Below are 72089 nucleotides of genomic sequence, written 5' to 3' on the forward strand. Positions count from 1 at the left end.
AATTAATTTTTCCATTTGGGGTAGGAAAAAGGAGACGAAGTGAGAAACAATCAGGGTACAACCTACTAGAGTCGCAAATGTTTCGTGAAATTATCTTGCATAGGTTAGAACCAAAGAAAATACGCATCTGTCCTTAACTTGTCCAGCAAGGAAATATATCCATGGAGAAGTCTTTAAAACTGGCTGAATTTTGTTGCCAGAGGATGATTTTAACAAAGCAGTATAACCATCATCATCATCATTTTCCCTTTAGCACCTCGACGATTGATGCCAAGGTGAGCTGATAAATGTGGAAAGCTTTCTTAAGCTTTATACAGCATACAAATGCAACATCTTATTATGCCAGAGTCATGCCCTTTTCTTCAATGTGCTTCTGTGTATATACCAAGGAACTCACCAAAGGTTTTCTTTTTCTTCCAAGAAACTACACTGGTGTTCCCACCATGGCAGCTTATGTTTTGAGTGTGGGCTTCCTGCACACAGAGCCTTATTCTTCTGACATGACTCCTGAGAGCGGTTCCCAGCCACTGCTACGCGGGTAGAAAATTACACAGCACTGTCTTCTGTATTTGGATTTCGTGAGTGGCTCACATGTTCCCTTAAATCAACAGTTTGCAACTGGGACAAATTTGCCCCCAGGAGATATTTGACAAGGTCTGGATACATGTTTTGGTGGTCCCAGCTTGAGGGGGCTGGTGCTCCTGGAATCTAGCATGTAAGCATCCTGCAGTGCACAGGACAGCCCTCCACAACAGAGCCAGAATGATCTGGCCCAACATGTCAATGGTGCCATGGTGAGCATTCCTACCTTAATGACAGGCACCTTGCTTCCCAAACAGTCCTGGTCTCCCAGAGCAGCAGAGCAGGGAAAATCAAGCCCCCAGAACAGCTGCTGTTGTGCTGTGACAAAGTCAGGGCACAGAACCATGTTGTGGGAGATCGATATGAGCCTTTAGCTGGACGGGCGTGACAAACCGGCTTGCAGGGAATGAGGAGACACAGAGCCTGCTTAAGAGAGGAGTCAGCTCTGGAGGAACAAGTCTGAACAGGAGGCTTCTTGCTGCCAAGAAGGCAGCCCGCCCTCTCTTCCCAAAGGGGCAGGATTCATGGACCTGGGAGCGTAATCGTTAGCATGTGGCACAAAAAGCTAGGTGGTAAGAGGTCAAAAAACTAAAATGGGGGCAGAGAGTTGGTATGCTCCTTTAATGGAGTAGTTGCTAAATTAGCAGGAAGGAGTAAAGATGATTTTGAAGGACAAGAAAAACACACGCAGGTTAGCAAATGTTGCATTTGAGGGCTATAAACATTCCTTCCAGGAGAAGACCCCAAGTTTGTCTCAAGGGGAAAGCGGTAGATTTGGGAGTAGCTATAGAGACTTCTCCACAGCTGTAGACCGGCAACTGAATCTTGAATAAAACTCAGACTTAGGTGGGAGGACACTGAATGCACTCGCCCATCACTGATCTGCAGAGTGAAGCCTGTCGATCTTTGGAACCTCAGTACCATTTATGACGTGGAGTTTATCGAACTAAATTTGATTCAGGAAGCTTGTTGCGAGCATTAATCTTATTTAAGGAGGTTATGAAAGACGCATGAGCAAGCAGGACCCCATCCCTGCACGTATGAGACTCAAGACTACGTGATCTAGAAGGTTCCGGTTCTTGCAAGTCCTCAGAGAAGTCAAACTCGCATCTATGATTCCATGGTGGAAATACTCTAGATGATTTAGCATTTGTCAGGTTAGATCTTTAATCCTTAAGAAACTGGAAATCAGGGACTTACAAAAGGGGGAAAGAAATGGCAATCCAAATCCGACAGTAGCAGAGTGTGAAATGACAAATGTCATTAAAACATTTTTTTTGGTCCAGATAAATCTCGTTTTTTAATATAAGAAACTCACTGAATCAAATGAATGCTAATTAAAGCAGAGATAGTGTAAGTAAAACTTATACTACTTTCTAGTGTGAGTAGAAACCTCTGATTGCACAGGAAATGCATGAAAGAATCAGTCTAGGAGGGGCACCTGGGTGACTCCATCCGCTAAGCCTCTGGCTCTTGAGCTCAGATCATGATCTCACAGTTTCATGAGTTCGAGCCCTGCCTCGGGCTCTGTGCTGGCAGTGTGGAGCCTGCTTGAGATTTTCCTTCTCTATCTGCCCCTCCTCTGCCCATACTCCCTCTGTCTCTCCCAAAATAAACAGATAAAGTTGAAAGAAAGAAAAGAAAAGAAAAGAAAAGAAAAGAAAAGAAAAGAAAAGAAAAGAAAAGAAAAGAATCATGCTAAGAGAAAAGAAAGCAAAGACACAAGTCAATCTTGCTACATGAGGGATGTGCAGGGGCTCTGCAGGCTGGTCCCATATCCAGGAGCCCATCAGTGAAATGCTCCCATAAGTTCCCAGAAGGTCTGTGCAATCACCACACGGGATCAGGTGATCCATCCACAACGGTACTCATCTGTCAAAGTAAAAGGACTCACTTGTAACTTTGAGTGTGCCCTCTGAGCTTGAAAGCCACTGTACCCTCCAGCTTCACCCAAAGCCCAGAAAGGCAAAGTCCGCGGAAGAGGACGATGAGCAAGGCTGGGAGTCCCCATTTCTGTGCGAACGAAAACGAATCACAGATGGTCCGGGAGACCCGCGGCCACCGCGTTTTAGAGGCCTCTTAATCCTCAGGTAGAGTTGATGGGTTTTCCTTTCCAATGCAAGACAAGTTGAAATTGTAAATTGTGACTACTGCGTAGTTCTTAAGTCTCACTAGGATTTGTGTGACCTTGCTCTGGAATAGAAGTTTCTCATTACGGCACCGTATGAAACACCTGATGCTTGCAGAGCCGCTGGGAGAAATCTTTGCCCCCACAGTTGTGCAAGTGGTTCTCCAGGAAAGACGGAGCAGGACCTGTCCTTTAACTGTCTCAGATGGGACAATAGAGTTGTCCTTTGTGCCATGCTGCCCCATAGTACCCATACGAATCCCTGTCTCCTAAAAAAAAAAAAAAAAAAAAAAAAAGTGAGGCCAATTCGAACCAAGACATGAAAAAAATTCACCTATCAGAGGGCTGAAACCTGGGTGCCTATCTCTAAAGGTTGATTACATTGCTTGTATTGAAAGGGGGGAAAAAAAAGAAAGCAGAATAATCTTTTGGCAAATCTCTAGGTCTCCTGGTATCATGGGTTCCTTCTCTTGGCTGGCTTCAAACGAAGAAAAGTAAGTTCAACCCAGAAAAAGAAGGTTCTTCTTCAGGGTCCTTTTTGAAGAAAGAAGTTTGTCGAGTGACCTGCTGCCTTAAGGTAAGAGTTCCTTTAGGCTGGGATTTCCAAAGGCCTGGGTCAGGGGACTCAGCATCTTTGAGTCTCCTCCCCTTTGCCCCATCGGTGTCTGCACATAGAAATGGCAGAATGCATTGAGGTTTATTTGTTTTTTTTTTTTTTAAGTAACAGGAAATGATAGAGAAAGGTATGGGAGCCTGTGGAGAAAGTGAGCATCTCCTCCAAATTAGGGACGTAGTAAAAGACCACGCGAGAAGGTATGTTGTTATATTTGGAGGGCTCCAAGGCTCCAGGAAGGACCTAAAGTAAAAAGACTGAGGACTGAATTGTCATGATTTTTGAGAACTGTTGGTCAAGAGAGGATTTATTTCAATTGTCATCGTTGATACATCCCCATACGACTCTTCTCCCAACTGGAGTAAAGCTTTAGTTCTTCAAGGCTTGACAATTAATACAAAGTTTACAGTGATACTGAATGAGATTGAATACTTGAAAAAATTCCATCTATACATAAATTATATGTATATTAAAACAAATACCGAGATAGCAGACTTAAACCCAACAGTATCAATAGTTACATTAAATGCAAATGGACTAAACACTCTAGTTAAAAAGCAGAAATTGTCAAATTGATTTCAACAACAAAAGATTCAATTATGCGTTGCTTACAAGAAACAGATTTCAAGTCCTTTTAAAGTTTGGGGAAATATTTTATGCAAACACTAAGCCTAAGAAAGCTGGTGTGCTTGTTAATATTAGATTAAACAGACTTTGAGAAAAAGAGTATTAGCAGATAAAAAGGGACATTTTTCCCCTGATAAGAGGATCACTTCATCATGATCAAATGGAACTTTCCAGTGAAGGAAGATGACGGAGTGAACTTTTCAATAAACTCCAAAGCAAAGAGCATTTTTAAACACAAGACACTAGGATAAATCCATATTCCGTTGCTTAATCTTGGGAGTGAATTTGACCAACCTAGAAGTACTTGAAGGAGCAGAAAGTGCCAGAAAGAAAGGATCCCCTCTCTCTGACCCAAATTCAGGAGGTGAGAATATAAAGGGAATTATGCCAAGGAATTGCCCCGTATCCAGTACTTTCCAGTCTACTTGGAAAGACTTTCTAGAGGACTGATAAATACTCTAATCCATAAAAGCAACAAATGAAGTTCTGTCAAACAAGAATTACCCAAGTTAGCTAAATTAGAAAGAATGCAGGCTGGGGTAGATTCTAGCTGACCCACACAGAGATGCAGGGAAGGTAAGAGCTGGCTGGTAGAGAACACAGAAGCAGAGGGAGAGACGGAACCCAAGAGCCAGGGGGACAGAAGAGAAACAAAGTACAGGCGTCAGAGTGGAAGAGGCTCTAGGAGAGAAGGCTAGTGGTCAAGTTGGGCGGGAGAGTATGTGACGAGCCTGGCACACACGAGACCCCAGAGCTTGCACCAGCTCAGGACTGATGAAGAGAATGGCGACCGATGTCACCCAGGGGAAAGAAAATTGATGGAGACATACAACTAAACCCTAGGTTTCACCCAGGGTACTGGTTTCCTGGGGCTACTGGTAACAAAAGACCACAAACTAGGTGGCTTAAAACAACAGAAGTTTTCCCTCTCATGGTTCTGGAGGAGAGAGGTCCAGAAGCAAGGTGTCTGTATACCTGGCTGCTTTCAGAGGGAGGTTCAGTTTCATGGCTCCCTGCTAACTTCTGGTGGCCATCAGCAATCCTTGGTCCTTGGTGTGCCGGTCACGACTCCAGTCTCCACCTGCCACGACAATCTCCCACATGGCTCTGCATCTTAGGGGTGCCTTACCTTCCTCTTATAAAGACATCCGTCGCTTCATCAGTTCCTGAGCTTGAGCCCCTCATCGGGCTCTGTGCTGACAGCTCAGAGCCTGGAGCCTGCTTCAGATTCTGTGTCTCCCTCTCTGTCCTTCTTCCACTCATGCTGTCTCTTTCTCTCTCTGTCTCTCTGTCTCTCTCTCAGAATAAACACTAAAATTTTTTTAAAAAAAGATTTTTAATTATATCTGCAAACACCCTTATTCCAAAGAAAGGAACATTCTGAGGTTCCAGGTGAACATGAATTTGGGGTCGGGGCGGGGGGCACAGTTCAACCCACTACACCAGGTACAAGGGACCGAATTACCTCATACTCTAGACAAGCACTTTTCAAACTTTATTGTGTCTGTAGTCACCTGGGGATATTGTTACCATGCCGTTTCTGATTGCGTAGTGCTGGGCTGTAGCTGAGAATCTGTGCTTGTGTCAGATCCCAAGTGATACCCATGCTGCTGGTCTGGACCATTTGGAAAGGCAAAGCTTTAGTGTCTATTTGGAAATGTGTGCAATTAGTTAGCCATGTTTAATCTAACTCCCAGTAAAGCTGGTATGTCCACAAATTGTTTAGAAAAATAAGCTATCAAGTGCTTTTTTTTTTTAAAGGTCTATTTATTTTTGAGAGAGACAGTGCATGAGCAGGGGAGGGGCAGAGAGACAGAGAGAGAGAGAGAGAGAGAGAGAGAGAGAGAGAGAATCTGAAGCAGGCTCCAGGCTCTGAGCTGTGAGCACAGAGCCTGATGTGGGGCTCAAACCCACGAACCACAAGATCATGACCTGAGCTGAAGTCAGATACTTAACCAACTAAGCCACCCAGGCGCCCCTCAAGTACTTTTCACTGAAAAGTAAACAAAAATAAACAGAGATCTGGGTGTGAAACAAACTGTTTTCTCAAAGTGAAAAGCACCAAGTGTGAGAAGATTGTGTGATTTGTGTTGTCCCCCCTCAGTGTTCATGAAAATCACTAGGCCAGCACAAATGCATCATGCAAGCAAGGCTTTTGTGGGAAACTTGAAAACACGGAGCTTTGAGCCCAGGTAGTTTGGGGAGGGACAAATGTCCATGAGGCAGAAGTCCCTGAGAATTTGCAAAAATTGGGAGAGGGGAGGTATCAGGGCTCATAAATGTTGTGAAATCAGGGATTTAAAACAAGTAAAAATATTTGAAAGTTAGACGCCAGCCAGTACCTGGGTGATGACTAACTACTTAGGTCCCATAGAATTGGCCTTCTGTGGGACAGGATTTAGGCAACTCTACCCCTAGCTTTGTCATGGTATAGTCTTTACTCAGAGGTCAGAAAAGGGCAGCCTGAAAAAAAAAAAAGGATTTGAAAATAGCCAATTGAAAGCAGCAGTGGACAGGGCGGCTTGGGACTCGATATTTTGAAATCAGTATTCTGTCCTGATAGTTGGGACGGACGTGGCAGCCCCCTGGCTCACTTCTAGACTTGGTTCAATAAGAGGAGTCTTGCAAAATATATCCTTCTTCTTAAACACTTTTCAGAGAGGGCTGTGGGGTGGGAAAATGAGGGTTGGTCATTAGATGACGCCAGTGAATGCCTCACCTGGCTCTGACAACATTGACTGTACCTGAATCCTGTGATCCCGGAAAACAGCAACGGTTAAGAAATCCCCCCAGTCCTTTGTGTTCTGGAACGGGCTTACTGCACGGAAACTTCCCTCTCCATAGGGCTTAGATCTGAGTCACGACTGACCCCCTTGTTAAGGGGTCTCCATAATGGCCCCTCCGGAGGAACAGGCTGACCTCTGATCTGCCCCGCTGCCCCACACCTCGCCCTTTCTAGACTTGCTTCTCCCTAGAAAGGGAAACCCTTTACTGGCTGATCCCCGTGATGCTTGGAGATCTCCTGGTCAGAGGTCTTGTGGCTGCAATAGCTCCCTTCTGCACTAGCCCCTCCGCTTTGCAATAATCTTTTCGAATCAAGTCTCTCCTTGCCTAAGTCTGGATTTCTTATTTGACAGTGAGAAAAATAAAGAGACACTTGGGCATAAGCCACTGTTTGCCTATGACTTTGACTTGTTAGGTCAGCACAGCCCTTCACCCCCAAGTTCATGAAATGGTCCTTTGGTGCCACTCCATGAGCCTTCTTGGGGTGGCGGTGGCACAGTCAAGAGGCAGTCAAGCTGGAAGACAGGACCCCTGGTCTCTATTCCCACATCAGCCAATTAAAACGGGAGCCATGTGGCTGTAGGTGCGTCCTGTGGCCTCCGGAACCTCAGCACAAGTGATACCTTAAAGAAGCTCTTGACTCTTTTATTTCATTTCTAACGGCTACAACTTTGTGATTGATTAGACTTCCAACCACTAACATCTTGAATTCTAATGTTTTTTTTTTGTCTGAAACTTTCAACTAGGTTCATATCAGTAACTGCTGCTTTTTATTTTACTTATTTTTATTTTTATTTTTTTGAGAGAGAAGGGGGGACGTGCCTGGGTGGCTCAGTCAGCTAGGCGTCTGACTCTTGTTCTCGGATCAGGTCATGATCTCATGGTTTCATGAGTTTGAGCCCCGTGTCGGGCTCTGTGCTGGCGGCCTGGAGCCTGCTTGGGATTCTCTCTCTCTCTCTCTCTCTCTCTCTCTCTCTCCTTTTCACTCTGCCCCTCCCCCACCCACACTGTCTCTGTCTTTCTCAAAAATAAATAAACTTTAAAAAAAATTTTTAAAAGAGAGAGTGCGGGTTGGGGGAGAGGGGCAGAGGAAGAGAGAGAGAGAGAGAGAGAGAGAGAGAGAGAGAGAGAATCTTAAACAGGCTCCACACTCAGTACAAGCCCAACATGGGGCTCAATCCCACGACCCTGGGATCATGACCTGAGCCAAAATCAGGAGTTGGTCGCTGAACCAACTGAACCACCCAGGCGCTCCAATAACTGCTACTTTTAACTGCTCTGCGTGCAATAGTGTGTGCCTGTGTGTATGTGTGTCCACACGTGCCGATGTCATGTCCTTAGGAGGTTGGCAGTGTCTTGATGCTCTGGGCGACTCATTTGACTTTCCTTCCGCCTGTCACTGGCTTTCACTAAATTCATTTGCTCTCCTTTGTCACCTTCCTTTATGGAGGTCAATAGTGTTTGCTTATGTGGGTGTGAAAGTCTAGGGTATTGACGCAGATCAGTAGTGAACCTAGTGGACCAGTCTATGCTTTTCCCAGCGCGTGGACGGACACCCTCTGCTCAGTGTCCGAGGCACTTCTGCCTTCCTACGTAGGTCTCTGGAGTGCTCACTTAGTGTTGACAGATTCCAGTAAAACATCACAGCAAAAGCCCCAGAGACAGAATGACTGTGCCAACTAGTTTGTTTTTTTAATGTAAGTTTTCAAATTCTATGTATCTTATTTATTTTCTTTAGCAAGGGGAGCTTCTGTCAGACAAAATCACATGTTGGGACCCATCTGAATCACAGAACACAGAACAAAGGAGCTTCTTCGCCGTGAAAGGGCTTCGGGGGCCAGAAATCCTGCCCTGGGCTTCCCTCTGATGCCCTCTGGGGTTCCTCAGGGGCCACACTTTCACCAGATCTAGGTCACCCCCTCATTTTCTCCCCCAACAAACAGTCCTTAAATTACTTTTACTTATTTTTTTAGCTTTTATTTTTAAAAGTTTTTTTTTTTTTTTTAATTCTGGTTAGGTAACAGACAGTGTTGTAGTTAGATGTACAAGAGAGTGTAGGCCAGTCACTTAGTTTATTGACAGAGAAGCTGTGCCTCAGAAAAAGTGTCTTGCTCACAGCCATGCAGCTGGTGAAAGCAGAGCTGAGGTTCTAGGCCTTAGGTCTTCCTCACGTGGACCACCTCCCTCCCCCCAGGGGGCCACCAATTCACCTTCTTCACATGGTCCTCAGACCCTCTCTGGAAAGCCACCATCGGATGCTCCTGGCTCACCTTCCTTTTGTGGGCCCCCAGCCCCGCTGGCTTTTGGCCTGAATTATTCTAGAAGAAACATGTAAAGACAGGGAAGGAAGGAAGAAGGCCAATCCTTTTTCAAAAGGTGCTGAAACACTAAACATTCAGCTACCTGTGGCTCTCCAATATTTTTACAAATGCAACTTACAGAAATACAGTAGTGCTGTTTGCTATGTGCTGATTGACGATACACATTCTTTATTTTAGGATCGGCCTTCAGTCAGTTTTAAAATTGGATTTTCATTTCAAAGAAGATCAATCCTGTTTCAAAATTATCAGGATCTCTCTGAAAAAAATAGCAGAACATAGATCTGTAAGAATTTGAATAAAAATGTAAGCTCCAAATGACATCATTAGTAATATACCCCTGCAGGCGAGCATTACTTGGTGGTAAGACATATATCACTGCCAGGACGTTACGAAGTGAGAAAGAGGCAAAAATTTTGCAGGCTGGTGGATTAAAGAAATCTATCAGGCTGATTTAGTACTGTGCCCAAGAGAGACGAGAAGGCCTAAATATTTAAGCTTCTTGTATTTGGCTTGAATGTGCCTGTTTTATAAGATGGTCACACATAAGATTCACTTCTGCTCCCAAGCCCTAGGATGCAGAAGCACCAAATTCTCCACAAGCTCCCAGGGAAAGTCTTGGGTAGTTACGTTGAGACCATGTGACTAGATCTGACCAATGGGCTCTAAGAGGAGCAGGTGTCTGTTCCAGTCGGAGGTATTGAAGAGCAGGGATAAATCTTGATGTCCCCTCTTCTCTTTTCTAGGCGCTCTGGAAGTTCTGCCGGCGGGGGGGGGGGGGGGGGGGGGGAGCATCACAACATGAAGACCACAGAGGCAAAGTGTCACTTTCATTGCATGATGTCAAAGGTGCAAACTATCAACGAGACTTACCACTGTTGACAATGACCTTGATCGCATGTCTCAGGAAATGTTTATCAGATTCCTCCACCGTGAGGTCACTTTCCACACTCTATGAAGAATTACGTTCCCTGAAGGTCGAGCAACTGCTTAAATTATCCAAAATTCTTCTACATGGCAGATGTGTCTATTGCCTCCCATTTATTTATTCAACCGTTTATATCAGTATGGACTCATGGATATTTATTTTATGCTTTGGGTTACAATCTGATGTTCCTTTATTGTGTTGTTCCATGCCCTGGCCACAGAAAGCTCTTTCGGCTGGCTCTTGTGTCCCTTTGACATCATTCTGGATTTCGGTTTTTTAGCCCTTCCTTACATTTTGGCATTATAAGATGTTCCGGGCTCATCTTCTATATTCACCTCAGCGCTCAGATTAGCATGTCCCCAGGAGCCCTGGTTCCTTATATTAGAGAATGCTATTGGAAACCAAGATCTGGGGGCTACATGTGCCTGTTGCTCTTGGGGTATGGTAGCCTCTAAGTCCTCTTAACTGACAGAGCAAGGAAATAATCACGTTTGTGTAACCCACGCGCGTCCACTTACCTATACATACTTCTTTCTATATGTCATGCTTTTGTAGTTTTAATTTTTGTTCTTAAAAAAATAACCTCTTGAGGTGTACATTTTATCCATTGATTTTTTTCCCCAATTCTCTTGGTTTTTGATCATATCTCTGGGAATATGAAATTCACTGAGCAGAGCATTTGCTTTATCTTACAAACTCTGTGTGCATTTTTAATTATTGTACAATTCAAAATGATTTGTAATTCCTACTGGGACTTCTTTCATCTATGGGTTCTTTAGAAGGGCATCTTTACATGTTCACACATGACAACCTCATAGCTACTTTGTAATTGATTTATAGATTTATATCTTTATTGCGTTATGATCAGAGGACACAGTATATGGTTGTAATTATTTGCTTCATGGTACAGCTTAACGCCCGTTTGGGGAAATGTTTTGTGTGTGCTTGAAAGAATATGCACCCTGTAGTTTCTCCATGCAATGTCCTACACCTGTCCATCCATCCTGGTTTCTGATGATGTTGTGAAGTCTTCCAAATCTTTACTGCATTTATTATCCACGTGTTCTACTGGTGACCAAAAGACTTATATTAATTTCTCCCCCACAACTGTGGATTAATCTTTTGCTGGGGCCCTGTCAAACTTTGCTTTATATTTTATGAGTTTATCCTACTAGGTACATGCAAATTACTCACAGTTATATCTTCCTGATGACTTGAAAAAGAATATTATGCAATGTCTCCCTTTATCATTTGTGATGCTTTTTGCTTTAAAGTGTGCCTTACCTAATACGAACACAGCTTTCTTTCTGTAGTGTTTGAACGGTACATCTTCTATTTTCATCCTTGTTAGGAACTCATAATTGATGCATGTCCCTCATCATTGGGCTCTTCCTGTTTGCTGGTCTGACAGTCTTTCTCTTTTAATTGGGCCATTCAGTCCCCTTCTAGTTCATGTCACTTACAAATATATTTGGGTTTAGGCCTACCATCTTACTCAGTGTGATCTGTCCCATCTGATTCATGTTCCCTTTTCTCTCTCTTCTTCCTTTTGGATTGATTGAGAATTTTTTTATTGTTCCATTTTCCCCTTTGTTAGCTTGCAGATTATATACTTTTAAAGACTTCTTTTAACAGATACCCTAGAGAAGCAGCCTTCAAACTATAGGGCATGGGGAAAATCCAGCCCATCGCCTGTTTTTGGATAGCTTGTGAGTTAGAATAATATTACATGACATGTGAAAATTAAATGAAATTCACATTTGATCATCTATAAATAAAGTTTTATTGGCACACAGCCACGTTCACTCATTTACATACTTCCTATGCCTGCTTTCCTGCCGCAATGGTGGAGTTGAGTAGTTGCAACACAGACCATGTGTAGTGTTCTCAAAGTTTCTTTCACAATGTCTAAAGTATTTCCCATCTGGCTAGTTAAAGAAAAACTTGGCCAAACCTTGCCCTGGGTATTTCACCATACACCTTTGACTTAAAAAAGTTTTACTACTGAGTCTTTTGTGTCATTGTTACCATGTATGTTAATTTCATTTCAAATCCCTCCAGATATTATCTTCCTTTATACATTTAATATTTATTTAAGTTTGCCTACATATTTACCTCTTCCTTTGTACTTCTTTCCTTTATGCTTCTTTGACCTTCCATTGGATGTCACTGTCCTTTTTGGTGTAGGTCTGCTGACAAGTTCTTTGAGGTTTTGCTAGTCTAAAAATGTCTTTATATTGCCTTTAGTCTTGAAATGTATTTTCCCTACCTCTAGAATTCTAAGATGTCGCTTTTTTTCAATGCATTAAATATACAATTCTTGGGTACTCTCGTGTCACACACAGAATTCTGAGGTGGCCCCCAAGATCCCACCAGCTGCTGTACACACACCTTCTTCCAGTTAGTCAAAGACTAGATAGTTTGGGAAGGGATTTTGCAGATGTAATTACGATCCCAAATCAGTTGACCTTAAATAGGGGGACTATCCTCAGTGTGCCTGAGATATGCAGGTGGGCCTGAAAAAGGCTGGGACTCTTCCTAAAAAAAAGGAAGTCCAAGTGCGAGAAGGATTTGATGTGAGGAAGATTCTTTCTTGCTGGATTTGGAGATGGAGGGGACCACACAGCAGTGAACATAGGTGGCCTGTATTTCAGAATGGCTCCCTGCTGACAGCAAAACACAGGGATCTCAGTTCTACAGCCATAAGGAATTGAATCCTGCTAAGGATCAGAATAAGGTTGGAAGTGGATTCTTCCCCAGAGCCTCTAGATTAGAAGGCTGGCCAACACCTTGATTTCAGGTTTGTGATGAGCAGAGGGTCCAGGTAACCCATGCCTGGTCTTCTGGCCTTTGGCAACTGTGAAATAATAAACAAGTATTGTTTTAGCCACTAAGTTGGTGGCAAATGATTATACGGCAATAGAAAACAAAGACATCTGGTTTCTATTATTTTGACATCTGTATTCCAGTTATACTCTTTTGGAGCGTACCTCCTGTCCCCTCCCCATCTGCTTGCTTGCATGATTTTTCTCTTTATCTCTCCTTTTTTTGGCAATTTTACTAGGATGTGTTTACGTGCTATTTTCTTTGTACGTATCCTACCTGGGATTCATGGAGCTTGTTAAATCTACATATTGATTTTTTTCTTCAGTTTTGGAAGATTCTCAGCCATTGCTTCTTCAAATATTACTTCTGTTCCACCTTCTCTCGCCTTTACATCAGGAACGTAAAATTACATGTATGACAATTTGGTACCGTGTGTTTCTTGGCTACAACCTTTATTTTCCATCCCTTTGTCCCTCTGCGCTTCCAGATTGATATTTTCTCCTGATCTGTACCCAGATTCCTATTATCTCTTCATCTGTGTTTAGTCTGTGGGAAATTCACCCACTGAGTCCTTAATTTTGTTTATTATTTTTTCAAGCTTAGAATTTCCATTTTTTATAGTTTACGATCCTGCACTAAAATTCAACCTTAGCCTTTATCTGTGTGAATATAACAGTTACAGCGATTTAAGTCTGTGCCTTAGTAAGCCTGTTTCTATTGCTGATTGTTACTTGTCATTCAGGATGTCTTATCTTGCCAGGTGTCTGATTATTTTTAGTATGACAGACATTACATTTGCAGAATTGTAGAAATAATTGGAGGACCAGGATGATGATATCTGCTTCAGAGAGTATTTATGTCTGTTTTTCATTATTGTTGTTGTTTTATATGTCTGAGGGTATCACCACTCCAAAATAATCTATTTCAATTTCATGGGTTGACGTGATTTAAAAGTGAGATGTCCTCTGAGTGCCTACTTCCAGTTTATTTTACTCCTAGAGTGTAGCCTTTCGGTTGCCAATTCAAACCCCATGAGACTATCAGAGTGCTGATAAGGTTCTCAGCATCTCGGTGATCCCCTCAAGGATTGGCATATGACCCCATGAGAAAAAGCTGACCCCCAAACTGAACTTATTTTCCTGAGCCTCTTTTGACCCCGGGATCTTGACCCCACCCATCTTGTCCTGCCCATCTTGTCAGCACTCAATGCCTTCAAGGAGATTTTAAAAATATTTTGTCCAGGGCACCTGGGTGGTTCAGTTGATTAAGCCTCCAACTTTGGCTCAGGGCATGCTCACTCAGTTTGTGAGTTAGGGCCCCATTTCAGTCTCACTGCTGTCAGCAGAGAGCCTGCTTTGGATCCTCTGCCCCCTCTCTCTCTGACCCTCCCCCACTGGTACTCTCTCTTTCCCCCTCAAAATAAATAAACTTAAAAAAACATTTTGTCCAACTTTTTTAAGAGAATTGGTCCTATTTACTTTGGGCTTTTATTACTGGAAGCAGAAGTGTGGTGCTTCTCTTTTGATTTCTGTGTATGAGATGTTGTACGGGCAGGTAAAATCCCCTAGTGGTTTTCCATCAAGCTTTTTAATCAGTTAAACTGAAGAAAATCCAAGAATTTCAAAACACGTATTTAAGCTTTTGTTATCTTTTGTAACTATTTCATCTGTACAAACCAAGGCTTTTTTTTTTTTTAAAACTGCAAACCAAAATGGTACAGAATAGTTGGGTGATGAAATTCCTATAATTTTTAAAAATTTATTCTTGAGAAAGAGAACACGAATGGGGGAGGGGCAGAAAGAGAGGGGGACAGAAGATCCAAAGCAGGCTCTGTGCCGACAGCAACGAGCCTGATGTGGGACTCGAACTCACAAACCATGAAATCATGACCTGAGCTGCAGTCGGACGCTCAACCAACTGAGCCACCCAGGTGCCCTGGATCACGCATATCCTAATTTCAAATATTTTTATTAATCAAAGGGTCTTTTTATTCTCATTGACAGGCTTAATAATAAATCATGTTGTAAGTTTGAACAAATGAAATAATGTGTACCAATAAGGTTCCACTTTGGTTTTTGAGTTTCATGAGATTAATTTTGAAAATGGAATTTCCAGGCTCAGAAATTTGAAAATCAATAAATGAATGTAACCAACTAACTTGAGCCAAATAAAAAAAAAATATTTTGGTTTTAAGTGTTAGCACACCAAATAGCTCACGAACATTATGTTGGGAGCCTTTCTGGGCCCTAATCCAAAGTAGAGACAGATGAGCATGTCAAGATAATTCTGGAAACTATCTTGAAAAAGATCATTTGGGGTAGACTTAGCTGTCCTTAAAGCAGCAGTTTTCAGCTGGTAACTTGTGAACTAGATACATTTTGCCTTTACATTTTATTTTTTAAGTTTTCTGCATTTGCTTCCGGCATTTTTAAATTAGAAGGTTTTATATAGAACAAAATCCATACTTCTGACTTCCCTTAGACAATTGGAAGAAATGCACTAGCATTTCTCACATGGTAATATTGGGTTGGAGTTTAATAGATGCTGTCACCTGTATTAGTTTCCTAGGGCGGCCATAACGAAGTTCTACAAACTGGATGGCCTAAACAACAGAAGTTTATTGTCTCCTTTCTTAGAGGCTGGAAGTCTGAGATCAAGATGTCAGCAGCCTTGTTTTTTCTGTTGGCGGCAGGGAGAATCTGTTTCAGCCTCTCTCCTACCTCCTAGTAGTCTGCTAGAAATCTTTGGCATTCCTTGGCTTGTAGACCCATCACCCTGACCTCTGCCTTCATCTTCCCATGGCATTCTACCTGGGTCATGTCTATGTCCAATATCCTCTTTTTATAAAGACACATCATATTGGACTAGGGGCCCACCCTACCCTAGTATGACCTCATCTTAACCAATGGCATCTGCAACAACTCTACCTCCAAATAGGTCACATCTTTGGGTACTGAGGGTTAGGACTTCAATATATGAATTTGGGGAGACACAATTCAACCCTGACACCCACCTTAGAAGGGCCATGCATTCCTCCGTTCCCCACAGTTGTCATCTGATCGAGTATTCATTTCTGTTCCTCACCTGGCCCATGAAGGCATTTAAATTTGCGAAACTTGTCCTAAGAATCCCATGGGTTCAGGAGGCTGTGCACTTGGCACGTGGTCCTAAATCTTATGGAATCATAGGATCATGGGATGTCAGAGCTGGAATGAACCTCAGAGATTAACTATTGTCATCCTCTAGCCCTCCAAGAAATGCTCCAGCTGGCCTATTTCAAAATACTTTCCACAAAGACCCCAGAAATTCCTACTATTTGCCTGAGATTTTATAAAAATTCCATCACATTGCATTTATTTGAGGAGGGAGACAAGTCTGAGGCTCCCCTCTCAGATCCATTACATAGGAAATAAATTCCTTTCCCCTAAACTTTTCCCAGGAACTGGTCCTGTGGGAATTGGTTCATTCTGCAGGGCCTAAGGAGCGTTGTTTGTTTGTTTGTTTGTTTATTAGAGTATTTGCAATGGAGTTATTTTTTTTTAGAAAATAAAGAGGCTTTCCAACTAAATAGGGCCACTGTGTACAAATTAGCTCAGGAAAGGATGCTTCTCAATGGTTCAGCTGTTTCATAGGCCACTTAACATACAGCATGGGTAAACACAAGTTCCCATCTACAAAGGGTTTTTCTAAATTTATAGCTTCTAAACAGCCATTAGTTTTGCTACCAGATGGGTCACAAGAGGCAAGCCGATAAATCTTTAATCTTCAGTTGATCATGCTTTCCCATATGCATGTTTATTCTCTGAATCTATGTGTGTTTCAGCCAGGGTACAGCTGATCTCCCACAAAAAAACATGCTGTCGAGTGAGAAGGAATCAATAGCATCCAGTGCCCACCTGCTCTTTATAAATTCTGACTCCTTGCATTTTCAGAGGAGAATCCAAGGAGATCCTGATCCTGTATATAATCCCATATGATAAATTATTATAAAAGTTGATGCACAATATAGCTTGACTTCTAATGCATCAGTCAATAGTAATCTGCCCTTAAAAGCCATTAGGAAACGCCCTTTTGTTTCCTCTAAGAAGTTTGTAGTTCATTCTTTTCGCCTAAAATGAAAATGGGATTGAAATATTTTTCATTACTAGCTCATAATAGCCTAAATCAGCCCATTCAGGTACCTGATGCCAAATTAGATTCTGCCACAGAGTAAATATTAAATCACTTAATTTTCTGCTCAACGTCTTCATCATTGACTGTAATTTGCCTGACATAACCTGAATGTAATTTCAAGTATATGGTACAATCAATATAACAGTAAATAGATGACATTTGCAAAAGACGGCGGAACTCATACAAACATTAATGCGCTGGTCCCTCCAGGTGTTTTGACAGCGCTTATTAGGAAGACCTCCTTTGCTATGAAGAGTGAAAAAAAAAATGTCTTGCAATTCAAATAACATCTTATAGTTTTCCAAGTGCTTTCATGACCCCTGGCTCACGTTTTCCAAAGTGAATAGTAACTCTCTGCCATAGTTAAAGCAGTTTCCGTTTTCTGAAAGACACTGATGCTTGAGAAAGCTAATGAAACCATCCAAGGGATACAATCCGGATCCTGGGCTCAGGCTCGAGTTTTCTGCACCTGGAGGACAATGTTCTTTCTCCTATCCTATGTCACTTCTCAAAATATTGTGCTTCAGTATTTCTTTTTCCATTAGTTTTAAGAAGCCCCACCCCGGGGCACTCTAAAAACACTGGCACACATTGTTTGCTGTCACCGTTCTAATGCTCTGAGGCCACCAGTCACGGGCTGGGATTTGCTTTATGTTAACTGCATCATGCAGGTGGATGCCTGGGAAATTATCTCCAAGTGTCACTAGCTACCACCTGCGTGCATTGCCCTTGATCAAGGGGAAAGGAGGGTTTTGTGTTCAATTCAAAAGGAGAAAGAAGCTGGCCTTTCTTTATCAGGAGCTCAGAACACCTCCAAGAGGTCACCATCATCTCTGTACCTTTCCTCAGCAGCTTCTTGAAAAGGACAAACTTAATTCTTACCAGAACATCTTTAAAGAAACTATACTTGTGTTGGCTTCCTTGCATTTGCACGGAAATTAAAGGAAGACAGTATTTTTGTTACAAAAATCACTTCTTAATAACAGCTTGATATGAACTAATTGCTTGCGTGGCTTTGCAGGCAGTGGCAAGAATTATTACATTGGCTGCGTGCTTTGGCTTCAGGCTTGGGCACACTTGGATGGGGCTCAGCCCCCAGGAGAGCCCCCAGAGTTTTCGCCTTTCCAAATAAATGAACTCCATGCCCCCTTTGCATTGACTTTGAGGGTGGCACAGGCCCTTCCCCAATAAATTGGTAAGATTTGCATTTAGTAATCACGATGTGACGACGGTAGCCATATCTTGCCGTGCGATAAGACACAGATTCTGAAGCTAAGCTACCTGAGTTTGAATTCTTCCTCTTCCACCAACTAGACATGCTACTGTGGTTGGGTTACATCACCTTATTATGCCTCAGTTTATGCATCTGTAGAATGGGAACAAAATACTCCTCTTTTACTTTTTGTTGTTATGATGGTAAAATGAGTCGCCATATGTAAAGAGCTAAGAAAAGTGAGGGCACATAGTTGGAACAGAATGAATTATAGTTTTTGTCGTGGCTGTAACAATGATGAAAACACTGCTGGCCCCTTGAGCCACCTGAGAGTCGAGAAATATATTTCCCCTGACTTTACTCTTTTTTCCCAACTTCAGAAAACTGAAGGCTTACACAATATCTCCACGACCTGGTCAGGGTCTAACAGCTAGTAAATGACCGAGCCAAAAGGAGAACTGATTTATGTGCCCAGGACTATCACGTTAGCTGGTCAAGTTAGCCAGCCCACTGGCCAAATTACTCAAACAGCCTGAAGTCAACGAGCTTGGCGGTGTCACAGAATGGACATTGGATTTGGAATCGGAAGGTCTTGTCCTGACTCCAACTCTCACTAACTCAAGTCAGTTAACTTCTCTGATTTCACTTTCCGCATCTCTAAAATGACCCCGCTCTAACCCACTCTGTAGGAGTGTTCTGAGAGGTGAAGAAGTACCATATTCAAGAGCATTTTGTGAATTCAAATGTCATGTAAGGTATCACTCATTAATTTTTGAGATCTTATGGAATGATTTTTCTTTTTTGCTGTTGTTAATTGAACTGACTAAATCACCTGGTTATTTCCTGCCCCATAGATGAAATCGGGCCTTTCTTTAACGTGCAAGCATACAAATCAGCCTTGAAACAAAGGTTGGAAAATGTCCCAGCCCGTAGAAATGGGGGCCCTGTCCTTCCTCCCCCCTCCCCAAAAAATGTGTAGGCTTGTATCCATTAATTGAATAATTCATCCATGCACTTATTGTACTTCCTTCTATGTACCAGGCATTATGCTGGATAATCAGATAAATAATACACAATCTTGGCCCTCGGGAGGTTAACCAACTTCATAAACAGATAATTATAATCCACTATGTTAAGTGGAGTACCAGATAATTGAATTGCGCTAAGGAAACCTTTATCTAGGAAGGGAATTCACAGAAGACTTCCTGGAGGAAGTCACATCTAAACTAAGTCTTAAATGGGGGGGGGGGGAAGTCATTAGTAGCTAAGTATATGGGTATACTTTGTGACGTTCCAGGAGTAGATGGCAACACTTGGTTGATGGCCTGACCCCAGGGTGAACCCAGCCCAGAAATGACAAGAAAATCGATGTCTCAGCTGAGAATGTCCTTCAAAAACCTACTGACTACGTGGGGCTTTGCTGTTGCCAGTGTCTTAGGGCAGATGTTTGCAAACCTAGCTTATTTAATGTCTGAAGTTTCTACAGCGGACCATGCCTGCCTTTAAAGGAGGAACAGGACACTTTTTCTCTTAGAATGACCATAGGCAAGTACTTACCTTCATGTAGTGCAGCTTAGTGCTAAGGCTGAAGAGAAGAGTGAATTCAAATGAAACTCTTGCAGGCACTAAAACAAAATGAAGGGGGTAAAGTAAAATCAGACCAGAATTCATGGGAGTGAATTTCCACCTATGAAGCAAGAGTCTCATTATCATTTTAAAAGATTTGGGGGTTGGAACACATACGGGTATTGCTCTATAAATATCATTTAGCATGCACTAAAAATAGCTGTTCATGCATCAGTTTGAGAGTTTAGCGACTTCTGGAAAGGCAACGGCTTTGGACATCGCAGGCTGAGAACTGTTTGTTTATGTGACTAAAAAATGAAGAGATGTGTTCCCCAAAGACCAACGGTGATAGGGGAGGCGCAGAGGGGACTTACTTTGGACACAGATCTTAATAATGATCCTGTGGATCCTTGACACCCGACTGCCTATGTGAATTTATTCTCTGAATTTTTTTCTCCATGATTATGTCGTAGTGAGTGGTGTGTGGACAAACACTGTAATCACTACAAAGAAAATTAGTCACAATACATGCTTTGCGTTAAGACAGGTGCACTCTGATGTTTGCCTTGCAAATTTAGATGCGCCATCTAGTGGAGGGAGTGGAGATTTTCCAGTGATCAAAGGGGTCCTTCTTGGGGATTATTGCATCTAGATGGCTTTCTAAATACTTTTTCTCCCAGAGAATCAATTCCCCTGTTCAGATGGTGTGTGTTTGAAGCCGTTTGAAATCCATTGGTCCCTGCAAAGCTCATCCCCTTCTGGAAATCAGTCTGTCCCAGGTGTCACTCCCTCTCGGCTGAAGCCCATTTAATTCAACTGGGCCTCAAGGGAGGGGTCAGACTTTACCAACTGGAAGACACTGTAGAACAGGGCAAAAGGACAGGAGTGGGAAAGGGCTAGAAAAGGGTGAAGGAGCATCCCCATGCCTGGGACATAGGGTGCTCCCCTGGGACCACAGAGGGATATTCACAGCCGGCGCCTGGACCAGACAGACCCTGAAAGGCATTGCTGTCGCTGCTGCAAGGTCTGAGGTCTGGCAGCAAGGAGCCTACCAGGGGCGTAAGCAGTGAAGAGCTGAGTTGCAGAGGGACAGCTTGGTGTCGTGCAAGGAGAGGCCAGGTGCAGGACACCTGTGTGCTCGGTGTGACAGTGGTCCAGCCGGGAGCGGATGAGGGCCAGAATTACAGACATGCAATGGTGAGGGGCAGGGAGGAATTTCTGAGATGGGTGGAATCTGCAGACCAAGATAACCAGTGGGTTATGGAACATGCCTTCCAGAGGCAGAGCTAAGAGCAGAGTTGTTACCCTTGTGTCCTGGTGCCTTTCACTTTGACGTGGCAGCAGCCTTAATTTGTTGGCAGGTCGGGAGTGGCAGATGGGGAGTCCCTGCCTGATTCCCTCTATTTTCTTCATGAGGAGGAAGGGAGTTGTGTGTAGTCCGGAGCTTGGGGATGGCTTGGAAGGGGAGTCTGAGAAGTGGAAGCCTGGCCAAGGACCCATGAACAAACACTGCCCAGTGATGTGGGCGTCTGTGCAGGGGCGTGGTATGCCATTATCCCTGGTTACATGGGGCTGTCAAAGCAGAGGGAAAGGTTAAGGTGTGAGGGAGGGTACAGAGGGAGAGAATACATCCCCATCACCGCTATCAGCCCTATCCTTTCAAGATGAACCATTGACTGCTGTCAGTGCTTTGAGTCATGGCAGCTTTGTGGTTAAGAACTGGTCCCACCTGCAAGGCAATCCTTCTCCTCTGCAGGCTTCAGTTTCCTCATCTGTAAAGCAGAGATAGGAACAGAAGCTATGCCACATACAGTGTGGAATACAATGGGATCATTTATCCACGGTGCTTGGCAGAGAGCCTGATGTCCTGCTGGTGTTACGTTGATAGTAGCTATTATTTGGGGGGAGAATGAGTATCTCTCAGAACACTCCATATATGGCCTATAAAGAATAAAGAACTTACCACACCATTCCAGAATGTCACATTTATTCCACTACTCGACTGTCTGGGTTAGGACAAAGTTCAGGTGACGGTCCTACCACGCCGCCTCCCTTTCTGGTTTTTGAATTGAATGATGACAAGGAGACCTCTCTCATTCTGAATATTTAGACAGGCCACATTTATCTTATCCAGTCTCTTTACTCAGCAGCTAGGTATACTGGCACTGAGGCAATCTACACAACCAAAATATTAAATTCAACCTTGGCTAATTTGGTAGTTAAGGGACAAACTTCTTTAGGCTTTTCATGGAGGACAAAAACCTTTTTACTTCTTTCTTTGTGTGCCTGTTTGCATGCGGAGAAGGAATTACTGTCACAAATGCCGGCTTTTAAAACACCAACGTGGGAAGATAGCTAACATCGTCCTGAAAAGGTATGAGTTAGAGCCTGGGACACGATAAGTTGTTTGGATAAATGGGATCTGTTACATGCACGCGCACACACGCGCGCGCGCACACACACACACACACACACACACACACAGGCAACACATAGAGAAATGAAGCCACACACCAGCATGACAATTGCAAGCCACCCCGGGGACCCTGCTGGGGACGGGGAGTTTGTAACTGTTTATGAAATCGACATATTCGTACCAAAGAAATGTCACGAGTGTTGACCTCTATGATTTCTACCCTTCATGACTTCTGGGCCCCATTTCGATATTTGTACTTTTCTGACTCAGGTGGTGTTCCTGGGGGCCGTGCTTTGGAAAAAGCTTATAGTTCGAAAATCACTAGACATCCTCCTCCTGACTCCTGGAGCATTCTGGAGAGTATGAGTTGAAGAATCTCAACTTCACAGTGCTCTGGGTCCACGCCCCAAACACAAGAAAAAGTACTGGTGGGTTGTTTTTTTTTTTTTGTAAGTGTATTTATTTATTTTGAGAGAGAGGGAGAGAGAGAGAATGAACAGGGGAGGGACAGAGAGCAAGAATTCCAAGCTATCAGAGCAGAGCCCTGTGCAGGGTTTGATCCCACTAACCGAGAGATCATGACCTGAGCTGAGGTCAAAAGTCAGTCACTTAACCGGCTGAACTCCTCAGGCACCCCATGTGTGGTTTTTAAGGCCATTTTAAGAACAATCAAAAGAAGTTTCAGGGGAAAATAGCCATTGAAAGAGTGCAAGCTAAAAAACTTAATAGAAGACAAAGTAAAAGATGTGGCTAAAGGACTGGAAACAAAGCCTAGAAAAAGTTACAATTCATCAGGACTGAAGGAAGGGCCTTTTGTGCTGGTTCATGGGTCACTGGTTTGTGAAACAAGAAACAAAGTGAGTGAAATCTGGAGCCAGACACAGTCAGCTGGGCATCCCGGCCCTGCTGTCTGGAACTTCTTGCATGGCAGGTGGGGCGGGGAGAGACGTGGGGCTCCGAGTGACAGAAAAACGAAGGGACACATTAATCAAGAGGCTCTGAGGGGCGCCTGGGTGGTGCAGTCGGTTAAGCGTCCGACGTCAGCCAGGTCACGATCTCGCGGTCCGTGAGTTCGAGCCCCGCGTCGGGCTCTGGGCTGATGGCTCGGAGCCTGGAGCCTGTTTCCGATTCTGTGTCTCCCTCTCTCTCTGCCCCTCCCCCGTTCATGCTCTGTCTCTCTCTGTCTCAAAAATAAATAAACGTTGAAAAAAAAATTAAAAAAAAAAAAGGCTCTGAGTCAGTGTTGGTTGGCCCTTTTCCCTTTCCCCTCATTCCTCCCACCCCTTAAGGAGCCTTTTAAGATAGCGTTTTCCTACCTGCTCCTCCCCATGAAATTTTAATACCACAGATGTACTGTAGAGCTGTTTACGTACTGTGGCCCTTTGAAGGGCCCCAAACCATTGGAACCTCTAAGATTTGTGCCTTTCAGGAATGACTTTTCACACCTCGGAAGAGCTGTTGCCCTTGGTACTTGCCATATACCCGGCACTGACTCTGGGGACCTCATTCATAATTTCCATTTGGCATGCGAGACGTAGAGGGGTGGAGAAACACGTTCCAGGACAGAAAGGAGTCTCACAGCCTCTTCTCTTCACCACCACACCCAGGCTTCTATCAGGATCCCCATATGACCTGCCATAACTACCATGTTCTGCTCCTCTAAGATGTCAAGACCATCACAGCTGGGGTGCAGAAATAAGGTCCCTGGCGTCAGGGCTCACGGGACCATCACCGGCATCCAGGGTTCCTTTTCTGAGCACCTTTCTCGGGGGCCACGGACAGTGGTTGTGAAGACAGAGGCAGACATTGGCGCCTGGTTCCTGAGGACTCTCCATGAGATGCTGTGTTCTGAACTGCAGAAAATGGTGGCGAATGAGGTCAAAGACACACTCCCTAAGTAGCAGAGTTACTTACTCCCTAAGCCCAGGAGTTACTCTGCCACCAAGGATGATGCAACCATGCCGCAGGGGCACAGACAAGCCAGAACATCCTGTGAGAGCTGGTGAGGCTGGGGACACGGCAAATGGGCCTCTGCTTGTCACTCTACTTGTACCCTCCATACATGTAGATAGCAGGATGCAGCTGACAGAGGCTGGGTACAAAGGACATGGAATCTCACCACCCTGTTAATTTGTCTACAGTGGGGCCCAGGCATTGGTATATATATTTATATATTTATATATATTATATTATATATATATAATATATAATAATATATATAATATAATATATAATTAAATATAATTTAATAATAATTTATAATAAATTATAAATTATAAAAATATAAATTATATTATTATATAAATATAAAATATTATAAATATAATATAAATATATATTATATAATATATAATAATATATAGAATTATAATTATATATTATTATTATTATTATTATTATTATTATTTTGTTCTAGGGAGAGATTCTGACTGCAGCCAGGGTTAGGAGCCTCCAAACTAGACCAAACCTTCCTCCTTTGCCAAAACATCTGATGCATTCCCATCTGCAGCTGTGGCTCACTGAAGTGATCCTCATGGCAAAATTGGTAAGGGACGTCGGAGACACTTCGAGGGAAGTGTATGGATCATAAATGCTTTTGACTACAAATAACAAAAATCCCAGCCAGAGTGATGTGAACAAACACGAGTTTACTTGCTTACTGTTCCACCTCCTGAAAAGTCTGAAGACAGACAGTGGCTGGCACTCGTTGCTGTCACTGAACAATGCCAGCACCTGAGTGTCTAGAATTCTCTTGGCTTTGATTTCATGGTTGCAGAATGGCTGCTACAGCTCCAGCCATCATGTTTATATGACAGCGGAGAAAAAAGCACCTGCAGAAAACTTACCGTTTACATCGAATTGGCTACAACTGTGTCATATACGCCTCGTGGCAATAAGAGAAGGGGATTGAGAATTGATTTGGCTGACCTTGTATTTGGCACAGAGGATAACACATCTTTGGTCTTTAAAGGCTCTCGTGGTGATTCTGGCATGCTTCTTTCCAAGTAGGTCATGTAAAGTAGGAGTCATTGATCTTCTAGACCAGCGGCTTCAACAAAGGGCAATCTGGCTCCCAGCCCTGGCTGAAAGGTAATACTTGGCAATGTCTAGAGGAGTTTTTGATTTATGACTACAGGGATGATACTGGCATTTAGTGGGCAGAAGTCAGGGATGCTGCTAAACATCCTATCGTGCACAGACAGCCCTGCACAACAATGAATTTTCTGGTCCGAAATAGCAATATTGCTGAGGTTAAGAAGTCCCATACTAGACAATCACAGAAACTTCCAGACATCACAGAAACTTCCTGCTCAGTGTCTCTGTCTAGAGTTCTGCATCACAAAACTTCCAACGTTACACCATGCTTCTGAACCAGTGCTCTAATCCAAATGACCTCTAGCTATTTACCAAAGCAAGAAGCCCAGCCTGTGGATCTTTTCATCCTAAAGCCCTAAAGCAAAAAAAAAAAAAAAAAAAAAATCTTTACAGTATTTCGAGGAGTTGTCCGTACTCTGCCTACACACTTTCAGCTCTGGGGAGCTCCTTCATTTTTTTTTTCTCCTCCACATGTTCTCCCTCTTTTTCTTCTAATTGAGATATAACGTACATAGGTAAGTTACACAGTTTTTAAGTATACAACTCAATGACTGAATATACGCCACCATGCAGCTATGATCTGGATCAAGATATAGAACATTCCCATCACCCCCAGAAAACTGCCCTGTTCTCCTTCTCAGTCATTATCACCTCCTAAAGGTTAACACTGTTCTCACTTCTTTATCCAAGCATATATATATATATATATATATATATATATATATATATATACACACACACACATATATGTGTATATATATATGTATGTGTGTGTGTGTGTATATATATATATATATATATATATATATATACACACACACACACACACACACACACACACACACACACACTTCCCAGAGTGGTTGGGCCAAATTACACAATGTTTCAATTGCTCTGTGTCCTTGTCAACACCTGGTATTCTCTTCTTAATCTTAACCATTCTGGTGGGTGCATAGTCCTGTCTCGTTGAGGGTTTTAATTTGTTTTTCCTAATAAGTAGTGATATTGAGCACCTTTTTATTTGCGTGTTACCCATCTCTTGTGAGGAACTTGAAGTTTTTTGCCCATGTTTTAATTGGGTTGCCTGTCTTTTTCTTATTGATTACCAAGAAGCCTCTGTATATTCTAAGAAACTTCCCTTTGGGTTAGAAATATTGGTTGGAATTGCGAGAATTATTGCTGAAATTTCTTGCTCTTTTCCCCTTTGGAAATCAGAAAATGTTTGCAAATACAAACTGTCCACGCAAAGAAGTTGAGTGTGGCCTCTTGCTGCCAAATACTTAATTCTCTTGTTGGGTTGTAAATGAGAAGTTTGCCCTTTGGTTGGGCAGTAAGAGCTCGTGGTTTATATTAGGATTTTAATGTAGTGTAAGACACTCACTATACCTCATTGCCACTCATTGCGATGCCGTCATTTAGATTTTGACGGGCAGGGAAAAAAAAAAAAGCTTAAGGGGGAAAAGAATCACCAATACTATAGTTAGCGTTTCTAGGCCAAGAAATTATTCAAGACATCTATTTTAATAGAGCTGGTTTGAAATAGCCTTTTAAAATCAGAGCAAACGCTGATCCCCTTTGTGTACCAAATGCTTGGCGAGGCACATTACATACCTGATCCCGTTTAAGTCCATTATAGCCCTGCAAAGTAAAAATGAGGAAACAGAACCACGAAGAGGTTGGAAATGTACCCAAGGCAAAACTGGGGTTCCTGACTTCAAAGCTCATGCCCCCAAAAGAAGAGGTTATCCTTTTACATAGAATGAAGTTCATAAATTATCTATACCTGAGAGTACGCTTTAAAAAATAATGCCTGTCCGGCCCGTGTGTTTTCCTATAAATTTCCCTTTCCAGCAGAGCGACTTGGAATCTAGGTGCTGTAAGTGGCATCTAGGAGCATCTTGAACTTGCAAGTGGCATCTAGGAGCATCTTGAACTTGCTCTGTGCACCTAGCGTACAAATGGCTTATCTAAAGACCTCCTGCGTGGAGCTGGGCTGGGGCCGCCCAGGCAGCAGAGTGAAAGGGCAGGGATACAGCCTCTCAGCCAAAGTCAGCTCCCAGTGAACCTTGTCTCTCCCTTCAGGGCCTGTGCGTAAAGGCATTTCTCTCCTGATACCACGCCCATCATTCTGCTCCAACTGTCATTGGGAGCTACCCGTCTTCCTGCCACTTTGTTATCACCATCATAAAGCAAGACTTGTGCCTCCAAACTCTTTCCCTGGGGGACATGAAATTCAAATGAAGGTCACAGATAATTGTAGCTTCTGGCCCCATGAAACTGCGCTTCTCTGTCTTCTTCAAAGGAGGGAGAGATTGGTCCCGATCAGTAATGCACAGGGAAGAAAACAGAAGTCCCAATAATGCTATTCTAATGACTGATGGGGAAACTTCAAAACATTTCCTACTCTTCCCTTAAGTTTTAAAAGGATTTTTCACTACCAGGGAAACATATGTATGCCAACTCTAGGTCGTGCCCATTGAAAGTTATTCAGACGGGGGCACCTGGGTGGCTCAGTCAGTTGAGCGTCCGACTTTGGCTCAGGTCTTGATCTCATAGCTCGTGAGTTCGAGCCCCGTGTTGGGCTCTGTGCTTACAGCTCAGAACCTGGAGCCTGCTTCGGATTCTGGGTCTCCCTCTCTCTCCCCCTCCTCCACTCATGCTCTGTCTCTCTCTGTCTTAAAAATAAATAAACATTTTAAAAAATAAAAAAAAAAGAAAGTTACTCAGACGTGACTAGTGCTTTATCCGCAGTGCATAGATCACTTGAACCAGATGGGATGTGGAAATTAGAATTGAATCGGCATCCTAACTTTCTCATGTGGTTGGAGAAATGGCCTAGGATAAACCTTGGGCTCCATCTGTTATGTACCTATAGTAACTATTTCTTTTTTTTTTTTTTTGCTTAAGTTTATTTATTTATTTTGAGAGAGAGGGAGGGGCAGAGAGAGGGAGACAGAGAGAATCCCAAGTAGGCTCCTCAGTGGCCGCACAGAGCCCAACTCAGGGCTCGAACTTATGAACTGTGAGATCATGACCTGAGCCGAAACCAAGAGCGGGACACTTAACCGATTGAGACATCCAGGCGCCCCCGTAGTAACTATTTTTTGATGCATAGAGGTCCTTCTGATGTCTTCTGAGTGATAGGTAAAAGCAACTCTGGACTTGGAATCAGAAAGCCTGGAATATGCCACCCTTATGTGATCGTCACCCCTATATCACCTTTCCAACTTCATCTCCTCTACTTGGCCCCTTGCTCACTCTGCCCCAGCCCATGGCCTCCTCTCTACATTGAACGTGGCAGTCATGTTCCTGCCTTAGGCCCTGTGCACCAACGGTCTCCACCACCTGGAATACTCTTCCTTCAGATATCCAAGACCTTGCTCCAATATACCCTTCTCAGTGAGGCCCGCCCTGATCCGCCTAATTAAAATCACAATCTGCCTCCACTCCCCATGCTTCTGACTTCCCTTTATCCTGCTCTTATTGTCTCCTAAATCTCTCCTGATTTCTTTGTTTCTTGTTTGTCTCTCCTCCGGGAGTGAGACCTAGAAGTTCTCTTACCAAATGCATTATATATATGTGATTCTTAACCTATAGATTCCAATAGTTTAATGCAATAAATTATCGTCTCACCAATATTACACATTATCTGTTTTGTTTACTGGCGTATCCCAAATGGCTAGAACGATGCTTGGCCCATAGGAGGCATTCGATAAGTTGTTTTGGCTGTTGCTGTTTTAGTTTCATTTTGACACCTTACCAGCATGGGGACGTTAAGCAAAGCCATTACGCTGTTGGAGCCTGAGTTTTATCAAACTTGTATACAAACTTTTAAAGTTTGTAAATGGGGATAATAGTAAGACCAACAAAGTTGAGTTGTGAGACAAATGAGATCATGGGTATCAGAACTGTGTGCAATATTGATGAGAAGAGACTTTGTCGTGTTAGATACTAGAATTTAAAGATTAAGAATAAAGTATATTATTAATAAAGTATATAGTGTGTTTGTTACGAGATCTTTTATAGGTGAATGCACTGGGATATTTTGTACTTGATGTTTTATTGGTGGGAGCAAAACCTGTATGTAGCATTCTTCACAAAGTGGGGAGACACAGACATGATGAGGAGATGGAGATTGGGGAGCGATTCAGGGGTGGAGGACGCCAACCATGTGGAGAAGACCCCACTACAGGTGGACTTGTCAGTTCCCACTCATGGTTACTCTCATTACAGGGGTCTCTTCTTATGTTACTGATGGGATCATGAGAAGACAAAAGCACAAGAAAATGAAGTACGCCGGAATGAGAGCCTGAGCATCACGTGGTTGTGAGACCTCCGTGTGGAGGAAAAGGTGGGTGAAAGCCAGGAGGGCTTTGGGTAGAGGACATTGACTGGAAGCATAGGGGAGAGGGTCTTACGGTCAATAACAGGGCCATCCTGAGACCAAGTGAGGAGAGTGGCTAGGGCAGGGTCCCATCTCCGCCATTGTGTCATATCCAGCACAGGGAACCCAGACGTTCATGAAACCACCTGCCCACCTTCCTGCTAGCCGCCATCATTGCACAGAAGGAGCTCAGCCTCTTTGTGCCTTCGTGAGCAAGCTGAAGGGATTGGCATTTGTGTGTCCATTTTTCTCTCTGCCTCTTCTGTGGCTCCAGAGTTAAGAGTGAAGTCGCCCCAGAGGGAACAGGGAAGGGAGTGAATGAGAAAGGCTCTGTCTAAAGGGATGTACAGAGGTCAGTTTTGTTTGTTCGTTTGTTTTTTTCCCAGCTGGTCATCTTTATTACCTGTTCTATTCCTTTACTGGGATGGCAGCGTTTCATTAAACCATGGAATATCAAAACAAGAATGACTGGTAGAAATTATCTGACCATTCACTTTCTGCACGTCTCATCTATGTCAGACTTAGGGCTCAGCCCTGGGTATACAAGAAATAAGTGCTATTGTCCTCGATGACTCCACAGTCCAAAGGAAAAGAATAACAGGGTTTTTAAAAATTTTTTTTACATTTATTTATTTTTGAGAGACAGAGAGCGCAAGTGGGGGAGGGGCAGGGACAGAAGGAGACACAGAATCCAAAGCAGGCTCCAGGCCCTGAGCTGTCAGCACAGAACCCGGCACGGGGCTCGAACTCACAAGCTGTGAGATCATGACCTGAGCCAAAGTCGGATGCTTAACCGACTGAGCCACCCAGGTGCCCCGAAAAGAGTAACCGGTTTAAAAAATGCAGTACAGCAGAATGAATGTATACCATGTTAGAGGTACACATAGGGTGTTGTGGGGGCATAGACAAAGTGTATTTTGTTCAGATAGAGGGTGGAAGCGACACTACTCTGAGGCTCAGTAAGGGTTACCCAGGCAGAGAAGGGAGAAGGTGAGGGAAGGAGGGGGGCGGGGAATGGAGGCCTGAAATGCACACTTTGTCCAAGGAACTGCTGGTAGTCTGGATGGGCTGGCATGAAGGCACACGTAGGCAAAGTGTCCAAGAACGAATCTGAGCAGAATGGCAGAATGTAATTAACACGAAACTTCACTCGTGTCTCAAGCAAATGGCTTTGAGCTTGATTGTGACAACAGAGACGATCCACGGAAATATTTTAAGGTGGAAATCCTAAGCCTGGATTGGTCTTGACAAAGATGATTCAGCCTGCAATATGGATTCATGAATCAGCTTGGGCAGGAAGCGATAATTCAAGCAAGGAATTAGAGAAAGTCTGGACTAGAGCAACGTTATAATGTTTTAACAGTGGGTTTGGACAAGAGCAGACAAAGCATGAGATAGTCACAAAATAGAGGGCCTGGGTTTTTCTACACTCTGGGTTTCCATGAGGAAGTTCTCCCTAAGTGCACTCCCGGACTTTTAGACCTCTTTCACTCTGTTCCTTCTTTGGGGAGTTGGTGACATTTAATCGGCATCTTTGGGAACAAGAACTGGGCATGCTCAGGTCAGCTCGGGCCAGCCCTTCTCCCTTGGGGGTGAGCCTGTCCACTGAGAACACCAGTTCATCTCTTCTTCTCCATGCCCCCATTCTTTCCTGGATGTAGGATGCCCTGCCCTGCTTCTATGACTAAATGGGTGACCCTACCTATGAGTTTCAATATTTGCAAGTCTACTTGGTCCATAGATCTCACGTTATGTCTTCCACTGAGTCTCCCCCTGAAGAAAAGGTAACATATTGCTGACATCTGCTATTCCTTGCTTGATAGCTCCATTGGTTCAGACCCCTGGTCCAGGAGAGTGCTCTCCAATGGCAGTCCTCGAATAGGCCAACATAGGCAGTGATGGAAGGAGACAGTGAGTGAGAGGCCACATCTGAACACGACTCCCATTTTCTGCTTGGGTTTTCCCACTCCTGGTTTCCATGTGGCAGGATGGGGAGGATTACTCTGGGTTGGCAATACCGGGGGAGGAAAAGGTTTTGAGGGAGAGGACAATGATTTAAGGTTTGGCCACAGTGAGTTTAAAGTGTCCGTGGACCAACCAAACAGCCATGTTCCTTCCCTGCTTCCTTTCTTCATGGTAGATGCACCCCGCCTCTGGGCACCCCCATGGTGCCCCCTGCCTGCGCTTCTCATCACACACCTCAGAAGATGCGCCAGCTTACCTGCCTGTATTTTGTCTCCAACTCCCCAAGGGGATGGTCTGGTTTTAAATCTCTCCACCTGTGGGGCTGGATCTGTTCTGAGCGCCAGCAGCTAATCAATCATACTTGTTCAGTGACTGAAATGAATTCAGTTCATGCAACCACACCAACGTGTTAGTTCTGACGCGCCTCTTCACCCTGGGCTATTCGGCAACGTAAAGGCTGTAAAGATGGGGAAAGGCTTGATCTGAGGGGGTGTATCTCCTCTGCTGCATAGGCTCTCTTCTGCTTCAGTCAAACCGCATTATTCACCCCCCACTCCCAACCATGCATTTCTATGCTCAAAGTTTGAAATCAGAGTCTATAGTTCAATATAATCATGGCCACCGTCCCCAACCCATACTGACCCAGCAGCGCAGTCCCAAGCTCCCCTCGCCCATGTCGGCAGCCCTGGGGACCTGTCAGTGGTTGCAGCCTGTGCTGGTCAACGTGGATCGTTTAGGCGGAGCTAACAGGCACTGATCCTGGGAGACAATACACGCTCTGCTGACAGCAGGGAGGGCATCACCAGCAAGTCGTTCCACTTTCCGGGGCTCGGACAGTGCATACCCTGAAAGACACTGTAGAGATACCCAAACATCTGGGGAAGAGGGGTGTACGTCGGAGAGAGGGGGCCCAACAGGCAAGAGTCAAAAGCACCAGAAGATATTTCCCAGAAAGAGAGATCATTTCTTCTTCATTTGAAATATAACGGACATACAGAAAAGTGCATACAAACATATGCTCTGTTTAATAGTCATAAATCGAATACCTTTGCTACTACTACACAGGCCAAGAAACAGAATTTTGCCTACTTACCCCCCAAAACCTGCAGCCATTTTTTTGAGATACAGAGACAGAGTCAGAGAAAGAGAGAGAGAGAGAGAGAGAGATGGGGAGGGGCAGAGAGGGAGGGAGACAGAGGATCTGAAGCAGGTTCTGCACGGTCAGCGCTGATCCCGACTCGGGGCTCAAACTCACCAACCACGATATCATGACTTGAGCCAAAGTCAGGTGCTTCACCGACTGAGCCACCCAGGCTCCCCACCTGCAGGCTTTTTTAATCACAGCCAATATGGTGTTGTTCATGGTAATCATTTCCCTGGCCTTCTTCAGAGTCTTAACATCTCTCTGTGCATCTCTGGACAATATGCTTAGTTTTTGTATTTTGGAATTTCATACAAATGGAGTCCTGCTACCGAGGGTCTCTTGTAACGTGTCTTTCACTCAACCTTGTGTCTATGAAATTCATTCACACAAATGCGTATAGTTGCAATCTATTCTTGTGATGCTGTGGTATCATATTACGTACCTATGACAGAATTGACCCATTCTACCATCTACGGGTGGATGGATGTTCAGGTTGTTGACATCTTGCTACTGGACTACTCTTGCTTCTGTACGCTTATGCAGAAGTTTCTCTAGGGTAATTGTCTTGGTGTTAAAGTTTCTCGGTCTTTAAGTATGTGTATCCCCAAGGTTAATAGGAATGCCAAAGTCTTTTCTGAAGTGGGCGTACCTATTCACAGTCCCACCATTGGTGGGTCTGGAACGTTTAAAGACACCCTAAAATTCTTACCACAGGGCCCCCAAGATAACTTGCATTGCCTGCAAACAGGGAGCTAGTCCTTGGACCTTGCCTCAACTCCTGGGAGGTGGCCTTTGACTTCTTGCTGTTAGAATTTAAACCCCACCCCTGACCGCCCCAGAGGGTGGAAGAGCATTACACGCACATTATTCGTTAGTCCAAGTTTCATTCTCCTAGTTTGGAAAGACAAAAGGGCAATTTAAACGCTGTCATACAGATACTTTTCCCTCTAACCTGGAATACGGAAGTATATTCATAACAAGAAATAAATAGAAAATTGAATGCCTAAAAGAGTAGTACAGTTTCTTTCTTGGGCCTGAACTGATTTGCTCCCTGTACCTCTGCTAAGGAAACGAGGAACCAAATAATACAATCCGTTCAGGGTCTGAATGAAACACTTAACTGATGCTCTCTAGTTGTGACAGGCTAAGATAACTAAAAAGCATATGCTGAGAAATTCAGCACTGTGTCTGTTCGGGAAATTTTTCCAAAGACGCTGTAGCTTTGTTTTGACCCTTTTTATAGAGCATGGTCAGAATCAAAGACCTTACCTGTTGGAAGAGCTCCGGAGAATTCTGTTACTGTTCTTTCCTCAGTTAAACAAGCCAAACCCGACTTCAACACCACCGTCTCCCCAGCACCCAGCATAGGTCTTGCATACCATGGGTGGTTAGTTGAACAAATCAAGAAGTTCTTAGAACCTTAAGTTGAGGAGAAATTTACTAAAACAAAGAAACACAACTTGTGAAAAAAAAAAACCCTGGTTTTTAATTTTTTGAAGTTTATTTATTTATTTATTTTTGGGGGGGAAGGGAAGGGACAGAGAGAGAGAGAGAGAGAGAGAGAGAATCTCAAGCAGGTTCTGCCACGTCAGCACAGAGCCTGGCGTGGGGTTTGAAATCGCAAACCATGAGATCACGACCTGAGACAAGTCAAGAGTCGGATGCTCAACAGACTGAGCCACTCAGGCAGCCCCCCCAAGCCCTGTTTTTTACGATTCAGTCCTTTCCATGACTGCCCCCACAAAAAATCTAAGTCTCAAGGAATTTGACCAGTCACTTTTGTAAAGAAACTAATAATGTCAAGGCCTCATTATGATCCTTCTAAGCAGCTTTCATTAAATTCAGTTAACACAAAGCATAAGGAGAGGCTTCAAGCCTCCCATGGCCCTTGCCTGGCCTGTGATGGTAAACGTTCTCCCTCGTGATTCCTGAAGATACTGCTTGGGGGTTGGTGACATCAGGGACTCTTCCCTGAGTACAAAATACCTTTCCACGTGGAGGTCCACACGATGGGAGGGATCACAGTGGAAGTTTACCCAACCATAATAAGAAGATAACAATGAAAGAAGTATCTGCTGAGAGGGCAATAAATCCTCCCTCCTTAATAAATCTCTGACAGAAGAGGACCACATGACATCCCAGTGCTGTGAGCCTACAGATTAAATCGGAGATGTCTTGTTGATTGATAGTGCTGGTAGCCAGATGATTGACCAGGCATGGGCTGATAATGAAATACTTGGGCTCATTAGAGAAGGACCAACGAATTGAAGGCAGATGAAAGGCTGCTCTAAAAGCTATTGCAGAGCAAAGGGTGGGTGACTGCAGAGTGGAAGTTCTATCATTCTGCTTAATGAATCATCTGCTTATTCGCTGAGCCAGGCTCAGAAACACCAGAAGCATGGAAATTTCCCAAGGATGGTTTGTAATCTAAAATCTAATGGTCCAGGAGAGGGTGTGGGGCGGGCGGGGAGAAAGTGATGGAAATAGTATCCCAATAATGTGTTTATATTTTGCATTTGGGTACCGCTAAGGTCTGGCTTGAGTATGGAATGGTCGCATTTTTGGGGGGGGAGCCATTGGACATAAGACTTACACTGAACGTGGATTTCAGAAATGAGGTCCCAGAGGGGGCTCCTTTGATCCAAAGGGACATAGTCTGAACGATTACATGCTCTCCATGTACTTGAATGAGGATGTTACTGTTTTACCTCCAGGATTATGAAGACAACAGCCCCAGCCCACCTCAGTCTTCACCCCTTTTCCTCTCCCCCTGCCAAAACGCATTTTTTTAATTTTATAATTTATTAGGTTTATTGCTTCTCGGCCTTCTGGCTAAGATCAAGTGTAGTATAATTTATTAGGCTTTAGTTGTTATTCATTTTATTATTACAGGTGTTTTTCCTGTTAGAAGAATATTCACACACTCTCCTCCATCCCGTTACCTCGTCTCTGTCATGGTGGTCACATCTGGAGCATTCGTTTTGGTTGCCTTGGTAGTACTTTGGTTTTTGTAAGGGAGAAGTAATAGGAGGTCATTGCATATGTAAACCAAAAATAAAGCTGGTTAATTCCTTTACTCACCCACACCTCCTACACCTCATCTCTCTCTATCCTAAATTTATCTTTCTTCTTTGAAAGTAGCCATTCAACTCTTCAACACATCAACTGAGTTTTGCATTTCTACACTTGGATTTTTCATACCTAGGATCTCCCGTTGTGTCGCATTCATAACTTCTTGCTCTTCCTTCATGTTTCAAGTTTAAAGGTATTTATTTAAAGATGTTTATTTATTTCAAGATATTTCAAGATATTTATTGGGCTTATTTTAAATTTCTCCACTACAGGTCTGTCAGTATGTTGTCTTTCAGGGTCCGTGTGCCCTGCCGATGTCTCATTATCTACCCCCTGCGTGTTCCCTTGGGAATTTCAGTTAAGGTAGAGAGAGTACCTGAGGGAGAGGCAAACGCTAGACTGTGGGGTCAGGAGGATACTTCAAGTGGGACCATCTCTGGTGTTATTCTTAGAAATCAGCCATTCCCAGGTGGCCAATGGGCTTAGTAGGTGGACCCTCTGACTCTTGATTTCAGGGTTGTGAGTTCAAGCAAGCCCTACATTGGGTGTGGAGATTACTTAAAAAGAAATAAACCACTCCCGCTTTGCTTTCTGTTCCTACCTTCCGGCCCCTACCCCCACCTCCCAGACTCTCACCCTCAGAGAAACTTGGTAACTGTTCTTTTCCAAAAACCATCCCTCTTTGCTTTAGGCATTGTGGGATATGAGGAGGAAATATGCAGGGGCTGACCAGCCTCCCTACATTTATCACCCCAGAGGGGCTCCAGCTCTGCCCTCACATCACCTGATTGTCCCTAGGGAGTATTGGGCTAGGGAGGTGATTTGCCACGGAAGTGACAAGTCAGTAGTCCACTGAGGTCAAGGTGGAAAAAAGAAAAAGTTACCATCAGCCAGCGCCCCCGCCCAAGCACACTTCCCACCTATGGCTTTTTGGCTTCTCCCGATATAGGCTGTCATTCTCCTTCTGTACGAGACTCAACCACCTTCTGTCTTCCTATGGATAATTCACGGTTTTGATGTTAAGTGCAGGGTTGCATCCACATGTCTTTTGCTTTTCTCCCCAAATCTCCAAACTTGGGTTTGAGGAAGGGAGACAATAGCTTATGTTTATTTATCATTTCGTCCAGAATTGAAATTTCTCCTAACGATTATAGAAGCCATGAGGCGTATATCTCCGTTAAATGCAAAATGCCTAGCACATAGTGGGTTCTCATGAAACATTTCTTCAATAAATGGATAAATCCATTCAAAGATGTTTTACGTGATATGCAAAGCCAGGCTTTTATTTTAACTTTCGTCTTTACACTTTGCTTGGGAAAAATGATATTGCTTCAGGTAACCTAAAAAGGGAAAGTGATTGCATTTTAATAACCCAATTACAAGGAAAGCCCCCAAACAGAGTAAATAGTGCATAGCAGATACAAGGTTGGGCAAGATTTCCAATTAAGTTTACATTTTTCTCTCCGATACCCAAGCTTCTCTGGCTCCGGGATCCATTTCTGGGCTGCATATCATTACATTAATACTGTAAGGCTTTCAACATTCCTTAGAGCTATTATTTCCCTTTCTGCGGCTCCTTCTTCAGAAGAGCTCGGAATGCTTTACAAGAGCCTACAGAATGAACATTAGTTCTTTAAATCTCACATGAAGGTAGAAAACACTGAAAAAGAAACACTCAGGAACTCCTGCTCATTTTCCCTTAAAGAGAAAGAAGGAAAGAATGGGAGGGTGGAAGGAAGGGGGTTGGGGGAGCTAGGGAGGAAGTAAAGGAAAAGACAAAGAAAGGAAAGGACAGACAGACAACAGATGGATAGACTGTCCTCAGCTCCGCTCCTTTATCCTCTGTCTCTTGAACTTCTGCTCTGTCCCAGCCTGAGCTTCTGGCCTGGACTTTCCTTTTACTTCAAAGGGGCTCTGAGGCAGGCTGTAATCTCCCTGCTGTCGTCTTAATGAGTGTTTCACAAGGGCAATCCTGGACCCTCTTCTCTCTTTCTCCTAAGTGCCCCTCCCAGTTGTTTCAAAAACAAAACAAAGCAAAACAGACATGTGTCCTTTGTTGAGGAAACTGGAAACGTCCATCAGGAACTTCCCCTCCTAACTTTTTGCCAGAACGTCTCTCCCTCTCCCTGCACGTGCACCCATCCTTTTTCTCTCTCGTGGCAGAGAATCCCTTTCTAGCTTCTCCAGGATCATCTCCTTCCCCACCTTGTCCCTCTTCTGTTGCTGCTTTGGCTGTTCTTTTTCTTCCTCCTCCTTCTTTTTGCTACTCAGCATCTTATTTCTTGATCATTTAATGGGTGCCACGTACTATGCGAAGCTAGGCATTTCATGAATTACTTCATTAGCAGTGAAATTTATGGTATCATCCCTTTTGTTACAGAAGAAACTTTTTAGGCTCAGAAAAGTCAAGTAACTTGTCCAAGATGGCACAGCTTACAGCTGGTAAGATCTCATTAGCTCCTTTCCCTTGGTCTTGAAACATGGGCATTTGGGGCTGTAAGCAACCAAGAAAATAGATGCATGACTTCCTTTGGGGCGTTGTCCTATTCCTCTCCCCTTTTCCATTGCTAATGTATCTGTCAAGCAAATGAGTATCTGTGTTTCTATTTTCCTAGCATCCAAACCTACCTTAAGTCCTTTATTCCGACTTCTGCACCCCCATTCTTTGATTCTTACCAATGGCCACCTTCTCTCCAAACAAATGGCCTTTACGATTCTTCTGCTTGACTTCTCTTAGCTGTGGGTGTTGTCGATGATTCTGTCTTTGAAATTTTAGGTGCCAGCAAGTGTGGCTTAGGAAGCGGATTTATGTGGTCATTCAGATGTGCTATGAGATGGGGCGGTCCTGGACAGATGGGCATACCACTAATGGATGCACGCCAAGCCCATGGCCAGAAATTTTAATTTCCTTAGAGGGTAAAGAAACATGAATTATCTTTAGAGTGGGAAGGATCCTTTATGGGTTTAAGTCCATTTTTGCAGGAAAACAAATTGTTTACCTTTTATGAATGGTATCTAAGCATTTGAGGTGACCCTATGTGTATAAATAATAAATCCTAACAGCCTATATAACTAACTAATATTTATATTTGCAACAAAATATAAGTAACCCTGATAATCTACAAGGATTTTATGTCTTTAGGGAATGATATGGGGTATGGATAGGAATGGTTCCCATTTTCATGGAATGGCTCAGTGGAAAAATGAATCTCCTGGGGCATATTTTATATATAATTTTGCCTATGAGATTCTCCTAATTGCTCCCATAGGGGCACAGCTGTGACTATCCCAGAATATTTATTTTCTCTGAAGACTTCATAGTTTCTAAAGTGAAAGAGCAGTTCAAACAAAATAATTTAGATTTTGTTTCTCTGCCACATGGCCCAGAGAAAGTAAGGTCTCTGGTTGATTGGAAGCATGGATGTATGTGGTTTAACACACCCAAGAGATATGGGTTGGCAGATTTTAAAATGGAGAACATACTTAACATTTACATAGAGATTTACAGCATCCAAGTATGTTCACACACATTATCCCGTCTGTCTTCTAGCTCCTTCGGTAAGATGGGCATTCTGATACTACCTTACAGATCAGGGGATAAAACTCCTGACAGTCAATACTATTTGACAAAGTCTCCATCAGCAGTAAAGGCAGATACAGGTCAATGCCTCGGCCTGGTCCCTGATCCCAGCCAAAGGCTAAATCTCACCTTCCTCCAGCCCATGCATGCAAATGATGAGTTAACTGCAGGCAGTTCACTGTAGCAAAGATGGCCGGACACAGGCAGGCAGGCAGGCAATTATATACATCTGACTCACAAACATTAGTGAAACTGCACAGGAAGAAGAAATTTACTTCCAAAGAGGGAAAAACCTATTAAGTTGGTGTCAGAGGGCAGCATTATTCTTTTAAAAGGACGTATTTGGAACATGATTCATTCTTGGCAGTCCCATTACAAAGGGCAGTACGTATTTCCAAGTGGAACCTGTCTTTTACCCAGCCGGCTGTATTTTCCACTGGGACAAACTCCCCACATGCTGGATGATTCATTATTGGCATACATCGTGAGTGTTCAAAGGGTGTTTAGGTGTCTCTATGCAACTTCCGGTTAGGGTACCAAAACCCAGACAGAGGAAGTTATCAGCAGCGATATTATTAAAATGTAAGGAAAACAGAAGTCTCTATCCCCCCGGATCAAAAGCACGTGTGGAGAAAACATTTGGGGGATGTCAGTCTGGTCACAGATCCCTGAAAGTCATCCCTCCTCCACCCCGCCCCTTGTGACACATACGCCCACACATATGCGAACATATACAGTGTGGGCCCCCGGCAGTCATGGTCCTACAGTGACAGCCTGCTCTCCCAGCCACAGGTGGTGGCAGCAGATGTGGACCCCTGACTCAAACTGGACCATTCCGATCCTCTTTCTCTGGAAAGCCAATGAGAAAGGAGAGCTGAGCGATACGGACAACAGAGGTCCGCAAGGAAAGACCACAGACTCAGGCTGGACGGGCTCCTACCTCCTCTCTCCTCTTCCTAAACTTCACTTGGCCTTTTCTTTGACCTAAGGAGCTACGACCTTGGTGCCTTCCAATAAATTCCACTCTGGGCTTAAGCTAATTTGAAGTGGACATCTGATATTTGCAACCCAAAGAATCTCAACAAAACTGTAAGAGAGCCCGAGGCAAATGATAACACGCTCTCCTTATGGTTTTTCTCCGTGCCCATGGTGTATTAAGTTAAACTAAGCACGGATTGATCCCAGGAAAGCAATTGAAAAACTAAATGATAATTTACGTAAGCAACTATCATAAATTGAAACGCTTCTAAAAAAGTGATTTCTTGGAAAGTTTGATAGCCTTTAAATATCAGGTATGAGAAAATATACTCTATGCTTTTAAGTGACGTGTGTGTGCGTGTGCGTGTGTGTATTCAAACCATTAAGCCAAACAAAAGTTTGTATGGACCCAACACAAAAAATATGGAATAGCAGAGTGGTTACTATAAAGCAATTCATAATACATACAGTTATATGGAGCAAATGCATGCAGAAAAAGAAAGTTTATTTTGGAGAATCTATTCAGACTTATGCTCTGAAGCCAACGTAAATATGAAAAACATTCTAAACACTTCTATCATCCTTGGCAAAAATGAGGAGGAAGGAGAGAGGCCTTTAATACACTTAACGCTTCTTTGCCTGTCAGGCAGGCAGGAAGCAGCAGGAGCCATGGAAAACAAAAATTCACACACAGCTTTGAAGTGAACGTGATCCGCATTGTTTAAGGAGGCATGGGCTTATCAACAGCTCCTGAGCTGCCGTGTCAATAGGCAGGTCTTTTGTGAAAATATAAAGTGTGTCCTTATCTCCTCCAAGATGTGATCGCTGCACGTGCCCGTGCAGAAAACAGCAGGAAAATTCTAGGGGCTCCTTCAATTATAAAATTGACATCTGGGAGTTATTTTTTCAATTTTCAAATTTTTAGCTTAACAAGTATTTTGTGCTCGCTAGAAACATTTGAACTTATAACAGAAAAGAATCACAAAAACTCTTCTATCGATAATCTGGATGAATGTTCTTCCATGCTTTCCTTTTTAAAAAAATTTTTTAATGTTTATTTACTTTTGAGAGAGAGAGCGAGAGAGAGCAGATGAGCAGGGGAAGGGCAGAGAGAGGGAGACACAGAATCCAAAGTAGGCTCCAGGCTCCGAGCTGTCAGCACAGAGCCCAATGCAGGGCTCGAACCCACGAACCATGAGATCATGACCTGAGCCGAAGTCGGATGCTCAACCGACTGAGCCACCCAGGCGCCCCTCCATGCTTTTCTACATATCCATATACACAAATTTAAATATTTGACAAAAATGAGGTTATACTGTAGGGCCACTTACTTTATTTCACTAAACAATATATCGTCAGTATTTTATCATTGTTGAGAAATAATTCTCTGTGAGCCTTTCACGTTTCTGCATATCTTGCAAGCAGAGGAACTTTCTGGCACTTTGCCCTACACTCTCTGTTCAAGGATATGTATGTAGCAAACAATCTTGGACGATAAAGATAGTGTCTCCCTTTGGAACAAAGGGCAGGAATGCTGATTGTCAATTAAAAGAGATTTGGGTTCCCTAAGCTCAGCATTGCCCTCTTAAAATGCAACCAACCCATTGTTGATGGCAATGCAGGTGTCGTCGCCTGGACCTCTTTGGGTCACTTTGGGGATTGGAGCTTGGGGTATTGGCAGGAAAAAAAAAATCCTGATATTCTGATTACTGCTATTGCTGTGAGTAATAAAGCCCTTGGTCTCTGACCCAAGAGTCTTAAATTTTCTGCCAGCATCCATGAAACTGTGGCTGACCTGCTAACTTACAAGGGGGTAGAACCCCAGAGTCTTCATGGTTCTTCACAGTCCTGTCGCTAACCGTTGCTCAAGGTCATTATTTTTGGTAGTTGTATTTTAGTGCATGTACCATGGTGTCTTTATCCATTTCCCTGTTGTTGGATTCTTAAACTTTTCCCACTGTCTTGCCCTTGAATCTAATGCTTCTACACAACATATTTTTATATCCATCCTTATATATAACTATATTTTGGATGAAAATCCTGCAAATTTTTACTTTTGAGGAAATGCAGATACAATGACACTTGAGATTCTCTGAGCATTTGATAATTGGCTTCTCTTGACTGCTCACCTCTCACTGGTCCTAAAGGTCAGGCTCACAAGAGAAGGACAGGTGAACCAACAGAGGACAGGATGGGACCAGGTGTCAAAGTCTAGTCATTCTGGGATTTGCTATAAAAATAAGAGCAGGCAAAGGCTCAGAAATCCAGAAGGAAGATGTTGTGACTCAAGAGCCTAAAAAATAAGTTCCCACCCTAGAATTTGATTCGAGTGATAGAATTCTCACCTCTATCATGCACACGAGTCAAGGCAAGCCCACGGCCTGGCCATGTTGGGTGGTAAATATACAATGAGCCACTCTTGGGTTTAGTCAGTTCATTATTGTCACAGATAGTGAAAAGAGAAATAAGCTGAAGGTCCCAGCTCCCCACGATCCTTGTCCCAAATACCCAATGGACAGCACAGAAGCAAAAGTGGTCAAATGACCAATACGGTGTGGGACACCATGTTGTAGATTGCAGCTAAATAGTTTATGTTCTGTACCTCTAATTGGAGAGACGGGAAGGAGGGCAGAAATCTCCATACATCATCAGAACCCTGGGGCCACGAGGAACTGCCTCATGACAGCCCCCCAGAAACTGGGGGAGGCAAGTAGAAGATGGCCTCATAGCAGCTTCTACAAGCCCCCTAGCCTCTCGTGTTCTGGAAGAAGCACCAGTGTTCTGCCCATGCTCAGATGAGGTTAGGTCTAGCCCTTGGCTGCGTGGGTACATGCAGGGTCGCCAGAGCACTTACCTTTCTGTCCTCTCCTCTCGTGATGGATTCTACCCTTTGCTCATACACCAACACCTGCCATTATACATTCTTGGCTGAACCCTCATGCTCCTGCAGCCGTTCCTCAGTTGAAGGGGAACCTTTAACTATTATAAGACATTGCTCCATCTTATATCCACCTATGTAAGTCCCGACTACCTGTCAAGTCCAGCGTGGAGCTTTAACCTATTTAATAATTGCAGCAACTTGAATGTTCAGGGTGTGGGGGTGGGGTAGCAGGGAGTAATATTAGACCCATTTTACAGAAAAGGAGGGTCGTTAGGGAGCGTTCTTAGGGTCCTCCAGCTTATAAGTGGTAAAGCGAACGTGCAGCCCCTTTGATCCTTCACAGAACGTAACACAAAGCCCCTCACATAGCAAGCTGTCACGAAACGTTTGGAAATTCACACTAACTGGATGGTAGCAAGGAGGCATTGCGATGGACTGAGTCCATGATCCTGGAGAGTCAGAGCTAAGGTGGATGCCAGGACAAGTGAAGGTCAAAGGAAAGCAGGAAAGGGAGCATGATGTAGAGTCGGGGACCCTCAGCCAGTTTGGGTCTTGAATGGCAGAGCCCAGGCTGGTGAAGCTGAGACTGATGTGTGAACTCAGAGTTCACGTGTGAGGAGGGAGGATCTGGGATTGTAGGAACATCAGTAGGTCTAGGGGTTCACACTAATGTCCCCACCTCTGCCCTTTCAGGGAGGACCCCAGGCACATCGTTAGTCAGTCCTTGAAGTTATGTTCATGCCATCCCGGCAGCCTGGCCGGGACCTCCCACTCATTTTCTTCTCTAGCCAGACCATGGGTCCATCCACTGCTCCCTGAAGCCACTGTGAGACCAGGAGGCAGACACGGGGTGACTGAGTTGAGGGCCATTGTCTCTTTGAAGTCTCAAGTTTATCTCTGCAAGCACATCAGGTCTTTTGGAAGAATGAAATGGCATCCGTAGTAGACTTTGAAATGATAGCCGTCATTTTGCTTGGAGTTCCTCTCGTGCAGAGGGCAGCGACATTTCTCTGACTGTTGAGAGTGACGGGAGGCCCGTGGCTTCTCCCCAGCACCATATTGGGTTGGTGGGAGTTGGGAGGAGGACAGCAAGGTGGAAATAAACTTCCCGGGTTTGCTGCTGTGATGACCCTCTTCTCCTCCTCCCCAGCAGCCGTGCTGAAGTACGCCCCAACTGGTTGTCTTCCACATCAAAAATTGTGCTGTTGCGGGGACAATGTGACACGGGGGGGTCAACCCACAGGGGCTTTGGAGTTGGGCAGCCGTGGTGAGGAGGCTCTGCTCTGCTCCACAGCAGCAGCTTTTGTAACCTTGGGCAAGTGACTTCACCTCTCAGAGCCTCTGTGTCCACATGGACAGGGGTGATAAAGGGCCCTGCCTCGTGGGATGATGGGACAGATTTAAGGCAACAGTGTACATAAAGAGGTTATTAGTGTGTGGCACGTAGCAGGAAATCATCGTGGTCGCTCTTACTGCTGTTATTGAAGCTGGGGTCCCACATACACCCCGCCAGTAGCAAGCAGGCTGGGCTGGCTGTTCTGCAGTGGAGACAGCTGTTATTAAAGGGACAGGCTTCTCCCTTGGGGATCCCCGCTGGTACCCACATCTCCTCCCGCCTTAGGAGGGCAATTGCCGTGATGGAGATTTTGTGCCCCAGCATCACGTTTAAAGATAGGCAAGAGCTTTTGATCTCTAACAATAAACTTTAAATTTTTTTTAATGTTTATTTATTTTTGAAAGAGAGAGAGAGAGAGACAGAGCACGAGCGGGGGAGGGGCAGAGAAAGAGGGAGACACAGAATCTGAAGCAGGCTCCAGGCTCTGAGCTGTCAGCACAGAGCCCGACGGGGAGCTCGAACTCACAGACCGCGAGATCATGACCCGAGCCGAAGTCGGACCCTCAACCGACTGAGCCACCTGGGCGCCTCTCTAGCAATAAACTTTAAAGATAAATGAGCTAAAGCTAGGGACCCAGAAATGAGAACTCTGTGTTTTCTTTTTTTTTTTTTTAATTTTTTTTCAACGTTTTTTATTTATTTTTGGGACAGAGAGAGACAGAGCATGAACGGGGGAGGGGCAGAGAGAGAGGGAGACACAGAATCGGAAACAGGCTCCAGGCTCTGAGCCATCAGCCCAGAGCCCGACGCGGGGCTCGAACCCACAGACCGCGAGATCGTGACCTGGCTGAAGTCGGACGCTTAACCGACTGCGCCACCCAGGCGCCCCGAGAACTCTGTGTTTTCAACTGTAACCTGCCCAAGGATGGTGTCCACACCCCTGGATCTAAGCCCTTAAGTGTAAACAGGGATGACTGGCTCTTGGTTAATGACCCTGGAGAGACCTTCCCAATGAAAACATTCTATAAAGTCTCTGCACAAAGCTAGTTGCTTTCCCCTGATCCTGAGGAGCTCTGCGCCCCTGTGTGGGCTGTGCTACAGGCATCATATTGATTTTGGTCCCCTCCACCTCCTTACAAACACTCAAAAACTGTAAGATTAATTGAACTGCTAAGACGAATGGAGTTATATATACCAGCTCATTTTCCGGTGGTCAGCATGACCTTCTGTGAAAGTGTCTGTTCAGCATTTGAAAGCGCGTGTTTTCTCACATCTCCCAGTGAAATACATATGAGGAAGTAGGGCTTTACAATGATTTTCTTTTGTGCTGACAAGCTGAGAAGTGTGAGATGTTGATTTGCCCTGGAGTCGGAAAAAGCACAACCAATTTTGAAGTCTGAGAATATCAAAATTGACTCATAACAGCAAATAATCATGCCGATGTAATTCCATTTAACTGGTTACTCAGCTCTTTTTGAAAGGTGTTGATTAGCTCGTTAGTGATTCTCAAAGGGATTGGTTTTACTCAGCAAGTGAACAATTAGACCTTGGAGTATTTCAAACGATTATAGGCTGATGGGCAGGACAGGGAAGGGTTCTGCAATGCATCTGAGAACTCAATTGACGGAGACAAAGATTTTCCAATTACCATGAATGGTTATTTTTCTAATGCAAGACAGTCATTATAGGGGCGCCTGGGTGGCTCGGTTGGTTAAGCGTCAGACTTCAGCTCCGGTCACAGTCTCATGGTTCATGAGTTCCAGCCCCACGTTGGGCTCTGTGCTGACAGCTCAGAGCCTGGAACCTGCTTCGGATTCTGTATCTCCCTCTCTCTCTCTGCCCCTCTCCTGCTCATGCCTCTCTCAAAGATAAAGTAAACATTAAAAAAAATTTAAAAAATAATGCATAAAGACAGTCAATGTATAAATACATTGTCTGTGTATATTACTTTTATAATTTATATAGTATGGAGAGGTTAAAAGAACAAAATGACCCATTTTAAGGAATAACCACTGTTAATATCTTGCTTTAACCTTTGCAGAGGTTTATGGAGTATAATCTGGGGGGTGGGGGTAAGAGCATGGGGACCCCGCATCACAGGAGATGGACTGTCTTTCCACATCAGTGCGAACCTCTACGATTTATTGCATTTGAAAACTGTTACACACAAAAGAAAGTGGAAATGAAAAAGGAAACGTCTGAAATCAATGGTAAGACTCATCGGGCTTGTAAGTGCACTATACTTGAGACAAAGATGGAAAGCAATATATATTTGATTTTGAAGAATGTGTACAAAATGCTCTAAAAGACACGTCTAGGTAGAAACGTCACAGATTATCTCCCAGAGAATGAAGACCTCTTCCAAAATCTATTGTTTAGTTTGAACTTTCATGCATTTGACTGATGTCCAAAAGGAAGGTCCTGATTGCAGGCATCTCCTGACGGCTTTTGCAGGAGACCTGAGCCAAGTGCAGGGGATGAGGCCCTGATGCCGAGATTCGTTAGCACTGAATACCTAATAACCCCCAAAGCTCTCCTCCCCCAACCACCAAAGGACTGTACCCTGAGGACTGATAGACCAGGCACACAGTGGAGGGGGGACTGGTATGAGATCTGGAGAAGAGGCACAGACTAAGAGTTTGAGAAGGGACCCCTTGAAGCCAGTCACATGCTCTCAGATGGAAACAGCTTTTTGCCTTCGTTCTGGGGTGAGGACACAGGGGAAAAAGGTTTGAGGAACTTTGCTCTACAGAAAGGAGGCAGAAATACCTATTGTGCGTCTAGTATGCCTAGCACATATTAAGTGTCCATTGACTGTTGAGTGGATGAATAATAAATGGACCCCTTTTGTCCAGTAAAGGAAGAGGAAGAGTACCATTTATTGTTCTGCTTGTTGTATCGTTACAAAGCTGCCCTGGTTGTTCTATCTTTTACCTACTGTCATTTAGAGGAAAGGGGACGAAGGGAACTAACATCTAGAGGTTGGTTATGCAGGGATAATGTGAATGGCACCTCAGCATTGCACAGTGCACACCTGTGCAGCTGGACATGATGGTCCTGGCTATTGAGTGTTTCCTGTCCCTGTAGTACTCATTAGACAACATCGCATAATATTGATGTCTTTTTTTAAAGTTCATTCGTTATTTCTGAGAGAAAAAGAGAGAGCGCACACGTGCACACAAGCAGGAGAGGGGCAGAGAGAGAGAGAGGGAGACACAGAATCTGAGGCAGGCCCCAGGCTCTGAGCTGTCAGCACAGAGCCTGACGTGGGGCTTGAACTCACAAACCGTGAGATCACAGCATCATATAATATTAAACCATCCTCAAACCCTGTGAGGTGAGAATCATCCCCATTTTGCAACTAAAGAAACACTAACTCTACAAGTTGAATGTCTAAAGATGGCACAACCAGGAAGGAAGTGGGGGGGGGTTGTGGGGGGCTGGAATGGGAACTCAAGTCTGTGTCTGAATCTGCTCAACTTCCTGCTAAGCTCTTCCAATCCTCCCAGAGCATTTGGAGTTGAATCCATTTAAGCACAACTGACCATCGCAAAATCACAAAACGTATGCAATACACAAAAGCCCTACGTCTCCTCGCTGAGAAATGCTCTGTGAGCCTGACTTTGGCCTCCAGAGCCACACTTCCCCAAAGTTTGGGAAGAACCCTGGCTCTAGTAGGAGCCTGAGTTCTTTGATCTCGAATTTGTGCACCGAACCTCATGCCCTCATTTGAATTTGCTTCCTTGGTTAGCCCCAGAATCTTCTCCTCCCCTTTTCCTCCTTGCTGGCTTTTTTCTATCTTTGTGTGAAAGGCGGTGTCCTCCACGGTGAGGGCTGAAATTCGAAAACCGAGCTGGCAGAGCTTGAAAAGAGGAAAGGAAAGGAAATCCCATGGCATCTAAGAGCAAAATACTGGTGAGAGTGTCTCAGGACAACAGTTGCAGAACCGGGGGAGCCCAGCAGAGACAGGCTGCCAGACCCACCCTTCCCTCTGGCACAAAGACGTGCTCAGGACAGTGAAGGATGCTCACGGGTGCCATGTGCGAGGTCCAGGCCTGGGGTGGGGGCAGGGAGCACCTTCCTGTGGCCACCAGGCCTTGGAAATCTGAGGCGGGAGACTCATACCCAGAGGGCTTGAGGGGCGTGGCATTACTTCTTCACCTCCTTCAGGGACTCCTCTGCTCCCCTTGGTGGGACCCCCCCCTTGAGGTGTGGTCCTCGGTTGGCTGCTGCTCTGTGTGATGGCTTTAACCCCGGAACCCTCTCCAGCAGGGCATTCGCACTGTGTTTCATCCCCCCGGTGCCAGATTGTCATGGATGGTGTTTCCGGCGTCTTGATAAGGAGGTCTTGTTCTTTGCTGCCTTCCTCGTCTTCTGTCTTGCAGCGGCTTTTTCCCGGCTGAGGAACATTCTTGCCTCGTTCACTTATAGCACAGGGCTGGAAGGCCAGGCATGGAATGGGAGAAGGCATGGAATGGGAAGAAGACTTATAGCACAGGGCTGGAGGCCAGGCATGGAATGGGAGACAGAGCAGTCAGGGGGCAGGAGGCCCTGGGTGGGGTTGGGGAGCCCCTGGGAGTCCAAGATGCTTTAGCTGCAAAGGAGAAGGAGGAAGAGGAGGAGGAGGGGAAGGAGGAGGGAGAGGAAGAGGAGGAGGAGGGGGAGGAGGAGGAGGAGGGGGAGGGGGAGTTGTTTCCCCTCTTGAGAACAACAAGAAAATCACAGTGATCATAATAATGGCGGTACTGGTAATTGCTACAGGTTGTTGACATTGACAGTGCTTGCAATGCACCAGGCGCTGCTCCTAACATGTTACAAATGTGAACTCACACGGTCCTCGTGGCAGCCCTTGAGGCAGGTACAACACTCTCCCCATTACATTGATGCGGAAACTGAGGCACACAGAAGATCACAAATCTTAACCCAGTTCTCTCCTTTCCTTTTTCGAGAAAGGGGTGAGTTATTTATTGAAAAAGAAACAAAAAGGCAACTGAATGTTTTAACATCTCTTCCCCAACCCCCATCAGGAAAGCCCTGTGCCATGTCGCTGAGTGTCTGACAGGCATCTACACGAGTGACCCAGGGAAGAAAAGGGCCTTTGAGGTTCACCTTCAGGGAGACCCTTGAGAGAAGAGCCAGAGATTATGCTTGACTGAGAGAAGGGGCTGCCTTCCCAGGGGTCCCTGCTCCTGTTAGAAACATGGGTCCCCCCCTTCCACCCTGCCCCCCCAGTGGCTGATGGCTGCCTGTGGCTCAGGCACCCTGGGAAGGGGGCATCGAGGTCATCCTGTGGACGCAGCTGTTGCAAAAACAGGCAACAAGGGGAAATCTCAAGAGAGAATCAAGCAAAAATGGTCTCTTCTCAGTCAGACGCCAGTGTGATGGGAAAAGTGTCTTGTGTGCAGGGTGCTGTTGGGTCCCTCTGCCGCTCTCTCATGTGGCCCCTCCTCTGCCGTTCTTAAAGTTCAAAACCCTAGTGCTCTTCCTGATTTTCCTCTCTGCATCCCCTACTGGTGTCCTAGGGACTGCGGTGGGCAGGGGGGAAGGGTTTGGGGGGACGTGCAAAGAGAAAGACAGAAAGGCAGAAAGAGGACTTGAGGTGCTGATGGGCGACTTTGAAGGCCACTCATGGGACCTTGTAACACATCAGCCTGAAAACGGGGCAACCTGAAGGATTGTAACAAGGAGAGAGTGAGGAGATTTGTACTAATATTCTAGTCAGGAAATAAGTCCTTGATTCAAGGCGAGTGCTGGGGCACTGGGGTGGCTCAGTTGGTTAAGCATCTGACTTTGGCTCAGGTCATAATCTTACGGTTCATGAGTTTGAGCCCCGTGTCAGGTTCTGTGCTGACAGCTCAGAGCCTGGAGCCTGCTTCGGATTCTGTGTCTCCCTCTCTCTCTGCCCATCCCCTACTCATTCTCTTTCTCTCTCTCTCTCTCTCAAAAATAAATAAACATTAAAAAAAATTTAAGGCAAGTGCCAATGAGAATACCCTTGTTCTAAGGTCAAGTTGGGCCAGGGCGGGAGGGAGCAGCAGAGACCCAAAAGTTACCCACCGAGGCCAAGGTTCCAAATGAAATGCCTCCAGGGACCAGGCTGTCACACACGTGAGTAAAGCAGCTGGTGGGGTTGGTGGCAACATGGAGACATCATGCTCTGGAGGGGCCGCCCCAGGAAAGGCTGTTATGACATTGGCGCTCAGGGTGTCTTCTGTGACCTTCCAGACAGCAAGTCAGCAGAGGAAAAGAGATCCAAACCAGAGTGAAAGGACTGGAGGAGGGAGTGGGTGACAGAAACCCAGATGCAGTGGGTGTCAACTACTCTTCAAGTCTGGCCCAATTTCTTAGAATTCTGAGCTCCATATTTCATCCCCGTGAGTGTCATTCATTTCCATGGATTCTTTCAATTAGTTCACAGCCTCTTTCTTCCCATCGCTTCCCATTGCTATACCAGGAAGCAAAAAAGGAGCTGCTCCTTTGGGATTTTGTTTTAAGTAGGCTTCACAATGGCTGTAAAGCCCAACATGGGGCTTGAACTCACGGTCCCGAGATCAAGACCTGAGCTGAGATCAAGAGTCGGACACTTAACCAACTGAGTCGCTTAGGCATTGTGGGGCCTTTTAAAGTTTTCTGCAAGGAGGCAAAATCAGCAGAACTGCTGAGTGTATTCCAAGCCCTGCAGCCTGGAGTCCGGCCACAAAAATGTGCCCCACCTAGATCTCTGGCAGGTGTAGGGGATGAGGCTCCCGTCCTGCGGTGTGAGGTCCTTCACAGACTTGCACGGGTGGGGGACCTGTGAGGCCTCCCGTATTGCTGTATGGGTGGCTGAGAACTGCAAAGAAAGATGGTCTTTCCTTCTGATGGCCCAGTTGCTGGCCCCGAATCTGGCTTCAAGTGTGTTGAAGATACACTTTATATGCCTCAGGCTGTTTTCAGCCAATGAGTATGTTGGGGACACTGAGGCAGGTCCCTTCCTGCACGAGGCAGGTGTCCTGTAACACATGGCTTCAGCTGGAGAACTCCCACCTTCTTGTCGAAACCCTCTAGAAACTGCCGTCTTTAGACTAAAGACTCTGCCACCCACTTTTCTTGCTTGCCCCTCTGATTCCTAAGTGTCAGACCTACCTCGGGACCTGCCGACTCTCCCAGCACCCCCGCCCTTCACACCTGTGTCCCTAATAAACCTCTTGCACTGCTCGTCCCATCTTGCAGCTGCTTTTGGTGGAACTGAGCTGGCACGGTTCAGTGGAAGTAGAGGGCTAGCCATTAGACGTCGGGGTAATGTTTCAAGAGGCACTAGGAGAATAATAGATTCAGAGCCACAAACCGTGGACCAAGTCCCTTAGTAGCTTTACAATGGAGATGAGAACAATAATACTAATAGGTACCAATAATACAGCTGCAGTGTCATAAGCATCAGATGAAATTGTCCAGATCTATTTGTAAATTATAAAAAACAGGGGGCTCCTGGGTGGCTCATCACTTAAGTATCCCACTCTTGATGTTGCTCAGATCATGATGTTATGGTCGTGGGATTGAGCCCCCCGACAGGCTCTGCACTGAGCATGGAGCCTGCTTGGGATCCCCTCTCTCTCTCTCTTTCTAAATAAATAAGTAAATAAATAAACTGTATGAATGCATTTGTTAATAATGATACCTAATAATGAAGGTAGTAACGCTTTGTTGTCAGAAACCCTGAACTGTTTTTACTCACAACCCTTCTGACACCAAATGAGTGGGGTTTCCCCCCACCCCCACCTCAACCAATTCTCCAACTCTCCAGCCACCTACAATCAAATTAATGACCCACAGTTTAAGGGTCTGGTCCCACAAGACTGCCCCACCTTACCCATGGGTTGCAAATTTCAGGCCTTCTGTACTTCTGACTGACTGACTCTAAACCCATTGTTCTTACAGCACCCTCCTAGCATCAATAAATTGCTAGAACGGCTCATAGGAGTAAGGAAAACAGTTTGCTTACTATCGCTGGTTTAGTATGAGGGATACCACTCAGGAACTGCCAAATGAAGGAGATTCAGAGACCAAAGCATGGTGGGGCATGGAGCATCCAAGCCCGCTCTGGGTGAGCCACCCTCCCAGAACTGTGATGTGTTTACCAACCCGGAAGCTCTCTCCAAACCCCAGTATTTAGTGGGTTCCACGGAAGTTCCATTGTGTAGGCATGGCTGATTAAATCATTGGCCATGGGGATTAACTGGGTCTCCAGCCCCTCTCTGTAATTAGGGGGTATATGGGTCTACAAGCTCCCACCCTCTACTCACTTGGTGGGTTCCTCTGGCAAGCAGCCCCCGCCCTGAAACTTTCTAGGGGCCCCACCAAGAGTCCCTCACTAACTTAAACTCAGGTGTGGTTGAAAGGGGCTCGTTGTGAATAACAAAAGACACTCCTCTCACTCCTAACACTCTTGGCAAGGGATAGAGACCAAACATATTCTTGTTATCATGGAAACCAAAACACACTTTGTTATCAGAAACCAGGTAGAACTAACACGGGAGCTGTGCGAGTGGGTCCCATGCGTGAACTCCCTCCCTGCTGTTGTAAGATAAAATGGGGACCTGCCATCAATTCAAGAGTTGAAGGAGAGAGCTTAGGGTATGGTACTGGCGGGTGTGCGGTAGATTTCCAGTCGGTGTTGTGTTCTCCTTGAAACTTCAATCTATGCTTCTCTCTCTCTAATCCTCCTGCACCGACGGTTGACGGATTGCATCACCTGGTCAAGGGGGAACCACTTGGTAGCTTCTCACACTTTTAACACTGCCCAAGAGTCCTGACCAGACCCCTCTGCTCATCCCGTGGCTTCCTGTTTTCTCTCAGGCCGTGTCTCTTCACTAATCTGTGTTCAGGGAAAATGACACATGGCCAAGTTGGAAAAGATTTACTCTTGGAGAGCAGTTCCTCTGATCAACAACGTCCATGGGGAACTTCCCTAAGATCTGGGAGTAGACTGATAAGTGAAAGTCCTGTGGAGGTGAACAGTTTTGTCAAGACTTCTGGGGAATGTGTGGCTTGTGGAGGTGAAGTTGGGCAAACCAGCTAATGCTCACCAGCTCCTTTTGGCCCCAGTGGACATTCTGGATCAGCCTCTAGAGTCTTTAGCCAGAATCTTCAAGCCTCTACACGCACCCCATCAACCCAGTGCTAGCCCATCTCCTTTACATCTCCCTGTATCAGCCTTCACAGGGTTAACCAACACCCCAGTGGCCCAGGTGAGCCTTACTTATAAAGCAATTGCTAGCCATATATGTTCTCCTACTATCATCACAACCCCTTCTTATTCATTGCTAATAACATTTACTTACTACCACCCCCCCCCCAAATGTATTTACCAACCACCTACTACGTTCCTGGCATTGGGAATGCAAGGATAGAGGAGTGAATGAAATCAGCTCATTGGCCCAGCTTCCACAGACCTGTTGACTGGTTCTGGAAAGAAAACTGGACGCATGAGAACAGAAAGACAGCTGGATGCGATTTTAGGGGAAGTTCATACAAAGAGGTATGAGGTTGTACAGCAGTGAGAACCGTCCAAATACAGGTAGTGACACCAGGAGGAAAGGCGAAGCGATTTGCTTAAGGTCCTGTATTAATTTTCCAGGGCAGCAGTAACAAATGAGCACACACCAGATGGCTGAAGCCAACAGAACTTTATTCCCTCACAGTTGAGGAGGCCAGAAGTCTGAAGTCAAGGTGTCGGTAGGGCCATACTGCCTGTGGAGGCGCCAAGGGAGATTCCTTCCTCACCTCTTCTTGGCTTTGGGGGTCTCCACCACCCAAACCCTGCCTCCATTGTCAGCTGGCCTTCTTCCTGGTGTGCGTCCCTCTCTCTAAAGCTCCCTCTCCTGATAAGAACACCAAGTCACTGGATTTGGAGCCCCCCCAATCTAGTACGACTTCATTTTAACTTGATTGTATCTGTAAAGACCTCATGTCCAAAAGGTCATATTCACAGGCACCGGAGGATAAGACACGAACGTGTTCAACCCACAACAGGGCACGCAGTCAACTAACACAGACCCACGGCTACCATGAAAGATTCATGACTCAACCGACAAAATCAAAAAAGGACCACCGCCAACAATGTGACTTCTAAAATAAATATCAATCAATTCCCCACCGCCGCTTTTAAGGGACACCGTGGCTCTTCTAGTTTGACATCTTGTTGGAGTAAAAGTTGACACGACCGTGCACTTGTAACACGGTTATACTTCGTTAACACCACGTAGGGCACTGGGTGTGGCGTATTATCTGCAACACGGATTTACAGTTGGCTGACTACCCTCCCAGAGTCCAAAAGATACTGCAAACACATTGTTTCCCCGTCTTTCACGGAGACTGCAAACCGGCTACGTGCCCGGGTGTGACCTTCCTTCACAGGCTGCTTCCCCTGCGTCACACCGCGGTCACCCGAGGGCTGTGCTCACTCTGGAGCACCCAGCTGCACCCCAGAAGCGGATGTCAGGCCCAAGACCTGAGACTTATTCAAGGTTCCATCTGCAGAGGACGTGGGCGGACGCTTAGGGGAAGGAAGGCCTTGGCTCCTTCTGATTTTCAAAGCTGAAGCTTTTAGAGGGCAAACACACCTCCGTGCTTAGCCCTAATGTGCTTTCCTGCCACCTGCCCCACCCTCACCACCCAAAATTTTCCCATCTTTTGATCAGTCTCACCAGAGACTCCCAGAAGCTCTGCCAGGGGTGATGTAGGTACGTGGAAAAGGGGCAGAGACCAAAGCAAGCCCATCTTGCCTGGTGTATAAAGTTCTAAGCGTTGGGAGATAATGAACTGTAGTCACGGGATTTACTTAAACGTCCCCCCCCCCCCCCATCTGAGAAAGAAAGAGAGGGAGAGAGAGCGTGTAAGTGAGCTTCAAACCCTCCGAGTGTTCTCTGAACGACGCAGAAGGAGGCGGGAAAAAGATGTTCGGGTTTAATTCCTGCATTATAATGAAAGCAGCTGCCCTGCATGTGTCATTATTTTCCCATTATCTTAATGCCTTGGTTAATGAAGATTTTGAGAGCCTGCTCCTGCAGCGAGGAGAGCTGAGCAGCTAGACTCTCTCCTCCCCAGTGCGGACACAGACTCAGCTTCTCTGCAGACCCTTCTCTTCCCCACGCCCAGCTCAGCGGTGCCGTCCAGGGGGCCACGCGTCGGCCCGGGAGCAGGAGGCCACTCCCGTCCCACCCCCGTGGCTCCTCCCCACGTGGCGTCTCACTTGCAGCGGGATTGCCGAGGCAGCCCGTTTGGGGGGCACCCTCGGTGCGCACGGTGGCTGCTTGTGGACATAAGGATGGGGACAGCGCGTGCATGACACAGCACACGGGGGCCACACTTCCCTCTGTGTGACAGGACATGCAGTGGTTAGACGCGTGCTCGTTTTCGGACTCCATCCTTTGCTGCATAGAAATAGCCTCGTCGGAATTGCCAGCTTGGCTCTTTCTGCCCTTACCCCCGCTGCCTGATTTCTGAGAGCAGAGAGGGCAAAATCCATGCAAAGCCTCCTGAGAAGAGAGCCCAGACAGGTAGCTCCACGGGGGACGGAAAGATGTAACTGGGGCAAATGGGTCATGGTGGGAGGCAAGCAGGGACAGTTGCAGGAACAGACCCAGATGGACGGTTTCGAGGGCGCTGTGGCTTTAGGAGAGTGAGAAAGCTCTGAAAAGCAGGGTGGGCAGAGAAGAAAACAAAGAGAAGTCACAGTTGTTGTGGGCTTTACCCTTGGAGCCCAGTGCGTGGCTGAGAGAGAGCTACGTGAAATTAAACCCCCCACGAGGACTGCAGGTCTTCAGATGTGGAAATTCCAATGAACGGGACCACGCGGGTCCCAGTTTCATGAGCCCAATATCTCGTGCGTTGACTGTTCCGGGCCCATCTACTCTCCTGGCACTGAAACTCATTAGAAGGGGCGAGAACATAAAATTCTAGACTTTCAGAGGATGAAGACACATTAGATATGATCCAGTCTAACATCCCACTTAATTCAGGGAACATTCACTGTCCCCTCGCCTAGCTTCTGCTGGAAGGGGCCCACTAACGCAAACCTCAGGTCCAGTTTAGAGCCAGCCGCCTTATCCCAAAGCTCAAGACTCGTGTCAGAAGGTGTCGCTTCCAGACATTTGTGACCATTGAACCCTTGTTCCCAGAGTCTCAGGTCCCCCACCTGGAGAAAGGTTACCTCAGTACCTCTCTCAGGTCTGTAAAGGGCCTAAATGGCACGATGAATGTGGACGCACTCCAGAGAGACACTGCAGATTCTGAGTATAGCCTTGTGACCCAGCGCTCTTGAGTGGTGGGGCTGTACGTTGACCAAATACCTAGTCGGTTTTGGGGGCCGGGGGGTAGGGAAGAAGACCAGTGTGGAAACATAAATAAAATAAGTGATCTGACAGAGCTCTGGCTTGAAAGTAAGTTCTTCTGACATGCTAATACACACTATCTTTCATTGATTTGGAGAAAGCATTTTCAAAAGCCTACCTACCAGGTGGAGAGAAGCTTAGACGTCCAACACTATTAAAATCAAAGTCATTCTTGAGGTGGCTCAATTGGTTAAGCATCTGACTCTTGATTTTCAGTTCAGGTCATGATCTCACAGTTCATGAGTTCGAGCCCTGCATTGGGTTCTGCACTGACCATGTGGAGCCTGATTGGGATTCTCTCTTCCTCTCTCTCCGCCCGTCCCCCACTCATGCATGCGCGCTCTCTCTCTCTCTCTCTCTCTCTCTCTCAGTAAGCATTAAACAAATAAAGAAAAGAAAAGGCATTCCATTTATAGTGCTTTTAGTAGCTACTCTAGATATCCTTGTATTAGTTTGGTATCTAAGTAAGAATCTGTCCTAGGAATTGGGAGTTAGAAAACCTACCAGGAAAAACAGGAAAAAAAAAAAAAGATTGTAAGAAAAGCATTGCAAAATAATTACTTAAGCCCGGAGGAATTAGAGATGAGGTTAGTTTTCTTCTCTCTGCATATCAAAATTTCCTACAATCAAGTTCCAGTATCTTAATAGTAACCAATAGTTGTGTTGTGACGACAGTCGGGACAATTTAACTACTAGCTTTGTGTGGGCTCTTAAGTCAATTATTTCACTTTGCCCTGCCTCGGATTCTCATCTTCACAGCAAAACAGTTCAAATAGATGCCATGTAAGGGCTTTTCCCAGAACAACCCTATTATTCTGGGAGGTGAAAATTTCACTTACACGCAATAGATTGTCACCCATTCAAAAAAGCTTTCGCCTCCACAGCCAGACGATTTTGCACAGAAAAATCACACATTTCATTAACAACTGTATGCATCTTGTCTCAGAAATAATAAACAAAAGAGTGATAGACAGATGTTTTGAGTCCTGGCAATTTTTTGACTGATAGAAGAGCTAGCAAATTGTGCCCGGCCATGGGAAGATGGGTGTTATTACATAGCACATTTCCGCCTGGTTACAAGGAGAAAATTGCTTCTCTCGGATGAGTTAGCCTCCTTGGAGTCCACCCCCTTTCTGGTGTGTAAGGCTCACTGCCACTCATTGGACACACATCCCGCGTCCTTATTTGTTCCAAGGTAGCCGCCATGGCCCGAGCCTTCATGAATAGTCCAGCAGCCATGTTGTAAACTGAGATATAGTTTCCTTGTACCGAAGTGCCTTTGTAATTTGCATAGTTCATCAATGTCAAACCACGTCTCGTATGCAAAAAATTTTAAAAAATAAATTCATGAGCGGCAGGTGTTACTGCATCTAATTTTAAAATATAATTTACATAAAATAGAACATTCGCTACACACTTGAAGAATTTGAAGAAAATCTATATTAATCCTTAGAGTGTCGGATTTTTGTTGGGTGATGTGATAGGAATATGGAATTTGGAGCCAGACGGACCACCTTGCTGACTCTGAAGCTAAGTATTTTTCCCCTTTGAGTTTCAGTCAGTTCATCTGTAAGATGGGCAGGAAGTAGCTTTCTTTCTCTTCCCTTGGATGGCCTTAGGTATTTTTAATGGGGATGTAAGCCCTATAAAATCTTAGAAATATTTTCTATATTTTACATATTTCTATACTCTCTTTCAAGCATTTTCTGGTACATGTCACCATTGTGGTGACTAATTTGCTGTAGTATTTCAATGAATAGCAGATCCCAGGTCCTAATCCCCTGATTCAATGAAGGGATAAAGGCACTTATATTCTACCACAGTTATTTATGCTGTGAAAATGAAGCTAATCCTTATACGCATATGTAGCCCACATTTGACCCAGGTTTTTCACACGTGCACATACAGGACTGTGCTGGAGGGTTTAATACATCCTGTCTCTATTGAGGGGGTGGGGAGAAGGAAATACACACATTTTTAAAAATGGTTTAGAGTCAATGGCGGGGGCGGGCAATAAAAGCATTGGTACTGGCACTCACCTCCTCACGAATGACAGTGTCTGTCACCAGTGTTCCTCGTTACCTCTCCAACAGCCACCCCCTCCCCCCGATATCTGCCTACTGGTGGAGCCTGCATCAATGATAGATAGAAGCTGAAAACTACAGAAACTTACTTCCCAGCCATTCATGTTCTACTGGCCACCATGGGACCTAGTGTGGTCCACAGACCTCAGAGGAAATATGCTGAAGGTCTCCTTGGAAAGATCTCTCTTCCTGAGATACAGCATAAAGCCTCACTCTTGCTTTGGGACTTTTGGACTCGTAACAGAGCAGAGGCACCAAGTCAGTATCCAGATATCACTGAGTTGTTGAGCCAACCCCAGTAGGCAGGGGGACTTTTTAATATGCGGGGGATAATGGCCCATACTGGCTAAACTACTTCTAGTCTGCACCCAGGTACTCTGCTTCTTGAAGTCAGAAGCATCCCGCAAGGACACCCCCCTACTCCTGCTCTGAGACTTCCTGCTTCTCCCCCTTGTCCTGGCGTGATCTCTGGCCCACACAATATACTGCCAAGAAAAATGATAAAAAGTTGACCTTTCCTCAATCTCTCCAGATGCCAAGCTCCCACATGAACTGCCAAGGTACAAGAGGGTCCCAAATCAAATCCCCTTAGGAGGCCACTAAGGAGAGGGGCAGTGGAAGAGTGTCCTGACCAAGTCCGTAAGGCTTTGGGGCAGAGCAAGGGGGAAAGGCAGGCACGGATGGGCTGGTGACACTCTAAAGCTCCTAGGAAGCTATGCCCAGTTCCTTCAAGGGTCTGCAGGGCACCGGAACTTCCCCGGGACCCTCAGCAGGGACGATGCCAAGAGCTGTGAGCTGCAGCCCCTTTGACTACAGAGGTGGCCTCTACGCTGTCCCGTTGTCTGAGCCCTGAGTGATAATCAGCAGCTACTATTCATGGTGGCTGTTGAGAGACGATGCAAGTGGCTGCAGGGAGCCCTCCCTGCAGCAGGGACAAAGCAGCAGCTCTGCAGGCTTTGTGTCCATGAATGATGCTCTAAGGGCCCCACTGAGGCTCCATGGAGGACCAAGCCAGAAGACCAGCTGGGGGACCCTGTGGCTCAAATGTCCGTTTGATTTCTCAAATGTCCATTGCTCTCTCATGATCCGTCCTGACATCTGTACAGTAGAGAAGGAATTTCTTTCCCTGTTTTGTTCACCCCTTCGCTATGGAGAGAAGATGGCTTTCTCTCACTGGGAGATGAAGGGAGAGTAAAGGCCCCAGATCTGGAGCTTACCCAACTATAAAGGACCAAGATCCAATCCAGGCTGCAGATGCTGTGGGAGCTAAGATGTTTCCCCCTGCCTTGATCAGCAGGTGCCCACAGGTCGGGTAAATCGCCCATTGGCTACTTTTGCCAAGAAGTGAGATTCTTCCGGCCGTGAGTATCGGAGCAGGATGCGTAATTTGTACACACTGGCAATCATGTTTTCTGAAGGGCTTGGTACGGCTTTCGGGCGTTTAATAAATGACCGCTTCTCCAATTCTTTGTGCTTAAGTGTATCCACACAGCACACAATGAAGTGGAAATTTGGCAAAAGAGATCAAGTTGATCACAAGTCAGTTGCTGTCAATAACTTGTCTACCCATGTTGCTAATATCAAACCACAGCTAAGTTTCCACAGAGCTGTGCCCATGTAAGCATCACAGTATTAAGGATAACAGCCAACATCATCGAATGTGCCAGACACTGCTCATTGGCGTCATTCATCGTCACCTCCCTATATAGTAGACACCTGCTATCTGTGTGGCTTCCACTCAAGGTGGTGGCGACAAAGCCAGGACTCAAACATGATCTGTCTGACTCCAGGGCCTGGGTTTGAGACCACAGTGCTGTCCTGTCACCAGTGAACCACCGTTGGGAATCCCCACCTTCCCCTACCCATCCCTGTACAGCTTTCTCCTGAAAGATCACCAGCAACGGTGCAGTATCACAGCGTCCTCCAGGCATGGCTCTTCCCCAAGGCCAAACACACACACTGCTGTTCATGCTACTCTCCTGCCTCTGTAGTGTCAATCAGACTGGAATTGTTTGCTGAGTAAAATGGGTCATTCCTAATTAAATACCCCAACAACATTTTACTCTGTGTGTATGTGTGTGTGTGTGTGTCTTCAGTGATGTTATAGCATAAAGTGAGTTACAGAATGTAAATAAGAAGAAAGGGCATATCACTATTCTTATGGACAAAGCAATTATTTATGGCCATCCTATTACTGGGGAGATTTATGCTTTAAAGTATCATCTATAGCTTTTAATTCAATAAAGCCATGTATATTAGGTTTATATCACAAAGCTTTTTTTTTTTTCCTGACACCAATCCTCGTGGCTGGCCATAAATTACAGCAGAATTGGGTTCTGGTTAATAGAATACTTCAAACCCAGTCCAGGAAAAAAATAATTAAATGTGAGGGTAAAATAATTAATGATGAATATTTTCCACAAGTAAAACGAAATATCCAGAGACCTAACATGCACCATTTTGGTCTTGGTTAGTGCTGACTTTTCAAGCCAGAAGAACATGAGACAGTTTCCAATCACCCTGGACTCAAACTTACATTTCCAGGCTTCATAGACTCTTAACTACTTTTAAGAGGAGCTGTGTGTGTGTGTGTGTGTGTGTGTGTGTGTGAAGCTAGAGTGGATGCTCCAGGCTATTAGTGGGGAGAAAATTTTAAGATGATTTTAATTTGCTTTCATGTACTACCTCAAAGAACAGAGCCGTGTATATTAAATATTTTGAAGATCCAAGTACTTCCAAAAAAAAAAAAAAAAAACCACACACAGGAAAAAAGCTCTAAAGGCGCCTGCAAGCACAAACCTTAGTAACTCAATACTTTGACTAGAAGTTTCTATCCCTTCTGCATTTGAACACCACAGAAGCCAATATTTTCTTATAAATTTTCCTAGGTTGTCAGCAATATAAATGTAGAGAAAGCCTTTTAAAAACATACACGTGCAGCCTAAAGTCTCTTTTTTTAAGTATCTTTATTTTGCCTTTCCTCTTGGTTGAATATCATCAATATGATTTCATTTTATTTAATTTCAGATAAAAGATATGAAAACTCCATTTACCAAGTGAGGGAATGATCTGTTCTAAATCGTTGGTAATTATAAAGACCACACATATTTTATTCCTTGACACTTGGCTATAAATTTGTTTTTTAGCCCATCCATTAGGGAGAAATATTGGCTGCATACATTAGCGGTTATGTTCAACAAATGATTCATATTTAAAAACCCATTTCCACTTCTCAGAGCAACCTTGGAAGTGATGGTTCTATTTACGCCGAAAGCTGTTGATGGCTTGTACCTCCTATGGATGCTTTAGATGGCCTCACTGGGCTGAACTGGCCCATGGAACCATATGTGACACGTGCTTAAAGGACTCCATGCTTTTCCCTTTAAGAACAATAAAAGCCACTGGAATGTTCCTCTGCTCTGTATTAGCAGAAGGAACTCAACTTCTACGGGTTGATTGTGTGCTCCCAAAACTCCTATGTTGAAACTCTAACACCCAGCACCTCATCGCATTACTGGATTTGAAGACAGGGTCCTTAAAGAGGCAATTCAGTTAAAATGAGGTTGTTAGAGTGGGCCCCCATCCAATCTGACTGGGGTTTTTATAAGAAGAAGATATTAGGACACGGATGTGCACACACGAAGGAGAAGGACCATGTGAGGACATGGTGAGAAGGTGGCCATCTACAAGCCCAGAATGGCCTCAGGAGGAACCCAACCTAGCAACATCCTGATCTTGAACTTCCAGCCTTCAGAAACACAGGAAAATAAATATCCATGACTTCAATCATCCAAACTGTGGCCACCCTAGCAAACTCAGATGTCAGCCTATTATCCGTTGAGTACAGATAGATCTAGAGTTAAGTTGATGATTCTGAAAACATGGTAAGCCTTGAAGGACAATGTCAGTTATGCCCCCATCCCAGTATTGGAGTTCCATCCTCTGTGAGTAGTGTTCTTACCATGAGAACTTTCCTTAATATTTCGAGAGATGACATGTGACCCTGGTAATTATAGCAACCGATCAGGCCTTTGATTAATAGTGAAAGCAATAATCATCACCAGTATTTACTGGGAGCGTATCATGTCCCAGGTTCAGCACTGCATACTTTGTGTGCATTATCTGATCACCATCGCCACACTTGTGCTAGGCAGATCTTACTATTATTCCAGTTTTACAGATAAGGAGTCTATCTTGCCTTTGGTTACGTAACCAGGAAGCCAGGCTTGTCCCCAGGCAACTCATCTCAGGAACTTGTACTTTTAACTTCTAACCACTGATAATGTCAGTGCCTTAAAATGTAAGGGTCTAAAAACGAAGTGACACCCCAATTTTTCCTCCAAATGAGTGACTAAGATGATGGAAGAGAAGTCCATTCTCTTCTGAGAAGGTCCTGCTCTCTCCTCTCCACTCTGCCTTCTTCAGGAAGCCTTCCAGGACCACCCCACCTCTAAGGGCTCAGTTGTGCTTCTTTACGCCTCCATTGCTTACTGATGAAACACTTCATTTTGTATTTGGTATCACCTGTCTGACATTATTGATGATATTCTCATGAGCATTTGTCATATTTTACCAACTTCTGTTTAAGACATGAGGTATCACATTGCAGTATTCCATGATTTTCCCTTCTTCTTACGCAACAGTGTAGGGCAACAAGCTAGTTTGTCTGAAAATGACCACAAGGGCTCACCTGGGGTTGCTTAAACAAGGAGCCAGGGACCAGGGAGTCCCTGTTTCTCCAGTGGTGGGAAGAGAGATCAGAAATTTGCAAAGAGCTGGCACGTAAAACCAGACTGTTTGGGGCCCAACCAGTGGGTTTGTGTCCCTCATTGGCAAGACTGCTCTCATACTTGCTCAATACAAAGGAACCCACCTTGCATGTCAGTTGGGCAAATCAATCTTCCTTCATAGGCCAACTAAATTGGCTGCCTACAATTTTGCATTGAGAAACTTCTAGGTCTAATCTAGGATCCGTGGAAAAGAGTCTCCTGAATCAAGGGAAAGCACTTTTTGAGAATAAGCGTGTTTCGACCCTCACCTCCGACTGAATCAGAAAATCTAGGGGGATGGGATTGGAATCACTATGTTTTAAAAGCTTCTCAAGTGAGTCTAACATACACACGGGAACAGGTGGGAAAACAGGAGGAACCATTGCCCCCGCTCCTCTCCCCAAAAGGTAACATGGGGGGTGAGTTGGCTGGGCTCTGTAAGGCACTGGCCACACAGTGGGTTGTCAATAATGTTGTCCCCATCCCGCTTCTTTGTATAGACCCCTAGGACTCTGCTAGAAGTAAGCAGGGCTCAGTAAATACTGCTGGTTGATGGATGTGTCAGCCCAAGTAAGAGAGAAGAGCTTTGCCATGAGGCGCCAGTGGAGGTCCCTGAGGAGTACAGTAACCAACATGTCCCGGTTTTAAAACTGAAAGTCCCATGTCCCCTGAACCCTGGGGAAACCAAGATAGCTGGTCACACTCCTGGAGGAACAGGTAAAGTGTCTGTAGCATCTGTACCTCCTACCTGCACTGAGTTCAAAACTGGCAGCCCTTGAACTTCTCCCTGCAGGCAGTCAGAGCTGAAAGGGGGCTGACTATCATCCACCCTCCTGAGTTACAGCTCACTGTGACCTTGAGCACCTACCCAAGGGCAAGACGAGCCATGCTGCTAATATTGGGAGGAGTTAGATATGCCAGCGCTGCTGTGGTGGGTTATAAGCCCAGGGGAAAACCTGGCACTGAGTCTTAAATATTAAATTTAACTTGCACATATGACTGCAAAGCCACCACCTGGTTATATGCGTGTTTCCTATATGGCCATGAGGTTTGGTTTTGCTGTGTTTAATGAGCTGTTGTTGGGGTCGCCCAAACTTCTGACTTGGGAACCTGCCCCTAAATGTGGGTTTGCAGACATGGTCAGCTATCTTCTACCATGGGCAAGAATTTCAGAAGAGAATTTGACCAGCTATAAAAGACGTTTCTAGGACAACAGGGGAAATTTGAACATAGACGGACTATTAGATGATACTCATTTTGTTGGGTGCAGTCATGGTGACGTATAGGAAAATGTCCTATAAATGTACTGAAATATTAAGAGTAATATATCATAGTGTCTATGATTCGCTCTACAATAATTTGTCAAAAAAGTAAGCATAAAGACGAAAATATTCAAAGCCCTGTCAACTGGAGCATTGCATGGAGAAGAGCAACTCCCCACATCTACATGGTGAAATATGATTCTGAAAGTTTGTAATGCTAATCTCGGATCAGGAAGAAATGGTTGAAACTTGGCCTGTCATTTACTATTAAAGGAGAGGAAAGTATCTGATTTTAATTTTCCAAATCTTTCCTCCAAAAGGTGGTCTAAGCAGTGAAATTTTTACAACATTTTGAAGCCCTAAGATACATAACGCCTGACTTACTGCACAGAGTATGTTTCAGGCTTGGGCGCTGGCGGGGAACTGAGACCCCAGCGCCGTCATTCACTAGCTGTGACTTTCAGCAGGACACAGAACCACACGGGGATTCGGGCTTCCCCGCTGTGAAATGGGGTTGATAATGTCTTCCTCACAAAGCCGTGAAGCAGGACACATGCAGTGCTATGGAGAGGGAGGGACCTTTCCTGGGACACATTAGATAAGCAAGAAATGGCATAGCCTGCTCTACGAGGAAGGAAATTTGATATTTTTCCCCTCAGTGTACAGAGAATCCAAACAAAGAGCCCCCCCCCCCCCAGTGATACCTGAGTACCAATGTTAGTACTAACCTCCCATGTGGGATAGATGCGTTGACACACCGAATTAATAGCTGTGGAAACCCAAAGCTGACCTGGGAACCGTGTGTCATAGGAAATAGCTGTGTGACATTCACCCCATAAAAATGATTTTTAAAGGAAAATCAATATAAGCAAGTTTCCATTTTTATTTAGCCGAAACCAGATTTATATACAAAGGAAATTAAACCTAATGTAAGTTGGGATTCATATTTCTCCCATTTCTAATCTTCAACCTAATAAAAATGACTCCATTTATTAAATGGATACTATAGGCCAAGCATCACTAGATGTAATTAGTTTTCATCTTCGGCACAACCTAATGAAGTCGGTATTATTATCAACTTATCCCCCATTTAGCACAAGTGATGGGTATCAGAGGTGACGTCTCAAGCCCGGGGGTAGTAGAGGGAAAGGAAACACCGCCTTTGCCCAGAAGCGTTGCCAGCTTGCGATGACCTCACTTGGTCCCCCTCCTGGCCCCACTGCCTACAAGCCAAGTGTCTTCCTGGGAACATGAGAGTAATGATAGGAACAAGCCCAGTGGATCTGAGGATTAAATGAGCTAATTACATGAATATGTGCAAAGCATCTAGAATAGTTTTTGGAACATGGCCAATGTTCCATGACATAAGGTTAGCTTATTTAACAAGTTCAACCTGGCCACCTGACCTTTGCACTGCCTCACGGTACATAAACTTAGCTGGTGGCCCTTCCCACTGCTCACCAGATGTCACTATCAAGAGAGGGCTGGAGGGGCGCCTGAGTGGCTCAGTCGGTTAAGCGTCTGAAATAGGCTTGGGTCATGATCTCACTGCTTGGGAGTTCGAGCCCCGCGTCAGGCTCTGTGCTGACAGCTCGGAGCCTGGAGCCTTCTTCAGATTCTGGGTCTCCCTTTCTCTCTGCCCCTCCTCCACTCATACTCTCTCTCTCACTCTCTATCTCTCTCAAATATAGAAAGTATTAAAAAAAAACATTAAAAGAGAGAGAGAGGCCTGGAGATGGGCTTCAGGTCCCCAAGACCATCTCTGAGCCCACACACCCTCTGGCTGGCTCCATCACGGGCTCTCTCTGCCCACCACGGTGGTCAAGACCCCCCGGACCCCTCCGGTTGCACCTTAGAAGGGCTGTCTATGTGCTGACTATTAGGCTGTCAAATCCCTGAAGCTCTTCAAGGCAGGCTTTCAAAAAATCTGCTGTGGGGATTAAGAGTGTTTCGTGATGTGGAGATCAGACTTTATCACACATGAAGAGGGAATTTCCGTGGCTGAGAATATCTTGGGAGATAGAAGTTGGTCAGAAACTCCTGAGGATAAACCGGGTTTGAAATATTACATTGCAGGCGTGTAAACAGCCTTCCTCTCCTCCATCCGTTCCAGCTGTACCGTGATGGATGGGCACTGGCTGGCTTAGGGTTGGTGCGCTTTTAAAAACCTTTTTGTATCTACGCACAGCACAAGGGTTTCAGGCTGGGTTTGGATACAGGGTATGAGGGCCGTTGTGCGTTGCAGTGTCACGAAGCACAGAAGAAACGAGTCAAAGAAACAAAAAGAGAATGACTCCTAAAGTAAAAAGGGGAGTTTCTTCTAACTATAGACAGACATAAGTTCATTCATTCATCCATCCCTTCATTCATTCATTCATTCATTCATCCACTTGCTCATCTGCTTATTCAACAAACGTTCATGGGCTTCTACAGTGTTCCAGGCTCTGAGCGCGAGGATGGATAGATGATCGAGACTGAGTCCCTGCACTCGGGTAGGGTAGTGGTGGTACAGATCCGGGATCCTGCTTGACCTTGGCTGGGTGCCACCTCCATGTCCTGGACCTGCTTTCAGCCCTGGGTGACTGGAACTGGGGCCTAACACTATCTCACCCACAGGGCTGGTAGTTTTATTCCCCTTGGAACTGGCGAGGCCATGTGGGATCTTCCTGAGCGTGGAGACTGTTCCCCCGCTTACACCCCGACTCCTGATGCTCTGCAGTGCTCCTCCTCGCTGAAAAATACTCTGAGAAGTTGTGAGACAGGCCACTCCTAGCAATTCACTCTGTTTCTCATTCGTATTCTCTCTCTCCTCCTCTTCTCCCTCGAAAGAATGAATTATATGTCCCACAGGCACGCATAATTAAAGAAAGAAAATTAAATCTAATGTATCCTCCGCCCATCACGTTCATGTTTATTTACTCTGTGCTCCTTGCCTGCTATTAATACTCTTATTGATTATAGCTTATACCATGAAGGGGGTAGAAAGATTAGTTGCAGTTGGTAAGGAAAAATAAGTACTCTTTTATGTAGCTTGCCGTGCAATCAGGTGATAAGCATTCATTGCGCACCTGCTACGTTCCTTGACTCAGTACTTTAAAGGACACAGATCAGAACTAGGCATATGCTCTTACCCTGCTAGCCACGGCCTGGCCAGCAGCCCCCGGCCAGGGATAAACGAGCACACAACCTGAACACCACCCTCCCTCCCCCATCTTGCGCTCACCTCATTCACACTTTCTGTCCTGAATCAGACCCCTTGACCCATCTCACCCTTCACCCTCTCATCAGCGCCTGATCCAAAGCAGGACATTGCGACAGAGCTATGTCGACCTAGCTGTTAGTGATCCGTCAAAGTGTAAAATTAGTACTAGGCACAGCACATGTTTCCTATCTTTATTTCTTCTCTACTTCCCCTTCCTCATCCCCTTTCGTCAGGGGGACGTTTTATTCTTTTTTTTTTTTTCCTTCCCGTATTATCTAAATTTTTGCAGCCTGCTCTTTTATTTAGTGGTGTTTTCTAAAAATCTATTAGAATGGAATTAGTCTCTGTGGACAGGTGCTCTGCTTTGGAAAAGTCGTCATGAAGTGGGCGAATGCTATCAAATATAATTCACGTGTACTGGGGGAACGACTGGAAATGTATTTGAGGCTTCCCTCCGCCATTTGGAGAGGAACATGAGGGCTCCCGTTGGCGAGATGGAAGGTCAGGTGGTGCGCTGGGACAGGGTGAAGGCAGAAGCGGCTGGTCCTGTGTGGCCGCAGGGCCAAGTCAGCACAGCTTTTACAGTAGAGCCCCTTCTCTGCGGCTTAGTGCTCCGGGTTCTGTTCCCTGCGCTCAAACTCCATCTGCCAGTGGATGATCGTCCTTCTGAGAAACCATCAGAAGGTCAGCAGTAGCCTCACACTATGTCGTTCACCTCACTGCATCTCACGACATGGGCATTGTACTGGCTCACGTCATCACAAGAAAGGGGAGTGTAGTCCAGCAGCAAGACATTGAGAGAGAGAGAGAGAGAGAGAGAGAGAGAGAGACCACATTCACATAACTTTTGCTAGAGTATGTAGTTACAATTGTCCTAGTTTATTATGAGTGTCGATATTTTACTGTGTGTAACTTACAAATGAAACTTTATCATAGGTGTGTACATATAGGAAAAAACATAGTATACCTAGGGTTCAGTACTAACTGTGGGTTCAGGCATCCACTTGGGGGTCAGAGAATGGATCCTCCAGGGGTAAGGGGGACTAGGGTATGTTAGACATTCCGAATTTGTAACAACGGCAGACATTTCTGGCACTTACTGAGGTGTGGCCTTGACCAAGTCCCTTGACTTCTCAGAGCCTTTGTTAAGCTCTCCTCTGTAAAATGGGCATGCCAAGACGTGCTGAATTAAGGAGACTTCGGAAGAGGATGAACACTGAGATCTTTCGATCCTTAATGAGAAGAGCCTGAAAAGAAATTGGGTTGAACTTGGCTCAGTCTCGCCTCACCTGGGTTAACAAGTGTCCCACCTGCGGTATCATTTGAGGCTGCATAACTTAAAAAATAAAGCATGCATAGTTGAGGGACATTGTATGGATCTCTTGGGGAGGCCAGAGGATTGGTCCACGTGCCTGCAGGTGGGGTTGGGCTTCTAGGAAATGAAAACTCAGGAGAAGGGCGTTAGACACAGCCGACAGAGGGAAGAAAAAATCAACTTTTCATCTCCATCAATCCAGGGACCATCTGGGAGCTTCCAGGTGGTTGGGGGCCTTGGAATGCCCTTGTCCTAGTGTTGGAGGGGGCTTGGGGGACTGGAGAAAGAATATTTCCCTGAGTGACTGTCCCTGGAGTGGTCGCTCTCTGCTTCTGTTCGTCATCCTGCTGATTTGCCATATTGTCTAGGCCTCCCACTGGAAGGGTTGCATCCTCGAAGCTCTCCTGGGCTCTGGCGGCCCCTTAGATGACTTGATCCACAGGTGGTGGCCTCACACATACTTTCCCCTGATGTTGGAGGAGGGGGCTCCTGGACATGGTCAGTGACCGATCGTATCCGTCCCTCAGGAGCCAGGACATCAAGGGAGCAGCTCTTGATCCTTCTCCAGGCTGTCCATCCTGTCATCTGTCCCCAGGGCACCCCCTCCCCCACTCAGTCCTCAGTGGTGCAGGAGGTTGGCCGCCCAGAGGGTGGCTGGGGAACGACATCAGCGTCCGCTTCTCCAAGCAGTCACAGTCTCGCCCAGGGTCTTCCTTACAGTGAGTCTACCCGGGGAGAGCAGAGAGAAGGGAGGGACAGGGAGACCTTCTGCCTCCCACAGCCCCTCTCTTCTGGGAACCCTTGGAGAGAAGGGACACCTTCTTGTCCTGAAAAGCCACCTCCTTGTCACCTACAGGGAAACCAACTGTCCATAACTGGCTAATTTTGCTTGTTTATTGTTATTTATTTATTTTCACTGAGATAAAGTTCACATTCCATAAAATTCGTGATTTTAAAGTACAGTTTGATGGGTTTTAGTACAGTCATTGTGCAGCCATTATTACTATCTAGTTGGAAGACATTGTCATCACCCCCAAAGGGAGTCTGGTGCCCGTTAGCTGTCATTGCCCATCCCCCACCCCAGCCCCTGGCAAACACTAATCTGCCTTTTGTCTCTGTGGGTTTGCCTATTCTGGAGATTTCCTGTAAACTTAATCATACAATGTGTGGCCTTTTGAGATGGCTCCTTTCACTTGCCACAATGTTTTCAAGGTTCATCCCTGTCGTAGTGTGTATCCGGACTTCGTTCCTTTTCGGGGCTGAATAATAGTCCACTGTATGAATAAACTACATTTTACCTACCCATTCAATCAGTTGGAGGCCATTTGGGGTGCTTGGTTGGTTTCTGAACTTGGATTGTGGGTCATTTGGGGTCCTTTCCAACATAGGAAAAATACCTTTGACTCTCTTGCCACCGTCCTATAGAACTTTGGCAAAATATTGAAGATTATATAAGAAATAAGTCTTTCAAAAACACTTCCAGGCTTCAAATTGACCCCGACACTCACTGTGAAAAGCAAGTGTAAATCTTAGGCACAAAGCAAGAAAAGTGCAGATAACACTGAATGCAGAGTGTAATCATCTCTATAATAATGACTATTATTTGGGTATTCATATTTTTCTGACTCTGCAGAGAAAAATATTAATTCAGTCTAGCAATTTGAAAGATTAGGCTGGACACATTGGTGATGGATAGAGTCATTTAACAGCTAACGATTGTTTAATTTCAAGGCGCCTATTGTTGAGAGTGAAATACTTTCTTTGTTCTTCGTTCTGTGTCACGTATCTCAGCTCTCATGAGAAGTGCTTCAGTGAGCATCATCAAACCTCTGTTGGCAGACCTTCTGAGATGCTGCAGGACAGGACGATGGTGTTTGTTCAAAGTCAGCAGCAAACAGTTATAATCTCATTTCATTCAAATGGTGTTATTATTGCAAGATGTAACATCAACAACCCAAATTGTCTCTGACAGTCTCATATTTCTCTGGTTTAAGGAACAGCTGTCAACAGGATCTGGGGGAGCTGAACAACAGAAAAATTATGGGGAAATGATATTTTTAACCAATCACTTGCCTGAAGACGTGAAAGCTAATATTTGGGTTTTAGTTACCCTGCCATAATGCCATTCAGAAACTCTTCCTTCATCATTAGACATCTAGTAATTTTCATGGTTTTTTTCTTCTTAGGCTATGACAAAAAAAAATGTCTAAAGGGGCACCTGGGTGGCTCTGTTGGTGAAGCATCTGATATTGGCTCAGATCACAATCTCACAGTTCGTGAGTTCGAGCCCTGCGTCAGGCTCTGTGCTGACAGCACAGAGCCTGGAGCCTGCTTTGGATTCTGTGTCTCCCTCTCTCTCTGCCCCCTCCCCTGCTCACGCTCTGTCTCTCTCTCAAAAATAAATATTAAAAAAACATTTTAAATGTCTAAAAAAGATGCACTTTAAATATAAAGACCTGGGTAGACTGAAAGAAAA

At 45.1% G+C, this 72089-nt stretch overlaps 2 long non-coding RNA genes and 1 pseudogene across 4 annotated transcripts; 2 read left to right on the forward strand and 1 right to left on the reverse strand.

Moving 5' to 3' along the window:
* Positions 1 to 8787: 8787 nt before the first annotated feature.
* Positions 8788 to 21626, reverse strand: LOC109492886. The gene is made up of 4 exons (XR_002146851.3): positions 21488 to 21626; positions 19750 to 19817; positions 9174 to 9311; positions 8788 to 9052 (listed from the first exon to the last, which is right to left on the reverse strand). It is a non-coding gene; the product is annotated as an uncharacterized LOC109492886 (long non-coding RNA).
* A 17-nt stretch (positions 21627 to 21643) lies between these two features.
* On the forward strand, positions 21644 to 57233 carry LOC109492887. Of its 3 annotated transcripts, none has more exons than XR_006587371.1 (6): positions 21644 to 22132; positions 22445 to 22602; positions 24591 to 24719; positions 25184 to 25264; positions 29504 to 29621; positions 53446 to 57233. It is a non-coding gene; the product is annotated as an uncharacterized LOC109492887 (long non-coding RNA). The 3 variants fall into 3 exon arrangements; XR_006587372.1 differs by lacking the exon at positions 53446 to 57233 and adding an exon at positions 40202 to 41505; XR_002736661.2 differs by lacking the exon at positions 53446 to 57233 and adding an exon at positions 29771 to 30108.
* LOC111557217 lies at positions 35576 to 35692 on the forward strand (annotated as a pseudogene).
* Positions 57234 to 72089: the final 14856 nt, after the last annotated feature.

The sequence above is a fragment of the Felis catus genome, chromosome D2 (assembly GCF_018350175.1).
Source record: "Felis catus isolate Fca126 chromosome D2, F.catus_Fca126_mat1.0, whole genome shotgun sequence".
In the NCBI taxonomy this organism is placed as follows: Eukaryota; Metazoa; Chordata; class Mammalia; order Carnivora; family Felidae; genus Felis; species Felis catus.